Source organism: Triturus cristatus, chromosome 6 (genome assembly GCF_964204655.1).
Source record: "Triturus cristatus chromosome 6, aTriCri1.1, whole genome shotgun sequence".
Lineage (NCBI taxonomy): Eukaryota > Metazoa > Chordata > Amphibia > Caudata > Salamandridae > Triturus > Triturus cristatus.
In genome coordinates, this window is record NC_140589.1 from 67,698,524 (window position 1) to 67,770,612 (window position 72,089).

The following is a 72,089-nucleotide window of genomic DNA, read 5'->3' on the forward strand; positions in this document are numbered from 1 at the left end:
TCCAGGGAGGACCTGGCCTGACAGTTCGGGCTGGACTGCTCCCATTGGGCACAGGGTCAAGACTGATTTGCATATGGCTGGGTCCAAACAGGAATAGTATGGTGAACAAAAAAACGATAGATTGAGGCCCAGGTGTCTGTACTGGGGAGAATGTATGACATTGTCCTGCATTCTGTCCATCAATTGTTCTTCTTGCATTTGTCACCCTGAGTTGGACGGGTATGCCCAAACGTGGGTCCCGTGCTCTCCATGCCACTGGAGTCAAGCTATCCTGGCTGATGAAGGGTGAAACCCCGAAACCGGTCTTAGTATGCTTGTTTCCAGTCCAGGAAGGACTTGGTCTGGCAGTTCAGGCTGGACTGTTCCTATTGAGGACAGGGTCAAGACTGATTTGCATATGGCTGGGTCCAAAATGGAATAGCATGGTGAGCACAAAAACGATGGATTTAGGCCCAGATCTCTATACTGGGGTGAATGTATGACATTGTTCTGCATTCTGTCCATCAATTGTTCTTTTTGCATTTGTCACCCCGAATGGGACGGGTATGCCAAGACATGGGTTCCATGCTCTCCATGCCACTGGAGTCAAGCTATCCTGGCTGATGAGGGGTGAAACCCCCGAAACCGGTCCTAGGATGCTTGTTTCCAGTACAGGGAGATGCTGGCCTGGCAGTTTGGGCTGGACTGTTCCTATTGGGCACAGCATCAAGACTAATTTGCATATGGCTGGGTCCAAACTGGAATGGCATGGTGAGCAAGAAAGCGATGGATTTAGGCCCAGATCTCTGTACTGGGGTGAATGTATGACATTGTTCTGCATTCTGTTAATCAATTGTTCTTTTTTCATTTGTCACCCCAAGTGGGAAGGGTATGCCCAGACGTGGGTCCCGTGCTCTCCATGCCACTGGAGTCAAGCTATCCTGGTTGATGAGGGGTGAAATCCCGAAACCGGTCCTAGGATGCTTGTTTCCTGTCCTGGGAGGACCTGGCTTAGCAGTTCGGGCTGGATTGTTCCCATTGGGCACACGGTCAAGACAGATTTGCATATGGCTGGGTCCAAACTGGAATGGCATGGTGAGCAAAAAAACAATCGATTTAGGCCCAGATCTCTGTACTGAGGTGAATGTATGACATTGTTCTGCATTCCGTCCATCAATTGTTTTTTTGCATTTGTCATTTCAGAAGGTTAAACGCATCTTATCCCATCCAATTTGAAATGACAGAGCACCCACATTAGCCTTTAAAATGAAAAGACATACATTTCACTGAACTTGAGAAGATATCAGCATGTAGTTTGGTTATAGCGCACACTACAGTTACGCGTAAGCAACCCTTTAGACCATCCAGTCACGGTGCATCAAGGACGTCAGACATTGTACCTTGGTTTGCACATTGGAGTCAAGGGGCTGTAAGCTGGGTAAAATCTGCAGCATTCGTTGACCACGACAGGAGCCATTGGGCATCACGCTTTGAGGCAGTCAACCTCTTGCAATCTCACAGATGCCTAAGGACAGGGTCTTTGGGTACTAAAGGGTGCTGAAGGAGACAGCAAGGGCATGATCTTCTACTCGGTGCCTATTGTATGCAGCAAAAGTTGTTGTGATTGGCAGGTTCTGTCCAGGATGAGGAACAAACAGGGTGATTGGCAAACAGCACTGGGTACACTGAATTTTTATAAAGCACTTGGTCTGGCAGTTCAGGCCGGACTGTTCCTATTGAGGACAGGGTCAAGACTGATTTGCATATGGCTGGGTCCAAAATGGAATAGCATGGTGAGCACAAAAACGATGGATTTAGGCCCAGATCTCTGTACTGGGGTGAATGTATGACATTGTTCTGCATTCTGTCCATCAATTGTTCTTTTTGCATTTGTCACCCCGAATGGGACGGGTATGCCCAGACATGGATTCCATGCTCTCCATGCCACTGGAGTCAAGCTAACCTGGCTGATAAGGGGTGAAACCCCCGAAACCGGTCCTAGGATGCTTGTTTCCAGTAAAGGGAGGAGCTGGCCTGGCAGTTTGGGCTGGACTGTTCCTATTGGGCACAGCATCAAGACTAATTTGCATATGGCTGGGTCCAAACTGGAATGGCATGGTGAGCAAGAAAGCGATGGATTTAGGCCCAGATCTCTGTACTGGGGTGAATGTATGACATTGTTCTGCATTCTGTTAATCAATTGTTCTTTTTTCATTTGTCACCCCAAGTGGGAAGGGTATGCCCAGACGTGGGTCCTGTGCTCTCCATGCCACTGGAGTCAAGCTATCCTGGTTGATGAGGGGTGAAATCCCGAAACCGGTCCTAGGATGCTTGTTTCCTGTCCAGGGAGCACCTGGCCTAGCAGTTCGGGCTGGATTGTTCCCATTGGGCACACGGTCAGGACAGATTTGCATATGGCTGGGTCCAAACTGGAATGGCATGGTGAGCAAAAAAACAATGGATTTAGGCCCAGATCTCTGTACTGAGGTGAATGTATGACATTGTTCTGCATTCTGTCCATCAATTGTTTTTTTGCATTTGTCATTTCAGAAGGTTAAACGCATCTTATCCCATCCAATTTGAAATGACAGAGCACCCACATTAGCCTTTAAAATGAAAAGACATACATTTCACTGGACTTGAGAAGATATCAGCATGTAGTTTGGTTATAACGCACACTACAGTTACGCGTAAGCAACCCTTCAGACCATCCAGTCACGGTGCATCAAGGACGTCAGACATTGTACCTTGGTTTGCACATTGGAGTCAAGGGGCTGTAAGCTGGGTAAAATCTGCAGCATTCGTTGGCCACGACAGGAGCCATTGGGCATCACGCTTTGAGGCAGTCAACCTCTTGCAATCTCACAGATGCCTAAGGACAGGGTCTTTGGGTACTAAAGGATGCTGAAGGAGACAGCAAGGGCATGATCTTCTACTCGGTGCCTATTGTATGCAGCAAAAGTTGTTGTGATTGGCAGGTTCTGTCCAGGATGAGGAACAAACAGGGTGATTGGCAAACAGCACTGGGTACACAGAATTTTTATAAAGCACTTGGTCTGGCAGTTCAGGCTGGACTGTTCCTATTGAGGACAGGGTCAAGACTGATTTGCATATGGCTGGGTCCAAAATGGAATAGCATGGTGAGCACAAAAACAATGGATTTAGGCCCAGATCTCTGTACTGGGGTGAATGTATGACATTGTTCTGCATTCTGTCCATCAATTGTTCTTTTTGCATTTGTCACCCCGAATGGGACGGGTATGCCCAGACATGGGTTCCATGCTCTCCATGCCACTGGAGTCAAGCTATCCTGGCTGATAAGGGGTGAAACCCCCGAAACCGGTCTTAGGATGCTTGTTTCCAGTACAGGGAGGAGCTGGCCTGGCAGTTTGGGCTGGACTGTTCCTATTGGGCACAGCACCAAGACTAATTTGCATATGGCTGGGTCCAAACTGGAATGGCATGGTGAGCAAAAATGCGATAGATTTAGGCCCAGATCTCTGTACTGGGGTGAATGTATGACATTGTTCTGCATTCTGTTAATCAATTGTTCTTTTTTCATTTGTCATCCCGAGTGGGAAGGGTATGCCCAGACGTGGGTCCCGTGCTCTCCATGCCACTGGAGTCAAGCTATCCTGGTTGATGAGGGGTGAAATCCCGAAACCGGTCCTAGGATGCTTGTTTCCTGTCCAGGGAGGACCTGGCCTAGCAGTTCGGGCTGGATTGTTCCCATTGGGCACACGGTCAAGACAGATTTGCACATGGCTGGGTCCAAACTGGAATGGCATGGTGAGCAAAAAAACAATGGATTTAGGCCCAGATCTCTGTACTGAGGTGAATGTATGACATTGTTCTGTATTCTGTCCATCAATTGTTTTTTTTTTCATTTGTCATTTCAGAAGGTTGAACGCATCTTATCCCATCCAATTTGAAATGACAGAGCACCCACATTAGCCTTTAAAATGAAAAGAGATACATGGAATTGAGAAGATATCAGCATGTAGTTTGGTTATAGCGCACACTACAGTTACGCGTAAGCAACCCTTTAGACCATCCAGACACGGTGCATCAAGGACGTCAGACATTGTACCTTGGTTTGCACATTGGAGTCAAGGGGCTGTAAGCTGGGTAAAATCTGCAGCATTTGTTGGCCACAACAGGAGCCATTGGGCATCACGCTTTGAGGCAGTCAACCTCTTGCAATCTCACAGATGCCTAAGGACAGGGTCTTTGGGTACTAAAGGGTGCTGAAGGAGACAGCAAGGGCATGATCTTCTACTCGGTGCCTATTTTATGCAGCAAAAGTTGTTGTGATTGGCAGGTTCTGTCCAGGATGAGGAACAAACAGGGTGATTGGCAAACAGCACTGGGTACACTGAATTTTTATAAAACACCATAAAAAAATCTTTGTCGAGCACTTCTTCCATTCAGGTATGAAGGAAACAGACTCTAAACTATAAACCTCACCTGACAGCGTTCACCTTAAAAAACATTAAAGACAGTCTACATGTTTGTGTGGGGAATACAACAGGGAGTTAAATGAGGACCTTTCATAAAACCAGGGTGAGAGGAACCCCAGTACAATAACCATAATTAATGTAGAAGAGGGCCATACCACATAAGAGAAGGAAAAGGGCAATATAAAAACAACATATCCCACAAGGCCACACAAATGCGCTACAGGGTATGGTGGAAGGTTGGGATAGACACAGTTTTCTGACTTATACTTACCGCTACTGTTCTCCCTTTCTTTGACTCTCTGGCTGGCCCCGGCTCAAAGCAAGAACCGTCTGGAAAACACCGAAAAGAATCCACACAGGTTACTCATACATCGGCTCATCCTAACCTACGTGCTGTTCATATTTTTTCTTATATCATCATTAAAGAAATACATCCAGCTTCCACGCCTGTTTATCCACGAGCCCTCCCATAATCCGGTACTAGGGTGATGCCACATTTCAGGGCTTATCACTCAATAACCACACCACTAGTGTAATTCATTTGTCTAGAGAGCTGACCTCACACTGTGACAGCAGTCTAGGGATCTCACCTTAGCCTCTGACAGTGGTGTAGGCCCCTGACGTCAGACTGTGACAGCGGTCTAGAAATCTCACCTAAGACGATGATTGTAGCCTAGACAGCTGACCTCAGACTGTGACAGCGATCTAGAGCTCTGAACCTAGAATGTGACAGCAGTTTAAACAGCTGAACTTATTCTGTGACAGCGTTGTAGACAGCTGACCTTAGACTTTGGCAGTGGACTGGAGGTCTGACCTCAAACTGTGCCAGCGGTCTAGAGATCAGACTTGACGGTGTCCGTAGTCTAGACAGCTGACCGTAAACTGTGACAGCGGACCAAAGATCTGACCTCAGACAGTGACAGCGGACTAGAGATCTGACCTCAGACACTGACAGTAGTCTAGGCCCCTGACCTCAGACTGTGACAACGGATTAGAGATCTGACCTCAGACCTGATGGTGGTTTAGACAGCTGACTTCTAAGTGTGACAGCGGACCAAAGATCTGACCTCACACTGTGACAGTAGACCAAAGATCTGACCTCAGACTGTGACAGCAGACTACAGATCTGACCTCAGACGTGATAGTGGTTTAGACAGCTGACCTCTGACTGTGAAAGCGGACCAAAGATCTGACCTCAGACTGTGACAGCGAACTAGAGATCTGACCTCAGACTGTGACAGCGGATCAAAGATCTGACCTCAGACTGTGATAGCTGAGTAGAGATCTGACTTCATGGCTGACAGTAGTCTAGGCCCCTGACCTCAGACTGTGACAGGGGACTAGAGATCTGACCTCAGACGGTGATAGTGGTTTAGTCATCTGACCTCTGACTGTGACAGCGGACCAAAGATCTGACCTCAGACTGTGAGAATGGAAAAAAGATCGGACCTCATGCTGTGACAGCGGACTAGGGATCTGACCTCAGATTGTGACAGAAGACTAGAGCTCTGCCATCAGACGCTGACAGTAGTCTAGGCCCCTGACCCTAGATTGTGACAGCGGACTAGAGATCTGACCTCAGACTGTGACAGCGGATCAAAGATCTGACCTCAGAGTGTGACAGCTGACTAGAGATCTGACCTCAGACGGTGACAGTAGTCTAGGCCCCTGACCTCAGAGTGTGACAGGGGAATGGAGATCTGACCTCAGAGAGTGATAGTGGTTTAGACAGCTGACCTCTGACTGTGACAGCAGACCAAAGATCTGACCTCAGACTGTGAGAGTGGAGCAAAGATCTGACATCAGACTGTGACAGGGGACTAGAGAGCTGACCTCAGACCGTGACAGTGGTCTACAGGTCTGACCTCAGACGGTAATAGTGGTTTAGACAGCTGACCTCTGACTGTGACAGCAGACCAAAGATCTGACCGTAGACTGTGACAGGGGACCAAAGATCTGACCTCAGACGGTGATAGCGGACTAGAGATCTAACCCCAGACGCTGACAGTAGTCTAGGACCCTGACATCAGAGTGTGACAGCGGACTAGAGATCTGACCTCAGACGGTGATAGTGGTTTAGACAGCTGACCTCTGACTGTGACAGAAGACCAAAGATCTGACCTCAGAATGTGACCGCGGACCAAAGATCTGACCTCAGACTGTGACAGCGGACAAGAGATCTGACCTCAGACGGTGGTACCTAGTTGTAGTTTTTTAACCCTAGCTCTGCCGGCACTTAAGGAAACCTAGCAAACCTATACATTTTTGAAAACTAGACACCCAGGGGAATCCAGGATGGGGGGACTTGACTGCCTCTCCCCAGGTTCTGTTACCCAGAATTCCTTGCAAACCTAAAACATTGTCAAAAAAACACATTTTCCTCACATTTCTGTGGTGGAAAGTTCTGGAATCTGCGTGGATCCACAAATTTCCACCCATCCCGCATTCCCCAAAGTCTTCCAAGAAAAACGGTACCTCACTTATGTGGGTAGGTCTAGTGCCCGCGACAGGAAACGGCACAAAGTGCAACGTGGACACACCACAATTTCACAGTGAAAAATTACCCTTTTTTGGCAAAGTGCCTAGCTGTAGTTTTTGTACCCTAGTTCTGCCAGCACCTAGGGAAACCTAGCAAACCTATACATTTTTTAAAGCTAGACACCCAGCTGAATCCAGGATGGGGTGACTTGACTGCCTCTCACCAGGTTCTGTTACCCAAAATCCCTTGCAAACCTAAAACATTGTCAAAAAAAACACATTTTCCTACCATTTCTGTGGTGGAAAGTTCTGGAATCTGCGTGGATCCACAAATTTCCACCCACCACGCATTTCCCAAAGTCTTCTGTGAAAAATGGTACCTCACTTGTGTGGGTAGGCCTAGTGCCCGCGACAGGAAACGGCACAAAACGCAACGTGGACACACCACAATTTCACAGTGAAAAATGACCCTTTTTTGGCAAAGTGCCTAGCTGTAGTTTTTTAACCCTAGCTCTGCGGCACCTAGGGAAACCTTTCAAACCTATACATTTTTGCAAACTAGACACCCAGGAAAATACAGGATGGGGTGACTTGACTGCCTCTCACCAGGTTCTGTTACCCAGAATCCCTTGCAAACCTAAACAATTGTCCAAAAAACCACATTTTCCTCACATTCCTGTGGTAGAAAGTTCTGGAATCTGCGTGGATCCACAAATTCCCACTCACCCTGCATTCCCCAAAATCTTCCGAGAAAAACGGTACCTCACTTGTGTGGGTAGGGCTAGTCACGGCGACAGGAAACGGCGCAAAACGCAACGTGGACACACCACAATTTCACAGTGAAAAATGACCCTTTTTTGGCAAAGTGCCTAGCTGTAGTTTTTGAACCCTAGCTCTGCCGGCACCAAGTGAAACCTAGCAAACCTATACATTTTTGAAAACTAGACACCCAGGGGAATACAGGATGGGGTGACTTGACTGCCTCTCACCAGGTTCTGTTACCCAGAATCCCTTGCAAACCTAAATAAATGTCCAAAAAATCAAATTTTCCTCACATTTCTGTGGTGGAAGGTTCTGGAATCTGTGTGGATCTACACATTTCCACTCACCCTGCGTTCCCCAAAGTCTTCTGAGAAAAATGGTACCTCACTTGCATGGGTGGGGCAAGGGCCCAAAACCTTTTGAGGCGACATCAAAATTACCTATCACAAACCAACCTGGTTTTGCAAGGGGGGTCCCATGAGTTTTTGGCCCTGGGCTCGTCGACCATCTAGGGAAACCTACCAAATCCACACATTTCTGGGAACTAGACACTCGGGGTCGTCCAGCGAGGTATGGATTGCGTTGGTCCCCTAACGTTTTCCTACTCACACTCCCCTGCAAACCTCAAATTTAGCTGAAAAAAATCACCTTTTTCTGAAATTTCTGTGTGGGAAAATTTTGGAATCTACATAGGTCCACAAATTTCCTCCCACCCAGCGTTCCCCAAGGTCTCCCGATAAAAATGATACCTCACTCGCATGGGTGGGTCAAGTACCCATGACAGGCAAGGGCCCAAAACCTATTGAGGCGACATTAAAATTACCTATCACAAAACAACCTGGTTTTGCTAGGGGTGCCCCATGAGTTTTTGGCCCCGGGTTTGGTGGCCAGCTAGGGAAACCTACCAAACCCACACATTTCTGAAACTAGACACCCGGGGGAGTCCAGCGATGTATGGCTTGTGTGGGTCCCCCAACATTTTCCTACCCAGAATCCCCTGCAAACCTCATATTTAGCTGAAAAAATCACAAGATGGCCGCCGAGCCCGGGGCCAAAAACCCAGGTGACACCCTCTGCAAATCCATTGTTTGGTGATAGGTAATTTTGATGTCGCCTCAATAGGTTTTGGGCCCTTGCCTGTCGCGGGTACTTGACCCACCCACGCGGGTGAGGTATAATTTGGGGTACCATTGGAAAGGGTGAGAGTCTCCCCTTTCCAACGATACCTCTCCTGAGTTTCTAAGTGCTCAGGGGGCTGAGATAGCCCCCTGAGCACATAGAAACTGAAACTGAAATGAGCCTAAAGCCTCATTTCAGTTTCGGTTTCCATGAAATGACGTCAGCGCGAAGTGCGCACTGATCGTCATTTCAGGTAAACCATGCAGGCAGCCTCGGGAGCTGGGGAAGCTCTTCCCCATGTCCCGAGGCTGTTTTGGGTGAAAGGGAATCCCTCTGGTGCCCAAACCAGAGGGATTCCTTTGGCCATGTGTGAGGACGGCCAGGGGCCGTCCTACGCACATGAGCACTGATGCGTCGGACGGTCCCCGGTCGTCTGACCTATAGAAGGGGTTAAAGTCAAGTAAAGTAAAGTCAGCGGCCAGGTATGCCATAGTGGGCCACTGTCAAGTTGGCATCACTGCTGGGCCGATCGGGCCGTAGTCCATGTGCAGAGTGAAGTCGGCAACCCCATAAGCAAGCGGGGCGGCCTTGAAGATTGCATGACAGCCATGCCAATCAGGCTGTTGTCCACATGTGAAGTGAAGTCAGTGACTCCATATGCCACACGGGGCAGCTATGATGAACTTACTGCCATGCCGATTAGGAACTCACCCATGTGCAGAGTAAGGTCAGCGACTCCGTTATGCTGGATGGAGCCACCATGAAGAACAAGGATCGTGGCCTGGTTCCGCTGTCATCAAAAGGAAACAACAACTAGGTGAGAGATCCCAATTTATTAAGCATAAATTTGTGTGCTTGAGTCGCTAATGAGGATCAGAACTGGACTGAACGCCCCCTTCCACCTTTGAGAAGGATCAGAGGAACATACCATCTCACAGGAGAAAGCGTTGTGGACGCCCAGCCTCTGTCCCCGCACAGCCACGAGTGCTACTCACCATCAGCAGCTGCTGCAGCCACTCGCAACGTTCGAGAGTGAAACGCTCCAGAGGATTCCGGTACCACAACCCCTGCAGGAGCAGGTAGGACTATTGCAGGTTGGGAATGCCCCAGGGGAATTTGTCCTGCTACATATTACTTCAGACGCTGGAACACTTTTGACTTTGGAAGAGTCAGAGTGGGTCTCCTGAGACTCAGACTAGTAATGGGGCTTGACCTGAATGTTGCCTTTAGTGAATAGGGATTAAAAACTCCCGTTAGTGAAAGGGTGTGGGACTCAGGGACCTGCCTATTGAACACTAGAGCCCTTACCTCAGGGGACTGTGTGTATTGCTTGCGTGTGCTGTTTTTCGCTTTGTACTTATATTTAAATATGTTTTGTTTCCTAAAAGTATGTATTTCACTGGGCAATCATTTATTGTTGCTATTGACTGTATTCTGAGTTGTGAGCCTGCGTTCATCCCCTCAGATCTACCTTAAGTCAAGTGCTGTGGGGGTACTTGTCCCAGTTGTTCAGAACCCATAGTAAGCTAGGGCCTGGGACATCCAGGAGTAAAAGGCCTCGAGCCACACTGTTGCGTCCAGTAGCTCCTGCGTACCCCTTGGCCCTCTTAACCGGGTTCTCAGATGCATCTTATTAAATGTTGCCAGTGTATGCAATTGAGAACATAGCAAGGGTCATAATAATGTATCCGGGTGAAAGCCTGCCCCAAAGATGGCGACTGCCCCAGTGGAGCAAAGCTTAGAGCTCCATGTGTATAAAGGGCTATGGCACTTATATTGATATACATTGCCACTTGGTTACCAATCTAAGAAAGCGACACAGGCCATCACCGTGAGAGATCGACATTCAGTGCATCTACGGTTAACAGCCTCTAGACATGACTTGACTTTGGAGGGGTGTAGCAGATTCTCGCAGCCAAAACCTGGAACGAGCTCCCGGTCAGCATCAGATGCTCCCCTAACCTGCACAGCTTCAGGAGGGACCTCAAGACCTTGCTCTTCGACTGAGCCGGAGCTGCCTACCCCCGCCCCCGCGCCTTGAGACCCTCACAGGTGAGTAAGGCGCTTTATAAACCCCTGATTGATTGAATGTGGCCCTCTGAGAGGTATTGTATCTCTCAACAGTTCCTCCTTCTTCAAACGATCGAATCGGGCTATGTAGTCTCATCTTCGAATACATGTTTATAAAAAAAATCTTTATTTATAATTTTTTCATCAAGTACATAGAGTGAAGCCAACTACCGAAGTTGTAATAATAATGTTTACGTATGTGGTACAGCAGGTTACCAAAAGAGAAAGGGATGTAAGAAGAGACATAAAATGAAGGGGGAAATGTGATAAGACATGATATACCACAGAATAGCAGTAAGGAACATTTGGTGCCAGACAACGGTACAGAGGAGTGATGAATATAACATATGGCAAAATGACATATGGTTAATCAGTTGTTTCATCATCGATAGAATCAATCATAGACCACAGATAATTCCGCAGTGGCTTCCAAATATCTTTGGGCCTGGATGCAACTGGCTGTAGGGAAGCATACAATTCAGAATTAGTGTCACAGAAGAACAAGTCTTTGAACAAGGCGGCTACGGGGGGTTCAAACACCCCAATGAAGCAAAATTTGTTGTTTAGCTAAAAGTAGAGCAATAGGAATTACAGTGAAACTACATAGTCCAAGTGGCAATGGCTTAACATACCTCAATAAAGCCATGAGGAGGTCAGCAGATAGTGGTCCTTCCAATAGGATGCTATCATCCCACAAGTCCATGTCAAGTGAGGGAAGTCTGCATGGTGCGTCTGACATTTCGGGCACCGATGGGATCTAGTAGGGTCACATTTTGCCAGTGCGTTGGGGTAGCATAGGCTGCGTGGAGATATTCATAATGTAATATCTTATGCCGGTGGTTGTCTGAAACAAGTTTAGTCTGCATAGAGCATTAATACCAACAAATTTAGATGGTTCAGCAACCTTATTCTTCGTATTCTTGAAAGTTCAGTACACTTCTTTTGGCATTTCATATACAAAGTTCATATAATTCAGAGTCTTCAATAAATATTCGTATGATAATTCGTTTGTTCATATTCTTCTTGTTATTAACATATGAATACAAACACTATATTTAAATAAATCCCATTACACTAATCCTAAAACATACAGAAAAACTGTTGCCTGTATTAAACACACCCCACATGTGACAAAATCCTAATTTATAACAGTTTATTTATATACACTATTTAACTAAAACAGTTTCATTTGAAATCTTCTATTGACTTCAAAGTAAACCATATGCTGAACACATTTTTTAAATGTTGGTTCTTCTTATTGCAAAAGGAGGACCCTCTTTACAGTTTTTTCAACCAGTATTTTGATGCATTGTTAATGTTTGTTATGTTAATTTATTTTTATAATGCGCACAGCTACCCAAAAAGGGTTTCCCAGCGCAGACCTAGAAGGAGACTCTGAGAAGATAAAAGTCACGGAATGAAAAAATCATTGATTGAACAGCCAAGTTTTTAGCTGTTTACGAAAATTTGAATACAAGGGTTCTTTACGCATCAAAAGGGGAAGAGAGTTCCACAGACGTGGACCGAGATAGGAGAAAGAGCGACCGCCCATTCTTGCAAACTTGATCCTGGGAATCTCAAATCTTTCTTGAGTAGAAGAGCGTAACGAACGAGAGGGTTGATAGAGACGTACCATGTTTTGCAGGTATTTAGGTGTAGTACCATTCTTGATTTTAAACATATAGCTCAGGACCTTGAATTTTATTCGATTTTCCACCCTGAGCCAATGCAGATCTCTGAAGGCATTAGAGACAGAAGACATTCTAGGAATTCTGCAAAGTAATATCGCTGCAGAGTTCTGTACCACCTGAAGCTTACACAACACATCCCTGTTGGCACCCAAAAAGAGGATGTTTCCATAATCCAGTCGTGAAGTTACAAGTGCCTGGACTACAGTCTTTTGGGTAACAGCAGGGAGCATCCAAATGATTTTTTTTAACCATTTGAGGATGGTGAAAGAGGTGGCTGCAGTTTTTACTGCATGTTGTCTCATTGACAATTTATTGTCAATGATGAAACCAAGATTTCGGACCTGAGTAGAGGGCAAGAGTAGAGGCCCCATTTCATCAGGCCAATGTTGAGGGCCCCAGAGATCTGTATTTTTTCCAAGAATAAGGGCCTCCGTTTTTTCCCCATTGAGCTTGAGCAAATTAGATTGCATCCAAGATGCAATATTGCGCAGGCCCAATTGCAGGGTAGACGTACCATAACTCTTTTCTGCCGATAAGGAAAAGACAATCTGAGTATCATCGGCATAAGAAAAGAGTGACAGCCCCGCTTCTTCTGCAATCACTGCCAAAGGTTGTACATAGATGTTGAAGAGAAGAGGGCTTAGAATTGAGCCTTGTGGCACCCCATACGGCGAAGGACAAATCTTTGAGGAAGCCCTAGAAGAACACACTTGAAATGTACATTTAGCTAAGAAAGAAGACAACCAACCAAGTGCCGATCCCGAAATGCCTAGGGATCGTAAAGACTTAATTAATACGGTATGAGAAACCGTATCAAATGCGGCACTTAGGTCAAGCAATATAAGCGCCACTGTATTGCCTGCATCCAAGCGTTGATGTAACATTTCGGTGACGCCAAGAAGGGTTGTCTCAGTTGAGAACCCTGCTCTGAAGCCAGACTGAGAGGAGTGTAAGAAATTAGAGGATTCGACAATCAAAGACAATTGGGAATTTGTGTGTTTTTCCAAAACTTTAACAAAACACCGGAAGAAGAGAAATAGGCCTAAAATTAGCTGGCTGGGTGGGATCAGCATTAGCCTTTTTCAGCAAGGGAAGGACCATCGCATGTTTCCAAATTGGCGGCATCATAGCCTCGCAAAGCGAGGCATTAAGTAATTCCATAACAACACTCAAAGATAGCTGTTCAAGTTGCAGGAGCACAGAAGCCGAAAGAGGATCAGAAGGATTCAACATCTACATGAAACCCCTCGCTGCCATCGCACGCCTACACAACCTCAACATCATCTCCTACGCCGATGACACCCAGCTGATTCTCTCCCTCACCAGAGACCCCGACACCGCCAAAGGCAGCCTACACGAAGGGATGAAAGACGTCGCCGAATGGATGAACTTCAGCCGCCTGAAGTTGAACACGGACAAGACAGAAGTCCTCATCCTGGGACCGTCGCCCTCCGCATGGGACGACTCCTGGTGGCCCCCGGCACTAGGCACCGCACCCAAACCAACGGACCACGCACGCAACTTGGGCGTCATCCTGGACTCCTCCCTATCGATGACTAGACAAGTCAACGCCGTCTCCTCAGCTTACTTCCGCAACCTTCGCATGCTCCGCAAGATCTTCCGATGGATCCCGACCGAGACCAGGAAGACGGTCACCCAGGCCCTCGTCACCAGCAGACTAGACTACGGAAACACCCTCTACGCCGGTACAACAGCCAAGCCCCAGAAAAGACTTCAACGTATCCAGAACGCCTCCGCCCGGCTCATCCTGGACGTCCCCCGACGCAGCCACATCTCGAGCTACCTAAGAGACCTGCACTGGCTCCCTGTCAACAAGAGGATCACGTTCAGACTCCTCACCCACGCACACAAATCCCTCCACGACCTGGGCCCAAGATACCTCAACGACCGACTGACCTTCTACACGCCCACCCGCCGGCTACGATCCGCGAACCTCGCCCTCGCCGTCGTCCCTCGCATCCAGAGAACCACCGCCGGAGGAAGATCCTTCTCCTACCTGGCGGCGAAGACATGGAACTCCCTGCCCGTCCACCTGCGACTGACCCGGGACCACCTCGCCTTCAGGAGACAGCTCAAGACCTGGCTGTTCGAGCAGTAGCAGCCCCCCTCCCCCAAGCGCCTTGAGACCCTTCCGGGTGAGTAGTGCGCGATATAAATTTCATGATTGAAGGAGAACCCGATTTAATACTGGCTAGGATTTTTTTAAAGGAGCTAATATTAAGAGGCACCCATTTTTCTCCATTTATAGGAGGTTCAGCAACAACAGTGGGATCTGAAATGGGTATGGCCTGAATAGGGGACGCTAACCTAGTTCCCTCTAGTGTCAGATAAATTTGTTCCACTTTATTTATAAAGAAGTTAGCAAGAGTGTTACATTGCAGTTCATCCAAAACAGGAGAGCTAGGCTGCGTGCCCGAGCCTGCTAGCTTCTTGACCATAGAGAACAGGGTGCGAGAGCAGTTCTGCACCCTCGAAATAGTAGAAGCACCATACTCTGCTCGATCTGTTTTGCATAGAGTTTGATATCTTTTTAATGAAGTTTTATATGTGCATTTGGATTCAGGGGAGTAGTTCTTCCTCCAATGTCTTTCCATGACCTTGCACTTACTTTTTTCATTTTTCAATAGCTCTGTAAACCAGGGAGCAGGAGAACGGTGATTATTCAATTTTTTTGTGGAGAGAAGAAGACAAACGTTAGTTGCCTCAGTAATCCAATTATAGATGCTTTCCAAGGATGAGAGTGATATAGAATCAAAGCAAGGGGTGTTGTTAGACAATAGCAGGTTCAATTTTTCAATGTCCAGTTTTCCCCAATTCCTAGACTGAACACGTGTGCCAAGTGGCGGTAGGATCGGGTTTACTAAAGTTGTAAGTTGAAATTTAACAGCGAAATGATCTCACCAACATAAGGGGAGAGCGGGTGGGCAGTTAATTTGAGACAGGTTCGAGAAAATAATGTCCAATAAGTGTCCGGCTGTATGCGTTGGGCCATTATTGCAAAGAAGTAAATTCATTGCAGACAGATCTGCAATCAGTGCCCTACTCGCAATACATTCATTATTTTCCAAATGAAGATTTAAATCACCCAAGACTGAGAAATTAGCCATTTTAAGTAGAAAAGGAGCTATCAAGTCAGGGAGTAAAGACACCCAAGGACCAGCCGGTCCCGGGGGTCGGTAAATCAATACCCCAGATAAGGTGAACTGGGCAGTAAGAGTAAGTTTAAAAAGCGCAGCTTCACAGTCAGCAAGAGGAAAGTACTCAAATTTACATGAATAACCTCTTTTAAAAATTATTGCTATTCCTCCTCCTTTCCTAGAAATTCTGTCTTTTCTAACTATGGCATAATTATCAGGTAGGGCAATAGCCACATCCGGCCCTGAGCTTGTATTTAGCCATGTTTCTGTTAAAAAGATTGCATCCGGCTTTTCACTGTTCAACAAATCAAAAATATCCTCCTTGTGTTTAGGGAGGGAACGACAATTAATATTCAAAAAATTATAACTTTTATTATTACTTGAGGAATGACCATAATTTTGCTGGGAGTTGGAGCTATCAATGGTGGGACTGTTATGAATATTCGACGTATGAGTACTAAAACAATAATTGCAACGTACACAGGAGGTGTTAACCTCTGAAGGACAGAGTAAGTTACAATCAATCCCAGTCTTACCGAGTAAGCCTAGCAGTTGTTTGGAGGAATATTGTATTAGATATGTATGGGGAGTAGCCATTTGGGCATAGCTTGTGGCCCCTGGTCCCGGTCGGTCTCGGACGGTCGCAGACGGTCTTGCCTTTGTCGCACCTTCGTCGCAGCATTGGCGCGCCCGCTGCGCGTGTCCGCTGCGCGTCCGGGCCATGGCTTTTAAATGCAGGCAGTGAACGGGCAGCGTGCAACGAGTGGAGCGCGTGGCAAATCCAAGATGGCCGCCAGTGACGAATCGCGTCCCGATCAAAAGTAATGTGCAAGCAAGTTCGCCCACCCCAAATACAGTACACACTAAGATTAGCAGCAAGGCAATCGCCCCATGTAGTTAAAAGAGGTATTTGTTTAAAAAGATTTCTCCAAGCAATTCGATTAAAAATTCTCCTAAGAACTCAATTAGCAGCAGGTGTCTAACAATTCCCCCCAAACAATTCTATATTTTTCCCTGTTTTCCTTCACAGTGACAAATTATGCAAAAGTAAATCAGAGCTCCTTACAAGCGCTGCGCGACCAGCCCAAGCCCCTTAAATGCAGGGAGTGAACGGGTGGCGTGCAACGAGTGGAGCGCTGACCTACGTCAGCGCATGGCAAATCCAAGATGGCTGCCAGGGACGAATCGTGTCCCGAACAAAAGTAATGTGCAAGCAAGTTCGCCCACCCCAAATACAGTACACACTAAGATTAGCAGCAAGGTAATTGCCCCGTGTAGTTAAAAAAGGTATTTGTTTAACAAGATTTCTCCAAGCCATTCGATTAAAAATTCTCCTAAAAACTCAATTAGCAGCAGGTGTCTAACAATTCCCCCCAAACAATTTTATTTTTTTCCCCGTTTCCCTTCACAGTCACAAATTATGCAAAAGTAAATCAGAGCTCCTTACAAGCGCTGCGCGACCAGCCCAAGCCCCTTAAATGCAGTCAATGAACGGGCAGCGTCCAACGAGTGGAGCGCTGACCTCCGTCAGTGCGTGGCAAATCCAACATGGCCGCCAGGGACGAATCGCGTCCTGAACAAAAGTAATATGCATTCACATAGAGAAGGCCCCACTTCATTTTCCTATTGTAACCAACTAGTTTAGCAAAGTCAGTTTCAATCCTTAATTTGGATTATCAAACCTCTTAATACTATAATCTTTGTGGTGTACTCATCTCTACCTATGGGATGAAGCTATTTGGCAACTGTTATTTATTAATGTCCACAAACCTCCGTTTTCAGGTCCTCTCACTGTTAAGTCTATGCTGCTATATGTATTGTGAGTGCCATAAATAATTTTCTGAGAAACTGCACTTTGAATCCTATGAGAATTATGAAAGACCATATTTCAGCAGAGAGACTAATAAAATTGACAGAGATTACATTTAAAATCTGTTTAAAGTCCGCGTACCTTCAGCGATGAACCCAAGCAGGCAAATTCTTGCTATGGGTCATATATGGTATGATCCAACTTTTTATTAGTAAAGTGGTATTCTTCTGGTTGCACTAGTGAGTTTCCATAATCCCCATTACCAAACCAAATATCACTATCAAATCAGTTTGCACACTTGGAGATATAAAATAGATAAAGTTAGACAGGTCATTTAGTCCAATATAATATCTTGTGAGCCTGAAATTGCGGATACATCTATATCTAATGCACAAAAGTGAATGCCATGTTAATAAACATTATTCTAACATTGAGTTGCACATGCATTTAATAGTCAGAGGTTAAGAATTCTTTATCTCATGTGGAAATCAAATTCTTGTTCTATTATATATATCCAGACATATATTTGAAATAGTTTTCAGCATCAAGGGGAAAGCACGGTCAAATCAGATTTCGAACCCTATATTGCATCTAATTCAAACCCGGGAGGCAACATACACTAGTGTAATTTATAACTCGCTTGGATGAAGCACCTACAGATTACCAAGCGAGACTGTTTGCCAGTACTAGTTATTTGTATATTTAAAGGTCCAAGACACTCTAGGTGAGCGATCCCAATTTATCAAGCATATGCTCATGATAACAAATTGAGATGATTGAAAGGATGTTGTTATCTTTTACTCTTCTTTTTTTCTTTCTTATGTACAACAGTCACATTATAACATTTTAAGAAAGAATTGGCACTTGTTAAGTTCCAACTACATACCAAAATTGAATTGTATCAAGTAAACCCAGAGTTGTATATCACAGAGGTGACACTTTAAAAAAACTACTGTGCCCAAGCTATGTAAAAGATACAAAAACAATTCGAAAGACATGGATTCCAGACAAACCATCTGGGTTCCACACCTGTGGAACTTGCTCCGTATGTCATCTAGGACAAAACAAAATGGTTATGTTTAAAGATAATACTATGAGAGAGCAAACAATAAATTATGTTATAAATTGCAATACCACATTTAACATTTATATAGTTGGTTGTGCCTGTCATAAAATATATGTTGGGAGCAGTACTCGGAGTTTATAGCTCTGAATACATGGGCATGTCAGGGATATCAAACATAAAGATGAAAAGTATCCTGTAGCAGTACACATAAACCAGGCGCATCCTACTGATACAAGAATGTGGTTTCATGTGATTGAACACATATCCACAAGTGTGACAGGTGATAATAGGGAACGTGCCCTTAGACAAGCTGAGGCCGGATGAATTTGCAATTTAAGAACAGTATCTGATGGACTCAACACAAATAATGAGTTTCACAACTTCCTTTAATGTCACTATTGTCATGGACGGCCCTATATAGAATTTCTATACGTGCCCAAGTAGGAACTACTGACCAACAGGACTAAGGTGATGGCAGATACTGTATTTGGATGAATGGAACCATACAGACTCTCAAAAACTCGGATTAAAAGATATGGATTGGGTACATTAGGAATTACTTGAGCATGATAATTCTAAAAAGTCATCATCATTTTTATGGTAGACCTCATTGTAACCCAAATTTCTAAAGAAGTGGTAAGAGCTGCTCATCAACTCCTTTATGCCGTCCTAGGACATATTGATATATTAGGTGTACTAGCGTTTTAACTACACTTCTGGCACTGAATGTAATTGTGTATTTGAATAATGATTTACAGGATTATAAAGTCATTCCCTAAGAATTTTGAATAAATGAGCACTGCCAATTGTGTTGTAATAATGAGCTTATAGCACTCTTCAGGAAATAGGAACAATTTGTTTTTGTGGCTTGATTAAAATGCACTGTAGCATAAAGAAATGCTCTGTGATATTAAGAACTGTTTTGATAGCATAATTTTAAAGATGACACTCATGTAATGTGTTTCTGTCAAATCTTCACATGAAATGAAAACAGATGTGTATCGCTCATTTTAGTCAGAATCGACATCATTTATGAACGATATTTGATAAGGGAATGTAACATCCATTGGGTCCTGGATAACACTAAGTATAACACAAATAATGAACCCATTATGTCATTTATAAGGCCTTATATGACTGGTATCCATTTAAAAATTGCTACTTTGAAGCCAATAGAAGATGTCAAATGTAAATGTAAATGTAAATGTGTCTTGTACAGCGCACTGCTACCCTGAGGCCTCGTGGCGCTGTAGACCGCTGGGGAACCCGTCCTGGCTATCCCTGTGAGATGGTCCCTCCTGGGTGTCTCCAAGGTGAAACCAGGCATCCCCGGCAAATGTGGGGGGCCGTTGTGGAGATGAGGCAAGCTAATGCCCAGAGTTGCCGAGTGTGTTCCTGGTTAGAGTAGGTACCGAGGCGAGAATTATCGAGTCAGTTTTGACCCTGGTCCACGACCCTGCCGCGTCGGGAATTGAACCCTGGTCCCTGGCCGATTCTCTGCTTGCGGATCTGCCGCCTCTAACCAGTGAGCCACACCTCTCCACAAATGAGACAGTTTTAGTTAAATAGTGTATATAATTAGACTGTTATAGATTTGGACTTTGTCACATGTGGGGTGTGTTTAATGCAGGCAACAGTTTTCTGTATGTATTAGGAATAGTGTACTTGGATTTATTTTGTACATATTTTAAATATAATGTTTATATTTATATGTATTTTGTATCCCTGAAGCAGTCCATGAGAACGAAACGCGTTGGCTACTGCTTTTAAAGAAATTAATAAAAAGAAGAAGAATATTAACAAAAGAATTATCGTCCAAATATTTATGGAAGACTGAACCATCTAAATATGTTTATGTTTGGAGTTTTCTCTGCTAGAAGTTGAAAGGGGTTGAACGTCTGGTTCTGTGCACCATTAGAATTGTGTTAAACTGTTTTCACTGTGGTGGTAGGTGCGGTATAATTTTGCCTCAACCCCTTCTGTATCTGTGTGCTTTAGCAGTGATTCGAAATCTTATCCAAAATAGGGATACCCAGGTCACATTCCCACCCAGCCTTGCCTCTCTCCGCCCCGGCAGGCTTTAATTGTAAAGAAGAATGAGATTATTTAGAGACCAGATGGCAATTATTTGTGGAAGTGATCATTAATGTGAGTGGTGAAAAATCTTTGGGTTCAGTTGGGTAGGCGGGTAGCACAGCCCATAATGTGCTGTGTAGACGATGGAATGTAAATCTGTCCATAGTCGATGATTGTTCTTCCTTAGCCATCATGGAACTGGGCTTGAGTACACCATCTAGAAACAGGTCTCCTGTGACCCGCAATTCGTATGCACGGAGAGTACACTGTACTAGTTGCACAAGAGTGAGTGGGAGCCAAGGGTTATTTATCAGTGGGATCTGCGGGGACTAAGGAGCATCCCCATAAAAGAGAGCGCAAAAGTTTGAGCGATATCTTCGAATACATGTTTGATTGTACACCCTTACATGACCTTCTAATGAGAGTCTGGTTGCATATATCAGCTTCTTTTCGAGCGATAAAGAATGCAATGATGTAAATATAAGCAATATTTTTACTCTTACTGCTAAAACCAACAGTAGCTTCTGAGTTAGAAAGACAGGCTATGGCAGTGGCAATTATGGGCACGATTCTGTAATTAGCGGCAAGCCCAGTCACTGAGCAATGTGATCACAGATCTACATAGTCCAAATGTCATCAGTTCAATTGTGGCTCATAAGGATTAAAGATAGCATCATCATCTGTCTCCCTCAATAATCACCTCAAATGTATCTGATCTTCAATTATGGCTCAAATCTTTCTCTGTGGGACAAACAGTGCAGCGATTCACATCCACAAAATCTGTATTGGGCACTTGGCTCTCAGTGAGGCAGCTGTGGCGTAACACAGTGTGGGGGCCAGAGATCCACCGTGCCCCCTCAGAGTAGTACCCAGGCCTGAGAGCTCCCAAGTAAGTCTGGAAGGGGGAACTTTGCAGGGGGGGGGGGGCTCGAGTTTCATTAGTTCACTGTGAGGCAGCAGTATAAACTTACAGATGACATACTTCTTACTGGTTCTACAACAAAAACAAGCATTCAAGACACTGCTTATTAGCACTAACAACTTAAAGGAAGTTATTTCAAAAAAATAACGGTGACTTCACTCTTAGAAAGGGTGAGTGGTGCTTACCATCATTGAGCCAAATAATTTTCTTGAAAATAAGTAGGAAAGATGAAACAATTCAATGCTTCTTTGAGGTGTTTTACATTATCCCTTCAGCTGAGACTGAAGAAAAATATTTTCTAACTAGACTGCTGCAGATGTTTGGTGAGGTCTTAGCAAAATATCTATCATTCACTGGAATGGATAAGACCACGGGGTGTGGGGGAAGCTGTTTTGTGTCTGTCACTTTGTCGTAAAGGAGCCTGCCCATGTCTCTGTGTTAAATCCAGAGTATTAATATGAGTAGCTCTGCCCAAGTGTTCTATTAGATTATCCACCCATTGGATTTGAATAGGCATAGATTCAGATAGGCATTGATACTTGATTTACTTGTCTGAAATTAATGCAGAACTACAGGCTCCATTTGACTTGGGCACCAAGACAATAAGGGAAGACATTGACTCTAAGATGGTTCTATGATGTCTCACTCAACATGCATTGTATTTCTTTGCTACAGCATCTCTTCGGGCTTCAGGGAGTCTGTAAGGTCTCACCTTCACTAGAGTTCCTTGCTTGGTGTTAATGAAATGTTCATTGGTGTTTGTATGCCCTGTCAATGACTAACGGTATGTCGAGACATGGTTACCTTACTCATGGTGCCACAGGATACCTGTCTATTATAGTTGCTTCTATCCCCTTCTTGATAGGACCTCACGTTGCATTTTGGAATAGAATGTTCTCAATGGGAGCAAGGTCAGTATTGGTCTGCATAAGGTAAACCTCAGTCCAGAGTGAAACTATGGGTGAAAAATGATGGGTTGGAATGTTACCCAGAGCAATTGCCCTTGTTTTAACTATTTGCAAGCATACCTCCTATCACCAACTAATAAGAGTGCTTGAAATATATCCTGTAGTTGGTCTTCATCTAAAGTACTAAAGTGATTTATGGGACATGATCTAAAATATTTCGCTGTTTCAGCACAAATACCTGGCCAAAATAATCTCTGTTTTAGGCACTGTCGCGTCTTCTCTGACACCTATTAACCTGAGCATGGTGTAGGACTGTTGATCGTAACTTTTGAGGTAACAGTATTTGTTGGATGACTGGTTAATTAATCTGAGGAACAATCTTATATATTTGTCCTGTATATATTTTTGAAAATATGGACTTGCTGTTAGTAGACTTTCTTCTCAGTCAGGAAAAACTTCTCACTCTTTGGTCTCGCAATGCTATAATGCAGCAGTTTTTAAACTGTGGTCTGGGGACTCCTGAGGTCCACGACGCCTACTTAGGGGGTCCGCGACTGCTAAGAAAATGAAATAATATTAACAGATAAATTGAGTCTATATAAATAAAGAAGCAAAATGTAAGGGAATTTTAGGCTGGAAAGGATGCTTTTGAGTTTAGTGTGGGTATGGGTATTGGATGGAGAGAGTATTTTCTAAGATGGGTAGGGGAACAGACACACACACACACACACACACACACACATATATATATATATATATATATATATATATTTATTTATATATATTCACTATAAAAACCATAGGTTTCAGACATGTTATAGTTAGGAATTAGCATTTAAACACCCTTAGAAATTCACGGAAAAAGCTTAGGTTTCAGGGCTGTTATAGTTAGCTGGACATTTCACTTGTGCAAAACCATTGAAATTCCTCTTTTATAGTTAGTTCTGCTAACTATAACTCGCGCGCCCGCAATCAACTGCTGATGATGTCACATACTATATCATTCATGACATGGTCAGTGACATCACTGATGACATCACTGATGACATCTCAAATGACATCACTGCATCCAGTGAATCTGGCTTGGGAGGAGTGCAGGACAGCACAACAGAACCCTCCACCTGCAGTGCCTGGCACCTCTGGCAGTTCTACATCACCATCACCACCAGACATACGTCCTGAATTTGCTCTACTGAAGCAGCACTTCGTAAAGTGCAACAAACTAATATCCTATGGAGAGCAGTCTGTTGAAGCAGTGTGTGCGGCGCAACAAAATCATCGTTGTTAGACTTTTGCTTGCTTTTTTTTTGTTGGGAATGGCTGTTTATTCCTGAAGTTTCCTGATTTTTTCGTTCTTTTTTCATTTTTGGGGGGGGAAAAACACCAAAAAAATTATAAAATCGTTCATAAAAATACAAAAAAAATAAAAGAAAAAAAGAAGAAAAAGTTCTTCTCAGAACTAACTTCTCTGGTTAAAGAAAGAACTATATTTGTATGTTAATGTGTGAAAGTTTGTTTGAATGTATGTGTATAGCTTAATTGACTGAAAGAATGCATTAGTAGTGTATGGTGAATGTATAAGTGCAGAACTATATGTGTGTTGGTTAGTTAGGGGACTGCATGCATAGTGGATAGGGTTTTGAAGCAGTCCATGTGCTAAGGCCTGGCTCATGAGTACTTGGATACTGACTGAATGATTAGAGTAGTGCAAGGAGAGTGCCTGGATGAATTTATAAGTGGTTGGGTTTTCGCGCAGTGAATGAATTAGTACATGGTGCTGACTGGGTCACTAGAGGAGTGCAAGGGGAGTGGGAGGGTGTTTGCTGGAAGTGTATGGATACTGACTGGGGAATTGAAGGTGTGAAAGACAAGTGTGTAGGTGGTTAGAGGACTGCATGCACAGTGGATAGGCGTTTGATGCAGTCCATGTGCTAAGGCCTGGCTCGCTGCATGAGCACTTGGGTACTGACTGAATGATTAGAGTACTGCAAGGAGTGTGCCTGGGTGAATTTATAAGTGGTTGGGTTTTGGCGCAGTGAATGGATTAGTACATAGTGGTGAATGGGTCACTAGAGGAGTGCAAGACGAGTGACGGGGTGTTTCCTGGAAGTGTATGGATACTGACTGGGGAATTGAAGGTGTGAAAGACAAGTGTGTAGGTGGTTAGAGGACTGCATGCATAGTGGATAGGGGTTTGATGCAGTCCATGTGCTAAGGCCTGGCTTGCTGCATGAGTACTTGGGTACTGACTGAATGATTAGAGTACTGCAAGGAGTGTGCCTGGATGAATTCATAAGTGGTTGGGTTTTCGCGCAGTGAATGGATTAGTACATGGTGCTGAATGGGTCACTAGAGGAGTGCAAGGGGAGTGACAGGGTGTTTGCTGGAAGTGTATGGATACTGACTGGGGAATTGAAGGTGTCAAAGACAAGTGTGTAGGAGGTTAGAGGACTGCATGCATAGTGGATAGGGGTTTGATGCAGTCCATGTGCTAAGGCCTGGCTCACTGCATGAGTACTTGGGTACTGACTGAATGATTAGAGTACTGCAAGGAGATTGCCTGGGTGAATTTATCAGTGGTTGGGTTTTGGCGCAGTGAATGGATTGGTACATGGTGCTGAATGGGTCACTGGAGGAATGCAAGGGAAGTGACAGGGTGTTTGCTGGAGTGTAAAGATACTGACTGGGGAATTGAAGGTGTGAAAGACAAGTGTGTAGGTGGTTAGAGGACTGCATGCATAGTGGATAGGGGTTTGAAACAGTCCATGTGCTATGGCCTGGGTCACTGGATGAGTACTTAGGTACTGACTGAATGATTAGAGTACTGCAAGGAGAGTGCCTGGGTGAATTTATAAGTGGTTGGGTTTTCGCGCAGTGAATGGATTAGCACATGTTGCTGAATGGGTCACTAGAGGAGTGCAAGGGGAGTGACAGGGTGTTTGCTGGAAGTGTATGGATACTGACTGGGGAATTGAAGGTGTGAAAGGCAAGTGTGTAGGTGGTTAGAAGACTGCATGCATAGTGGATAGGAGTTTGAAGCAGTCCATGTGCTAAGGCGTGTGCCACTGGATGTGTACTTGGGTACTGACTAAATGATTAGAGTACTGCAAGGAGAGAGCCTGGGTGAATTTTTTTTAAGTGGTTTGGTTTTGGCGCAGTGAATGGATTCGTACATATTACTGAATGGGTCACTAGAGGAGTGCAAGGGGAGTGACAGGGTGTTTCCTGGAAGTGTATGGATACTGACTGGGGAATTATATAGATATATATATATATATTTAATCTTTATTTCGGCCAATTTGGCCATAAAAGATATACACAAGAAACACATATGAACATGTAAAACCGTCAAAGAAAAATAATCAGGAAACACATCAGATAAAAGACCATACAATTAAAATTAGAACTTAAAATTAGGTGGGAGCCTGCGACTTTAAAATACGGGTACGAATATACCAGACATTAGTAAGAAATTTGGCTAGTGCAAACACAATTGGACCTGAAACGTCAGTTTTTAAAATTCTATACACCGGGAGGTACTCCCTAAAACCAAGGTTTCTAATAAGTGGTAGGAGCCAATATTTCCTGGCGGCCTTGTAAGTTGGACAAAACAAGACCACATGCAGATCGCTTTCCTCTGCTCCCACACATGTCGGACATAGCTTGGTAGATGGCAGTGTTGACCAGGAGCAGGTGTAAGATCGCAGAGGCAATGTGCCATATCTCCATTGGAGAAATAGCTTCCTGGCCAACACAGGAGACATAGCGTCCAGAACCCTCTCCAGCCGGTATGAGTCCTTGCTTTGCGCGAATACAAATGTTAATGACCCCTCATTCTTGCAGTCTAGGGCCATAGCTAATTTCTGCTCGTGGTAAGCACTAACCAAAGCTCTTCGTGGGATCCTTAGTGAGGCGTTAGCTGGATCCGACCACAGGTCAGGGAGCCCCAATCCCATACAGGACTTTTTTATATATTTTATCCACGGGATCTGTAGAGCTTTGGGGTGGGTTAGAAACTCCCTCAGTTCTGCCCTATAAGAAGAAAGTTCTTCGCTGTTCCATAGCCTTCGCCAGAAGACTATGGGTCTGAGACCTAGTTCGTCTGCTATTGGTCTCAGACCCAGGTCCATCCTCAGGGGGAGGAGCGGGGTACTGGACGGGAGTGCTACTATCTGTCTAATGAAGTTGTTCTCAGTTATAGACAAGCTGCAGGAAGCTGTGTGACCCCACAGTTCCGCCTCGTACATCAGAGCTCCTCTAGCCTGTGCCTTGTATATCTGGATAAGCGGCCCCAGCGGTCGATATGTGGAGCTTTTCATCAACCGAGCAATGCCGCCAGTGGTCTGCACTAATTTGAGATTAACCCTAGTCTGGTGAGTTCCCCAAGACATGGTTTCATTCAACGTTACACCTAGATATTCAAAGGTGGAGACTCTCTCTAAACGTGATGCTCCCAGTAAGGGGTTCGGGCGTGATCTTGGGGTTGGGTTCAGGACCATAAACTTGGTTTTGTTAGCATTGATTTCTAACCCCCTATCTGTGCAGAAAGCCACAAAAGAATCAAGGATCCTCTGTATCCCCAAGGGGGTTTTGGACAGCAGCAGGGTGTCATCTGCAAACATGATTGCAGGCACCCTGCTGCCATTCAATTTTGGGGCATCAGTGTATTCAGTTCCATTGAGATGGGCGATTACCCCGTTGACGAAGAGGCAGAACAGGGTCGGTGCCAGTACACAGCCCTGTCTAACCCCCCTGTCAACGGGGAATCTGTCCGTTAATTCCCCAAGTTTCCCGCACCTGACCCGGGCATAGTTATTATGGTGCAATCTCTTTAAAATTATCAGGATGTCTGGGGGGACCCCCATCTCAGCCAGAACACTCCAGAGTTTCCCTCTGGGCACGAGGTCAAACGCAGCCCTCAGGTCCACAAATATAGTGTATAAACTACCCCCTTCCAATATTGCTGCCCTCCAATAGATAACGTTCAGACGAAAAACCTGGTCCACTGTAGAAACTCCCTTTCTAAATCCCGCCTGGTACGGACTGAGGGCGCCCGTTTCCTCCACCCAGTCCTGAATCCGATTCAGCAGTATCCTGCCAAACAGCTTCTGTGACACGTCAATTAAACTGATTGGTCTGTAGTTGGCTGGGAGCAGGGGCGAGCCCTTTTTAAATATAGGAACCACCTCTGCCCCCAGCCAAGTACTCGGAATTTCCATGCCACACAAAACTCCATTAAACACAGCAGCCAGATAGGGGGCCCAAACACCGGGCTCCTGCTTGAACAGGTCCCCGGGCAGGCCATCCAGTCCTGGCGCCTTTCCACCTTTAAGTCCCATTAATGCTACCTTCACCTCCCCCACTGTTATCAGATCCCCGCCATACTCTGCCAGTCCAGTACCGAAGTCAATCTTAGTTTCTCCCAGCTCAGAACTGTAGAGAGACTGGAAGTGTGCCTGCCACACCCCTGCTGCAATATTTGGCTCTATTGCCGAATGGAGGTTCCCCGACCCCCCGTTTACTACTCTCCAAAACATTCGGTGGTCTCTTGTTGCGAGGGAAGTGGTGAGCTCCTCCCACTGGTTCTCCTCCCATTCGGTTTTAGCATGGATGACCAGTTTTTTATAAGCCCGTCTACTTTCTCGCAGCTTCTCTCTGCCTGTTCCCTCCTTGATGCTTCTGAGGAGTTCTCCCTTTGCCTTCCTGCAGGCTGCATTGTACCATAAGGACTTATGTTGCTGGATCCTCCTCTGATTCTGGACCCTGGTAAAAAGCTCAGAGGCCGCTCCCTTTATAAGGTCCTCATGAGCCTGATATAATTTCTCATGGTGGACTATATTGCCCACATCGTTGGCTAGCTCTCCCACTTTTTCCAAAATAGGGATTAAACCTGCGTAGAGCTTCGAAAGTTTCACTTGGCTCGTAGCTAGTTTATCCCACCTGATTCTTCTCCTGTTATTATCTAATAGTAGTTCAGGTTTGAACTCCTCCATGGTTGTTATGGAGGCCTTTGGCCCTGGATGGCTAAGATCGAGTTCAAGGGCGTTATGGTCACTATCCAGTCTCTCCACAACCCTAAAGTCCAGGATAGAAGACCAGTTCACTATCTGTACAAGGGCATAGTCCAAGCGGGACTCTCTTCCCACTCTGTTGTACGTGGTTTTGCTTGGTACATCAGACTTAATACGTCCATTGCAGGCTCTAATTCCATGCTTTAGGGTGAGGGCAGTAATCTGCAATGCCACAGGCGTCCATGCCTTTGGGGAAGGTGCTACAACAGAGGGTACTGACCACCTGAACTCTTCTTCCATGGGAAATCCCTCTACGAGGCCGACCAGCGGCTCGAAATGGGAATTTAGATCCCCTCCCACTATGTAAGGGATATCTCTTGGCATTTCCGCTAAATATACTGAATGCTCCTCTATAGTGGGAGATTCACGCGAAGCTCCCACTGGCCTGGAGTAAATATTTATCAGGGCAAGTTTCGCTAGGTTCGGCCAGGCTAATAAAACCACTAGGATATCATCTGATGGCACCGGTAGGCGTGAAGCCTGGCATCCTAAGTGGGATGCCACCCAAGTTGTGAGTCCACCAGAGGGGCGGCCCTTACCCTCCCACCTAGCCGGGATGGAAAATGACTCGTAACCTTGATGGTTGTAATCTTCCCTTGCCCAAGTCTCTTGGAAAATGCAAACATCCCCGGACTCAATGTAAGTTATCCAATCTTGGGTGCCCAGTTTGCTGGCTAAGCCAGCCACATTCCACCAAATTAGTCTCATGTGCGCTGGAGAAGCCACAGAACAGATTGCAGAGGTGGAGTGGGGGGAAGAGCCAGTACCAGAGCCAGAAACTACACCAGTGTTTGCTGGAAGTGTATGGATACTGACTGGGGAATTGAAGGTGTGAAAGACAAGTGTGTAGGTGGTTAGAGGACTGCATGCATAGTGGATAGGGGTTTGATGCAGTTCATGTGCTAAGGCCTGGCTCGCTGCATGAGTACTTGGATATTGACTGAATGATTAGAGTAGTGCAAGGAGTGTGCCTGTATGACTTTATGAGTGGTTGGGTTTTCGCGCAGTGAATGGATTAGTACATGGTGCTGAATGGGTCACTAGAGGAGTGCAAGGGGAGTGGGAGGGTGTTTGCTGGAAGTGTATGGATACTGACTGGGGAATTGAAGGTGTGAAAGACAAGTGTGTAGGTGGTTAGAGGACTGCATGCACAGTGGATAGGCGTTTGATGCAGTCCATGTGCTAAGGCCTGGCTTGCTGCATGAGTACTTGGGTACTGACTGAATGATTAGAGTACTGCAAGGAGTGTGCCTGGGTGAATTTATAAGTGGTTGGGTTTTGGCGCAGTGAATGGATTAGTACATAGTGGTGAATGGGTCGCTAGAGGAGTGCAAGACGAGTGACAGGGTGTTTCCTGGAAGTGTATGGATACTGACTGGGGAATTGAAGGTGTGAAAGACAAGTGTGTAGGTGGTTAGAGGACAGCATGCATAGTGGATAGGCGTTTGAAGCAGTCCATGTGCTAAGGCATGGCTCAGTGCATGAATACTTGGGTACTGGCTAAATTATTAGAGTACTGCAAGTCAAGAGCCTGGGTGAATTTTTAAGTGGTTGGGTTTTGGCGCAGTGAATGGATTAGTACATGGTACTGAATGAGTCACTAGAGGAGTGCAAGGGGAGTGACAGGGTGTTTCCTGGAAGTGTATGGGTACTGACTGGGGAATTGAAGGTGTGAAAGACAAGTGTGTAGGTGGTTAGAGGACTGCATGCATAGTGGATAGGGGTTTGATGCAGTCCATGTGCTAAGGCCTGGCTCGCTGCATGAGTACTTGGATACTGACTGAATGATTAGAGCACTGCAAGGAGAGTGCCTGGGTGAATTTCTAAGTGTTTGGGTTTTGGCGCAGTGAATGGATTAGTACATGGTGCTGAATGGGTCAGTGGAGGAATGCAAGGGGAGTGACAGGGTGTTTGCTGGAGTGTATGGATACTGACTTGGGAATTGAAGGTGTGAAAGACAAGTGTGCAGGTGGTTAGAGGACTGCATGCATAGTGGATAGGCGTTTGAAGCAGTCCATGTGCTAAGGCCTGGCTAAGTGCATGAGTACTTGGGTACTGACTGAATGATTAGAGTACTGCAAGGAGAGTGCCTGGGTGAATTTATAAGTGTTTGGGTTTTGGCGCAGTGAATGGATTAGTACATGGTGCTGAATGGGTCACTAGAGGAGTGCAAGGGGAGTGAGTCCTAGAGCCAGTGCTATGCTAAAAGACACTTAGAATATAGTTAAAACACCTACATACACTAGAGAACACTGGGGCCGATTCACAGAACTAACTTAAGACAAAATCCTAAACTTACTACTTTTGGTATTCACAGAAGTTAGGATTTTGTCTTAAGTTTGTCTTAAGACAAACTTAAGACAGACTTAAGACAGTCTTAAGACAGACTTAAGACAGTCTTAAAACAGACTTAAGACAAACTTAAGACAGACTTAAGACAGACTTAAGACAGACTTAAGACAAACTTAAGACAAAATCCTAACTTAAGTCTGTCTTAAGTCTGTCTTAAGTCTGTCTTAAGTTTGTCTTAAGTCTTTCTTAAGTTTGTCTTAAGTCTGTCTTAAGACTGTCTTAAGTCTGTCTTAAGACTGTCTTAAGTCTGTCTTAAGTTTGTCTTAAGACAAACTTAAGACAAAATCCTAACTTCTGTGAATACCAAAAGTAGTAAGTTTAGGATTTTGTCTTAAGTTAGTTCTGTGAATCAGGCCCACTATGCTTTAGGGTACCCCTGTGATTAGAATGACCTCCTCTGTAAGCCCCTAGTACATAATAGGGCAGGTGCATTAAAACTACCTCTTAAAACGCGCCACAGGGCGGGTTTGCACACTGGTAAAGGCAGGGGGGGTGGCCTGAGGTGACTTGTGTGCAAACACACCCTGTGGCCGTTTTAATTTGGGGGATAAAGTCCCCTTGAATCCTGAGTGTCCCTTGGGTCCAACTAGCCCACCAGGTATCTCCAGTTAACGCCACAGAGCTGCGTTGCAGAGAGGTGTAAAAAGGGGGACGGCCTGGACCACCTCTCTGCAACGCAGCGCAGTGGCGGTTACTGGAAGCACCTGATGAGCTAGTTGGCCCCCAGGGGCCCTTAGGGTTGCAGGGGAATTATTTCCCCAACATAAAATGCGCCACAGAGCATGTTTGCACACGTCACCTCAGGCCCCATCCCCTACCTTCACCACTGTGTAAACGCGCCCTGTGACCGTTTTAAGTTGGGACATTAAGTCGGTACCTCCAGTAAGCACCACAGAGCTGCGTTGCAGAGAGGTGTAAAAAGGGGCACTGCCTGGACCACCTCTCTGCAACACAGCACAGTGGCGCTTACTGGAAGCACCTGGTGGGCTAGTTGGCCCCAAAGGACTCTCAGGATTGAAGGGGAATTATTTCCCCAACTTAAAACACACCACAGGGCGTGTTTGCACATGTCACCTCAGGCCCTGTCCCCTCCCTTCGCCACTGTATAAATGAGCCCTGTGGCCGTTTTAAGTTGGGAGATTAAGTCCCCTTGAATCCTGAGAGTCCCCAGGCTCAAATAGCCCAGTAGGTACCTCCAGTAAGCGCCACAGAGCTGCGTTGCAGAGAGGTGTAAAAAGGGGTGTGGCCTCTGAACACCTCACTGCAATGCAGTTCCCTGGTGCATAATGGAGGTACCTGGTGGTCTAGTTGGCCCTCAGGGACCCTCAGTATTGAAGAGGAATTAATTCCCCAACTTACAACTCGCCAGGGGGCTCGTTTGCACAATGGTGAAGGAAGGGGGCAGGGCCTGAGGTGACATGTCTGCAAACACGCCTATGTGGCGTGTTTTAAGTAGGGGAATTAATTCCTCTTCAATCCTGAGGGTCCCTGGGGGCCACCTAGCCCACCAGATACCTCCAGTATGCACCAGAGAGCTGCGTTACAGAGACAGTCCCACTCAGAGACCCATGCATCCACTGACAGAACCACTCAGACACTCATGCTGCCAGTCACAGACCCACTGTGAGACTCATGCACTCACTCACAGATCCACTCAGATACTCATGCACCCAATCACTCCCCCACTCATACATCCACTTAGACATTCATGTATGCACTCACAGGTTTAGTTAGACAGTCATATACTTGCTTACAAATGCACAAAGGCACTCATGCACCTACTCACAGATTGAGTGAGAGACTTATGCAACCAATCACAGACCTATTGTGATACTGATCCACCCACTTGTAGATGTACTGAGGCAGTCACGCATTTAGTTACAGAAGTATTGATAGACTAATGCACAATCTCAAAGATCCTCTCAAATACTAATACAGTGAATGAGAGACTTAGTGATACAGTATGTATGCAGTTATAAATTACACAGAAAAATGTATGCACTGTGTTATAGAGATATTAAGGGTGTTGTACATCCTATTATACAGTCATTTAGATAGTAATGTGATAAGTGTGTTTCTTATAATCCATTTTGCATTTATACCTTTTGAATGTGGTGATGGCTATTGAATGTCTGCATTTGTTTAGTAATTTTGTGAAATATTCACGGCGATCGCGGGTACCGATATCATTGCGACATCTGGCATTACCGTGAAAATGGAAAAGAGTCCTTGAAGACGGGTTTTCTGGAAATTCACTACAAAAATAGGAGTTTGAAAGATACACTAATAAAGCTCTACTGTTAAATATACTGCACAATGTGTCTATATATATGTTTTACACTTGGTACAAACCACGCGCTCTTTGCGACTACCCACAGCACCTCAATGATGTCGGTAGTTGCGAATATAATCTTTTTTTGTAAAGGTGGTATCCTCCTAAGTTGATCACAGAAAAAAAGTTAAAACAATATCTTACTAAATTTAGACTTAAACTGTATATAAAAAATGTCCTTAAGTGTATTTTTCAGTATGTGAAATACATTTACTGATTACAGATTCTGCACAGTAAATGCGACAATGTTGTGTCGACTCAAACAATTGTTAAAAATAAAGCCACTTATTAATGTACTTTCTGATAAACACATAACAAATCAAAAAATGAGTGCTATATAATATACATATAATATACACTATCCAATTGTAAAAAGAAAATACGAAAATCTTTCAGGCTCTTTTAAAAAAAATGAACGTTACAATTAAGAAATGGAATTTTAAAAAAACCTTATAAATTCACTGAAAAAAACAAAGGTTTCAGAGGCGTTACAGTTAGGAAATAGAATTTAAAAAACCTTGGAAATGCACTGAAAAAACAAAGGTTACAGGGACTTTACAGTTAGGCTATAACTCGTACCCCACAATGCACTGCTTATGACCTTACATATTACATCACTCATGACATGGTCAGTGACATCACTCATGACATCTCAAATGACATCACTGATGACATCATCCACAGAATCTCTGACCCACCCACTCACACCCCATATAACCTTTCAAACACCCACTCTAACTTCCCCACAAACACATTCTCAAAACCATTCACACACCCACTCAATGATTCATAGGTCTACACATGCATCCACTCAATTACCCATACAGCCACTCATACACCAACTCACTCACTAATACAGCCACTGACATATCTACTCATACACCCATACAGCCACTCACCACTGTCAGTCACTTATAAAGCTGCCCACACACCTACTAACTCACCTACAGAGTCAATCACAACACCATTTACTAACCATACAGTTATACATACAGCCACTCCCTTATTCATACAGATACTGACACATACTAACTCCCCCATACAGCCCCTCACACATGTACTCACTAACCCATACAGCCACAATAACAATCCCTCAATCACACATACAGTGACTCATATACTCCAAAACTCATCTATACTGCCTTTCACATATCCAGTTACACACCCATATACCACTGGCACGTCCATTCACTCACTGACATAGTCATACACACACCCAGTCACTTATACAGCCCTTCAATTACACACTCACTAACCCAAACAGCCACTGACTCACCCACTCACTTATCTTTGCAGGCAGTCACACACACCCTCACCCACCCACACAGACACTCATATACCCATTCAGGTACTCAACACAAATCAATCACCCATACAGCCACTCACATACCCATTCACCAATCCATTCAGCCACTTAGACACCATCTGATAGACTGATACAGACATTCAGACAACCTGGTCAGTAACCCATATATTCTCTGAGACACCTAATCACTCCCTTGTACAGTCAGTCATGCACCCACTGAATCATCGATACAGGCACTCATACACCCAATTATTCATCAACAGAAATTGGTAAATATAAAAACGCTCAGTCATTGGATGATGTCATCAGTGATGTCATTTGAGATATCATCAGTGATGCCATCAGTGATGTCACTAAACAGGTCATGAGTGATGTAATATGTGAGGTCATAAGGAGTGCATTGCGGGGGCGTGTGTTATATTTATCTCAGCTAACTAAAACTGCTAAATTCCTCTGGTTTTGTATGAGTGACATGTCAGCCTAACTATAATGTCCCTGTAACCTCTGTTTTTGTCAGTGAATTGCTAAGGTTCTTTTAATTGTGTTTCCTAACTATAAGACCCATGTAACCTTTGCTTTTTTCCAGTAAATATATATAGACATATATGTATAGATGTGTGTATATAAGTCACAAGTTGCTCCTTCTGGGATGCTGGGACCCAAAAAGGGTAGCGTACACTCCGGTGGAGCGTGCCGGCTCTTAATATCCAATATCAATTGTCGATAAAGTACGCCCTCAGGAAGAATGCAGGCAAAGCACAGTATAGATGTCCAAGTTTAATTCACAAAACGCGTTTCGGCAACAGCCTTGATCACGTGTGAAAGTGCACAGTCAAACAGACACTGATAAAGTTTTTCACGACCCCACATTGCACAAAATAAACATAGGACAATGTTCTCTCTCTGCCCCACTGGTCTTTGGCAGCCATCTTAGAATGGTAAAAGTCATAAACAGTCAAAACAGAAAATCTGCATGACCTGACGCAGCCGCCCCCAAACCAATGATTACGTGACTACTGCAAGAGTGCACTTAAAAAAAACAAATATAAACATGTATTGTAACATCTAATTAGCCTGGCTAGCAATGGAATACAATTGCGAAGCAGCGGCCCCCAGAAGACAAAGATTACGCGTCAATTGCGCGAATGCAAAAACAAATTCAAACATGTAATGTAACATCATGTACGTCTGGCTAGCAAAAGAAATTCAGTTGCCAATAAAATCAAAATGAACTGTAAACAGACATGTTTAAGGCTTCACAATACTATTGAATAGCCTAATTACCAGGAAAATACAGATAGACGTGCCCAAAGATTAGAAAGACTAAGCACAACGCACTTTTGTGGAAAATTCTAGGCCTGGAAAGGAGCCATTAGGTAACCCAAACAAAACTCTGCAGCGCTAATTATCGCGCAGTGTAAACATGGCGCAAAGCCTGATAAATATATACCAAAGCAATCGACCCTTCCAGGCAAATACTACGTTTTCCGTAATAGTGGATTCTAAACAAGTTAAAATTGCCCTTTTGCTTTCAGCTGAGCGGCACACGCCTCTGCGGAGTGTTTTTCTCATGCATTTATAATTGTCAAAGAGACATATTTTACCAATTTCCCCAAAGTTCCCATCTCGCGGAGTTATAAGCAGCCACACGGAACAAGTGTTTCTCATCTGGCTGGGCTGCGTTGAAGAAGTGTTCTGCTTGGAGCGCCCCGAGAGGGGACTTGAGCAGCGTGACTTACTCAGCAGAGCACAATGGAATGGAAAACAGGTTCAGAGCAGAGGCTCCCACAATGCAAAACATGCCAGCAAGAACGGGGAAGGGAAATGAGGTGCTTATGCAGGGCAAGGCGAGAGTCCCAGAGCCTCAGAACACTTGAACTCCGAAGACCTGCGACAAGGGCTGGGTAATTTGTAGTCTGCCGGATGGAGCACTCTCTGCTCGTCCTGCTTCATGAATACTCATGTAAAAGCAATCTCTCTTCTTCTGTTGGTGTCGACATGCACCGATTACTGTTTCGAATACTTATTGGTAATCTTCATTACTCCGAGTCTAGCCTTCCTCGTCACACTATTTGTGTGTAAGGGGAGTACTCAACCAGGGGAGAGGCAGTGTAGCTGGCCCCTATGCATAGAAGGCTTTTAACCCGCTTTGCCGAGGTATAACTTCCTGCTGGCCTAAAGCCACATTTTTCATCTATTCACCAAGGAAGACACCCAGGGAAGCAACCAGAGAGGGAGGAAGGGATGTGAGCAGGAAAGTGTGACGTAGAGTAATGAAGATTTGGAATATTACCACCTCCTCACCTTTCATGCCATATCCCGTACCACTGCGGATGTACTAAGAAGTCACACTGACCACCGAGACATCCCCAGGAGTTACAGCCAGGCCACAGAACATAATAAATGAAAACACCATGTCGTATAAGGCAAAAGCAGCACTTCATAGATGCAATGAAAATAGAGGAAGCAGAAGAAAACCAGCAACCAAGGACACAGCCTAAATTAACGCAGAGCCAATAAAACAGAAAAAAGGTAACCAGATTGTTGAACCAACTGGACAGGGAATCTGATTAAGACATCTGACTAGCAAAAGACATTCCATACACAGTGGTCCCATGTTACGTTATGTGTATTTGTATAGCACACGACTCACCCACAAGGGTATCCTGGAGCTGAAACAGGACCTGTATGGGCCGAGCCAGGGCCTGGGCTTGGTAAAGAGCCAGATCTTCTGCTTCTTTCAGAATTCAAGAACAGATGAGGCAGTTCTGATGTGCAGGGGCAGGTCATTCCATGTTTTAGAAGAGAGGTGGGTGAGGGCAAAGCTACTGGATCTGGTTCTGCATGTGCAGGATTTGTGTGAAGTGAGAGTCTTGCTGAGTGGAGGTCTCTGGTAGGTTTTATAAATGTATATGGATGTTGAGGTATGTGGGGCCAATATTGTGTTAGGCTGTGCATGTGTATGTGAGGAGTTTGAAAAGTGCTTTTTTGAGGATTGGGAACCAGTGGAGCTCTTTGAGGTCCATGGTGATGTGAGTGTGGGGTTGGAGTGTGAGGGTCAGCCTGGTCACTGAGTTTTGCATTGTCGGGAGTCTTCGGGTCACTTCAGCTTTGATTTCGGCTTTGAGTGCATTGCACAGTCCACCGTGCTGCTAAGGAGGCCTTGGGTGACAGTTCTGTGAGTATTGGTGGGGAGCCATTTGAAGATCTTCTTGAGCATCTGGAGTGTGTGGAAGCTGGAGCTGGAGACTGCGTTTATTTGGCAGACATAGTGAGTTTTTTTCAATTACTAGTTTGAGGTTCTTTGTGTGGGTTGCTGGGAGGGGTGTGGGTCTGAGTTTGGCAGGAAGCCACTAGGTGGTGTCCCAGAATGAGGTCCCTTTGCCAAAGATTACTTCTTTCGCCTTGTCTGTGTTCAATTTGGGCCAGTTGATTTTCATCCATCTGTTGACTTTGGTCATGTGGGCTGGGTGTTTGGCATCTTGTCGGAGAAGGAGAGTATGACCTGGGTGTTGTCATTGTATGATATGATGTTGATTCCAGGGCCACCAGGCCAAGAATCAGAGGTACTGGAGGAGCCGAAGTCACAGAACGAGCCAGAGGAACAGCTATACTAGGCGAGAGAATAAATGATAGAACCTGAAGAAGCAGAGCAGCAGAGGGGAGACCACCACAGGACAATCAATGTCAAATACTGCATGTAGAAATGGGCTCCTATTCAACTCCTAACCATGCACCCACCATCTTTGCTTCTGAACTAAAAGTGGTGAAAGCACATTGAGACCATAGAGAGAGGTCTGCCTGGAAAACATGCTCTGCTGCCTCTGGCATTCTAGTCCGTAAGTCACAAATCCAAAAATGGAAACCAGGATGTCAGAGCACAGGAAGCATCAGAGAAAGGAGAGCAGAGCATACAGAGTGGAGGAGGCCCACCAGAAGGAAATTAAGCCTAGAGCAGAAATAAGTCAAGGATGACACCAAGACAAGAGGAAGAAAAGTGCTCTCCACACCCAGTGAAGCCAACTCCCAACATCAGCTGTAACTCCCAAAAAGGAGCGAGGGATTCCTGGACAACTGTTCAGTGGAGAAGACATCCGACCCACCTATGTAAACCAGGTAGACAAAGGTAAACCAGGATCCCGAAGGAAGGCAGGATGATCCCAGTTATAGCAAGGACAGGACAGAAGGAGATAAAAAAGCATCCCCAGCTAAAGTTAGCTTTCTACACACTCACCAAGGAGGCCAGCAAGGCCACTTACACCAGTTGTAATGAGAAGGATCAAGTACTGGAATGTGATACCATAATACCGTAGCCAAAATCTCAAGAACCGATATATTGAAAGATAAGTTGATATAGGGAAATACAGATTAACTATTCTTAATTCCACAACTACATACCTTAAATAAATATTGTCAAAGTACATCTATGCAGAGCTAGATATGCGAAATCTATACATGCCTTCCGATATTTCAGTCCTCAATATATTGGCTATGGTAAGAAGGTCTAACAATATTTCCAACTTGATGGTCAGGGTCCACATCACTGACATCCTGAACCAGGAGACAGTCCAATGCAGCCTGGAAAAAATACACAAGAAGGAAAACACCAAAAACAGGAAAAGCAACCATCATTACCCCAGAACAGAAATACAGGTGTGACTGGAGCCAGTTCACCTAACTCCAGTGCACGATTACCTGCATGGCTAAAAGGGAACCCCAAGAAAGCAAGCGATGAAAAAAACAGGTGCATGAAAGAAGTGGAAGTCATAGGCACATCTATGAAGCAACCATAAACTAGGAAAAGAGACTGCAAACTGCTAGGCAAAGAACAGGAAAAAACCTGAACACCCAAGACTCCAGTTCCACCAATGGACTCACAACTCAAGGAGTGGACCAAATAGCTGAAGCCCATAGAGAAGATGAGATACCAGAAGTGCTGTATGCCAACAGCAAAGCATAGGAAGGACAAAGACTGTTATGAGAAGGAAACAGAAACCATGACCAGAAAGACTATGGTCCAACAAGACAAGACAGACAGCAATGGAACAAGCCAAAGTCATGGATCGACTGCGCCATGGAAAATGCCCTTCATATGGAAGGTCCAAGGCCTTAATAAATAGGTTACAAGATAAACCCCCCTCACCTGGGAGTGAGCAGGTGACACAATGAGGGAACAAACCAGGAAGCAGACATAATAACTTGGTGACAGTGGGACTTGAACCCAGAACCATCAGACTTGAAATAATTAGATAATACTCAGCAGGTCGGCCCCATCTGTTTAGGCACCAGACAAGCAGCATTGGAAACATGCTGAATGGGAGGTGGGCATACGGGCAACCATCTACCCAGAGGATCACTACCAACAGGCCTAAAGGAATGCCTCCCTGCACCACTCCGTTTAACCATTGGACGCGGCAGTGGAAATCACAAAGGCTGAGAACCAACAGTTACAAGCCAAAGTCAGTCCCAGATAGTGTCCACTGAATGGCCCTAGCCAGCCCCTCTGGTCGAGCACTGGAAGACAACCATGCATGGAAGCTGAGGTGGCAGGGTACAAAGAACGGCCTGCTGAACAGCATCCGGTGGCCACAAGACTCTCACTTGAGAGAACAAACTCAATATCGTTGCTCGAATTGCCCAGAAAAAGCAACAAGGCCAGAACCAGTTGGCTGTGAGTGCAAAGAGAGCTAAAAAACACTCTTGAGAAACCAGACAGAAGATAAGTTACAAATTAAAAACTTGGGGGCATATTATCAAGGCCAGGCGATAATTATCACTCAGCGCTCTTAGCGCGAGGATAATTATCGCCGGCCAACTCTGAATTTTATCGCGGAGTTAGCGTGCTATCGGCAACGCTTATCTCCAAAGTGATAAAATTCACAGCGCAAGCTGCCAACTGTGCCATTATCACTGGAAATACAGCGATAATCGCACAGGGTTTGGCGATAGCTTGCTGATAGGGCAAGGCATACTTAGCCATGATATCCACCTTCCATAGGATATCATGGCTAAGTCAGTTTCAAAGCAGGCGTAAGGAAAGTAGCGATAGCGACATTTCTCCCGTTATTCTGGGGAGGAACGCCCACTTTGCATCTCATTAGAGATGCAAAGCTGGGCGTTAAGGGAAAGGGCGAAGAAGCATGGATTCACACGTTAGCGTGTCCTTGCTAATAGGGCGTTAAAATTATCGCCGCTTTTCGTCCGAAAAGGGACGCAAAAGCGGCGATAATTTTTTATCGCCTCATTGATGATATGCCCCAAAGTGTTTCGTTAGGCAAAAGTTCCAAAAATATTAAACAATATAAAACAAGAAACATTTATTCCAAACTCTTTAAAATAAACTATTAGGTCTCTAAACCTGGCTATTTAATCAGTAAATGTTGTCCTCTCCTTTGTAATGTGTCCGTTGGTGCTGGGAAACCTCCGGGTAGCTGTGCGCCTTATAAATCTAATTTTCAAAAATGAGGATCCAAACATCGCTCTGCACCTACAGTTACTAAGAATACATCTTCCAATGCACACAGCGACATCAAAACATTAGTCTGAGGTAACACTGAGCTGCCTATGGATGACTAAATACCTAATATTTTACACACCAAGACAAACGTAATGGTGCCAAATGTCCGTTGACCAGTACAAATCTAAAAATAAGTGTCTAGAGCATCGTAAAGTCACTATTCATGGGACAGTATCATGTTCTCTGTTTTTATATATGTTTTATGTCTGTTTCTTAATTAGCCGACTATATTTGGAAACTGAACTGAATGCCCCAGTGATATAAACTTACCCTTCACCACGATTGGCCATCCTAGAACCACATAATACATATGAGGCTCAGGAACATCAGATATATTTTTTTTAAAAAGTCAATGACAACTCCAAGAAATTCTTAGTTAATATTTCCAAATTCTTACCCACTATATAAGATCAGGCACCATCTTGGCAATTGTTATAAATCAATATTTTTTTTATAGTTTTGTCATTTATATGATACTTTTGACCTTTGCCTTTAGAAACCCTTCACATTTACCCTCTGAGGCAGTGTGGGCTACAAAGCAAACCTAGAAGACTGAACTGAGAATGTCTATTTTCTGAACTTTTGATAAACCAAGCAGACAGGTGGCCTTGTTGAGCAATGTAGAGTTCCTTCCTGTGCTTGCTAACTGCATATGGGTCAAGAACAGACTTGATTATTTTAAACCTTTTTAGCAAAGACTTCTTAAGCTAGTATTGTTTTAAACCAGAACTGGGAACAGGCTTGGCCGAAATCAGTATGATGACTTCAAAGTGACACAGCTGTTCATAAGACAACTGTGCCAAATTATACATTCTTAGACTTCTCCCAGGGCTAACAAGATTAGAGCATATTTTTATGGTGTCATATCAACCGGCAGAGTGAAAGAAATGCAGGTGAAACTTTCTGCTGGGCCTCTAAAAAGACATTTCAGATTGGGCTGAAAAGGCATTTTCACTCTCACCTAGAAGGGATAAGGTATAACAGCTACAAAGAACTGCTGTTTAGGGATTTCAAGAAGTAGACTTCCAAAAACTTTGAAAATAAAGTAGAAGTAGAAATTGTCAATCCTACCGTGGGCTCAGTAAAAGGGAAAAGGCAAGGGTTTGACCCCTAATGGATGTTCAGTGAATTGGGCCAAAGTCTGGCATTATAAATTGTCATCTCTACCTTGAATTGGAGTTTCTTTTTTTTTTTGCAATTGCTTATTTTAAGGCTGAAGAACAGTATGATTAAACATTGGTTGCAAAAGCACTCAAAATGGGTATTGGTAATGCCAACATGGTACAGCACGTTATTAACGATGCATACATCATGGTTGCAAGATGATGGATAATTAGCAAAAGGAAAGGAAGAGAAAGAAGAAAAAAGAAAAGGATTGAAGTTGATAGAAAACCCTATAAGTCAATTTACCAAAGGGGTACTGGTAGGCCCGCAAGACAGGCTAGATAGTCATTGTATATATCAAGAGGAGGGACTCAGAGGGAAAAAAGTCCAGCATACATGCTCCGATTATCTCATCAAGATCACAGGGGTATGTAGTTCCTGGTAAGTATGGATTTGTCTGCTTAGGTCAGTTTTTGTAGAAGACCCACCGAGGGTATAAATCAGGATTCCTCGAGTCTTTTGTCTGGTGACACGCTAATTGGCGTAGAACTCCTGTATATCAGACACTGGAAGACCTACTCAAGCGCCTGCCGGCGTGAGCAGGTCTTCCAGTGTCCTGATATACAGGAGCTAATAACCGTGTCACCGGGCAAAATACTTGAGGAGTCATGATTTCTACCCTCAGTGGGTCTTCTCAAAAATTCATTTACTTATATTGATGCACTGAGAAGTATGGGTGGCTGGGAGTAGCACAAATGAACTCATATATCGAAACCCCAGTCACTGTACAGATTAGGGTTTTATGATCCTGAAGAAAAGCCGTTAGATCAGTCACATGACTAAATTAGACTTGAAACATGTCGACCTTCAGCTACCTAGATAATCACTTCTAGTAGGTGGCACCACATATTTTAACATAGGCAGTAGGACTCAATCATTAAAATATTTCTGTTGAATACCTCCAGTCCTATTTTTATCACACTGTTTCACATATTTACTTAAAATTAGGGCTCCCGGTTTTATGGTATTTATTTTGTTAATATTTCCGTCTGTATTTACCCATATTTATTTTTATGTAATTTTATCTGTATATATCTGTATTTATTTTTGTTGCAAGCATAAAAAAAGACGTTGCAGCTAGTATTTTTCCACATTTATTTAAATAGACAGAGCAAATGGTTGTTATAGGTTTAGCTATATGTATATATGCACCAAATATGTTTCATGCAACATCCACCCTAAAAACTTTTCTGTTAGATCAAAACAGGAACTCACATATGAGAAATGGGAGTGGTGTCACAGAGATTACTTGCAGTAATATTAGTGATCTGATGCTGTGTTACAATATTGAAAACACTGTCACTAGCCATTTTTAGGTCTCGGCCTGGCGAAAGCAGCGCATGCGCTGCTCTGCCATGCAGAGGCCTTTTGGAATCGATATGATTCCAGCGTGCACGCGGGGAGACAAACGAGACAGAGGATGTGCACGCGGGGATTGGATGCTTTACTGGCGGCGTGATACCATGGGGACTTTTTTTTCCCCGCCAGTAAAGGCAGTCCCCGCGTGCACATCTTCTGCCCGTCCCATGTCTGAAGGCTGGGGGTACGAGCAGGGCGGAGGCACTTTTAGGAATGCATTTTTCTGTATCTGGTTCAACCTAGATTTTTCGCATGGTTTTTCCACTAAGCCTGCCCACATATCCTGTAAGCATCAATGCAAATAGAATAATGTGAAGGTAAAGCATATCACAGATGCAGCTTTAAGGAAGTGCGCTCCGAGTTTTGCTCTTGTAGTGCACCTCAGATGTTATTAAAAGGGCCCAGCGGGTGTTTTTGTTGAGCACGCTGTTAGCCGGGGCTCTGCAGCTTTAGATGTCCGTGCCAGGCCGATCCCGCGCTTTGTCACGGTGACTTTGGCAGATCTTGTTTCACGCTGAACAGTGCTGGGCCTGTCTCTGCCCAGCCCCGCAGTGGCTTAGTGTAAACAGGCTGCTGTGTGGGAAGGAGCCGTTCTGTACTCGGAGGGAAAGAGTGGACCTTGTTCCCTAGAATGAGATGATTTTTTCCCCTCTCCCTTGCTTGCCCCACCATTCCAGGACACTGGCTACAGTTGTGGCTGATGTCGTCCCTGCGCAAATTAAATCTCTCCCTGAGAGCTGCCTGGGCATGCCAGACATCTGGACTCAGCACAACAGCTTACCAGACTGCTCGGAGAACGAGTCTGTGGATTCCCTGCTCCCTCGGATGGATTATTTCTGTGAATGGAGCATTTTAATGCTTTCAGAGCCAGGAAGCCTGTTTCAGCCACCCCCCGGGAAGGGGGGTGGGGGACTGTAAAGACCTCGTGCGATTTACCAGAGGGTGGGGTTCTGACAGGGTAGTGGGCAGTGGCAGTCGGTCTCATGTCGGGTGAAGCTGCCATAGGACTGATTCCACCCCCTTCTGTTTTTCAGTGCAGTGGTGTTAAACTGCGTGTTCTCATTGGCCCCGCCAGCAGGGTGTATCATGGCGCTGAGGATGGCTGGGCCTGCCCCTCCTTAGACCGCCCTGCCTGGATAAATACACGCCCTCATGTATTATTCACAGACCTGTTCATGTTTCAGTGGCATCCCTTGCGCCGGTGAAGCCTTCCCCACCCCGGGCGCCTGCTCCTGGGGGGGGCTCGGATATTAGCCATGAATGATTTACGTGTGTAAGGAAAGCCTCTGTCGCGCGGAGTGGCTGCTGTCCCTGACCTCAGGTGGGCACTGGAACAGCCCAGGGTGGTACATCATTTCTTTATTGGACCGTGGGAATGACTATCCTGAAGGGGGAGGAGGGGGTGTAATTCATAAGTATATCCACAGTTCCTTCAACGCACTTCTTGGAAGGAATGGGTGCACGCGACAGTCTGAAAACGTGGGTTTTGCTTCTATCATCTGCTGGAGTTACCTCCTGGAGGCTGGGCAGGACAATAACAAGCCCATTTCATATAAGCTTTGACAAAGAAGCTTTAGCCATCAACGACGAGTGCGTAACTCCCAAAGCCCAGGCCCCTGGTAAGGGGATGCAAATTAGTATTTTCTTTTTATCGCAAAGATTGTATTTTTCTTAAACTCTTAAAAACTACACAGGGTTTGCAAAGTGGGGCTTTCGCAACTATGCTTTGTAGGCACGTGTAATTCGTGTGGTCACTCACGAGAAACGGCTAAGCAAAGTAAGCATTCTCAAACAAAATACGTGTGGGTTATCGCACCAACTCTCAAGAGAATGCCATGGAAGTACGTAATATTAGGAAAAGAGGGCAACTCCTCGAATTAGGCTGGTAACCCGTACCGGGGTGAGACTATGCTAACCTAATTAGAACTTTGCACACTCCTGATGTTTGCTTAGCCTTTAGCAAGTGCATCCATGATTTTATTAACATTATTTTACAGACCATGGAACACAGGGAGAAAGTGGTTTTTCCCACTCTTCTTAGCTTTGATCTAATAGTGGAAAAGCTAGGATTATAATGCCACTCTCCGGGCAATGCAGTTGACAAAAACAGTCTTCTAACTTCAAGCAATCCTGTAATAATTGCTTATTTTGTATAATAATTGATGGGCTAGGCAGATTGAGATGATTATGGTTCAGCAGTTCGTGTATGGTTTGATGTCTAATGAAACAAATCTGGAAGGTATGTTGTAAATGTTTGCAAAAGTAATTGGTATAGCTTTTAATAAGCCTTCTGACGTGCCCAAGTGCGACTTGCATGCCTCCTAAAATGCAGATAACCTAATGTATATTCATACAACACATGAAGGGATGTAATACAAGTATTACAAGCATTAGGAATGCAATAGGTCTCGCCTTTTATTAAGGTAAAGCCATTTGCTTTGCTATACGATACCATTAGTAGAGCAAATAGCTTTAACTTAATCAAAGGCGAGACCTATTGCATTTACAATGCTTGTTATTAAATGTAAACACATTTAGAATTTAGACAAGTGTGCTGGAGCAGAGTTTTCTGTTGAAAATTTATCGGGTTTTTAAGCTCCAGTTTTGTCTATAAGTCGTGATTAAAAAATACTAATTCATGATTAGTAATTATTTGTCTTGTGTGAAAATTCTAATTAACCAACATGATTAACAAGAGAAATTACACGTAGGAATGCATATATGTTGCTTAATAATGTGCAGGTTTTATTAAATTAATGTTGCTAAGTGCTGTTTGTTTTAAAGCACAAAACGCTTTTGAAATAACGTGTACTAATGCTTAAATATGTTGCAGATGGCTAGTTAATTACATACACATAGGGGTATTAGTGGGAATTAACACTGTTTAATCATTGCGATGATGTAGTAACGTTGTTTGTATTTCTTTCGATTAAGATGGTTCGTTTTGGCCTAAGAAAAATGGCTACCGTTTACAGCCTGTATTCGAGTGATCGAATTCTGATGAGAGGGCCTTGCTGAACATGGTCGAGAGTCACCTGACCACAGCCTTCGCCTGGTTTAAAAGTTTTCCGTGAGGACAGCAGTTCTGGGCGTAAGTCCAAGTGCCTTGGACGAGGATAAGGTCACAATGAACAATGACAATGCTGCGGTGGCTCTATTAGAGATATCAAAGAAGAGCGGCTTCGAAAGAAACATTTGTAAACTTGAGTTTCCTTCTTCCGTCTTTTTATTTTTGTGATTTTTCTGAGCGGAGATTTTCCAAATGTAGCGATGCTACATCCTTTCCTGCTCGCTCTGCTCAGCGGCTCAACGGAAATTCAGAACATTTTATGTTGCTTTATTTTGTAATTTTTATTATAAATATACTAGACTAGAGAGGGTGCGTGGTCATTGCATTTGGATGTTTGAGGCCACTTCTTCCCAAACTTGCGTTGGTGAGGATCGATGCTGTGAGGACGGCGACTTGGGAGACTTCTACTAAGAGACCTGTCCTGACCCATTTATGACATTTAGCTAGAATAGGTAACTATGAGAATAATGATTTTATTTTGATTGCCTTTCCATTTGAACTAATTTTAGATAAAGTACCATCATTTTAAATACAGTGTTGGTGGTTATTTCTTGTCAATTATTGAGTACTCTATTGTGATTATTGTTGTTTAAATCATGACTCAAGACAGTATCAATTTGGTCTCATTGACCTCGTTGTAGATGCAGCGTGTTTAGGAGGTTTCCTCTCCCATGGTTGGTACTGATAGAGTAATCTGAGTGTATATTAGTGAAATGGGCCCAAGTGTATGGTGAGTGTATGTGCGTGTATCTGTGAAATTACTCTGTCCGTGGAAGTAGGGAGAATTTATATGCCCTGATCTGCACCAATTTCCTGGTAGCAGAATTTGATGGTTTTGATTATTGTCTTGATCTGATTAGATTGCTTGTACATTGGCTTTTGATTTATTGATTATTGATTGATGTTGGTATATGTACTAATACTATATGTTGGAGTCGTCGTGTTGAGTTTTATGTAGTGCTTCTGGAATTTGGGAGCTGGTAGCAGTTCCGTAGTAGGGCAGAGGGAAGTATATACTGCTCTCGGGAAAGACGGGATTGTTGGTCCTGTACGTATGCAGGAAAAACGTGTGACAATTGAAGTTGCGCGTCACATTGTTTGGGTTCGGAATAAGTGACATCGTCGTGTGTTACTATTAGGGATATATTTCTAGTATAAAAGGAGTGTGTATGAGAGCGAAGGTTATCTGTGAAACTCTGGTCTTAAGTCCCAGGGATCCGTAAGGTTTGCCGTTAAAGCTTATCACGGGAGGAGTAATAGGTATTCTCTGAGCTTGTTTGAAGGACTGGGCAGAGGTAAACACTGCTTGGTTAATGTGTGATATAATTCTGTAGTGGGACAGACTGTTCGCTGTTCTCGGGAAAAGCAGGATTCTGTGTGTATGTATTATATTTTCTTGTATGAAAGTGCGTGAATGTATGAGCATTTAGTTAATTGTGAAAGCTCCTAGGAACAGTCCAGGAGGAAGCAGTTACCGGATGCATGTTAGAAGGGCAGAGTAGAAGAATGTGCTACTGTGTCAACGAGAGTAATAATTCCGTAGTGGAGCAGAAGTGAGTGCTGTTTCAGGGAAAAGACGGGATTCTTATGAAAAAGATTTTCTTTACTATTCTATGGTTAGCGAAGCAGACAATGGAGATGTTTATATGTTGTAACTAATAGATATTGTAAAATTTTGACACGAAGTCTACTGAGAAGATTTTGTAAAGGAGGGGTAGACGAGTGACAGGAGAGAGGAGCAGGAGCGACTGCAGCGACTGCTGACGTAATACAGACCGCGCTCTGATTGGATAGTGAATCAGAACAGTGCTCGCGCTGGGATTGGTGCGTTGGTGTGAGCCGCGCAAGGATTGGAAGGGGTACAAGGTGACGTAGACGCTCCAGGATTGGTGCGTTGGTGTGAGTCGCGCTGTTATTGGATTAAATATCGTACTGTACAGTTGTATTACAGAAGGGATTAGAAAGTTTTGGTAAACGCAGAAATGTATTACCAAGAAGAGAAAAAGAAGAAATCCTTGTTCGGAAAAATAAAGAGATGGTTTGACAAGGATAAAGATGTTAAAACAAGAGAAGGTGAATTGTTACCTCCAACGAAAACGCCTGCATCCTTTATGGTTGCGAGATATGGGTATCATACCTGTATATGGTTGAGAATTGGGCTAGATATACTAAGGAAGATGGTGTCTTAGCATTCCCAGAACATGGTTCATTTAATTTGCCGTGTTGAGAAATTTGCGAGAGAAAATGATGGGTCTAGAGCCTAGACCAAGGCCGACACAGTTTGAGGCTTTGGTGGAATGGGAAGAGGAAGTACATGAGCGAGAAAAACAGAGGTCTGGAGGCAACTATAGATTCATGTTTGGGAGGAAACATGATCGTGAAACTCATCATGATCGAATGAGGAGATGGCGAGATGCTAGTATGTCAGAGGGATTATATCCTATGAGAACAGTTGACGAGAAGGAAGAAAGGAAGGGTATGGAGAGGGTTCCTGAGGCAGAAGTGAGAAGATATGGAGTTAGCGATTATGAGGATGAGGTCTTGAATGACATGATTTACAAGAGACCACCTCCATATAGACCAGAACCAGAAGAGAGCACACCAGTTGTTTCTCCGATAAGAGATACATTGCGTATCATTGAGACAGAAGTTGTGACACCTGAATTAAGAAGTGGTAACCCTTTCAGAGAAAAAGAGGGAGAGAAAAGATGTGGTGATGAGAATACGAGAGAATTAGCCAGAACTACATCAGAACTGACTGAAAAGATTAGGGAGCTGACGAAGAATCTAGAAGCTGTTACGGTGCCTGTAACCATAGGTCCGGTTATGCCTGTTTTTGATAAACAGAGGATGGGTGAAAATGGTTTGGTGGTTCCATATGTTGGGAATAAGATAACAAGTTTGGCTGGTCCCTCAGGAGATTCAGGAAAAAGGACAGAAAGTAATGATGATTTGAGACAATTCAGACATGACACATGCAGTGGAGGATTAGAGGTACAGTCTAATTCGAGATTGGATACTAGTGATGCTAGTTGTTCAGGGATGCCAATGTTAGAACCACAGAGGATGCCAGAAAAGGTGGCTCCAGTGAAAAGAACTACTGAAATAACAGCTGAAGATTTGAATGATTGGATGAGAGTCCTTCAAAAGAGGGATAAAGATTCCCAGGCAATTGATGTGGCCACGTTACGCATAGAATTAGAGGAGCTTGTTGTAGGGACAGTTCCTACAGACATTCTAAAAAATCATCATGATGGAGAATTGTTATTCATGTGTAAAAACATTACCTGGAGAGCTAAAAATACGCATGATAGGTTAAGAGCAATAGCGAGTGAGCAAGGAGTTGACATTGATAAGGTGAAAGCATTGCAGAGGTCTTACAGGATGGATTTTACAGACAAGGATATTGAAAATTTGAATGGTAATGGTAGAACAGGACAGATTAAAGAGATGATCGCCTTATTGCGAAAATGGGGTGACGTAGAAAAATGGAAGGATAGGTGGTATAAGAAAAGGGAAGAATCAGTGGACAGGACTTATAAAGCATTTCCTGTGAGAGAAAAAGAGAAAACAGTGGATGCTTATCCTATGAGAGAAATACCTGGAGGAGGATATGTACATGTTCCATGGACCAGACAGGATATTCTATCATTTACGAATGATTTCCCTCGACTGAGAGAAAAGCCCGTCGAGTGGTATAGGCAGGTAGATAGGTTTGTGAAATTGTCAAAAGTGCTGTGGATTGACCTGAATAGTCTGTTTGATATAATTGTTCCAGCAGACTTGTGGGCTGAGTGTAAAATAGTTGTAAGTTGGCCTACTGAGGAATATCCAAGAGATCAGAGAACAGGAGCACCAGATCCAGAGGTAATGAGGAAGTATGATCAGGTGATTGTATACCTGAAAAGTAAAGTACCTCCAAAAGAGACAGACTGGGTTAAGATAGATCAAACACATCAGGAAGCAAAAGAATCAGTTCATGCTTTTTATGAGAGGCTGATACTGGCGTTTAAACAATTCAGTGGGGATGAGCACCTGGGTGACAAAGATTTGAGTCATTTTGTATACAGATTTGTATATGGCCTGAGACCTGAGATTAGTGAGAGAATTCGTGAGAATACAGTGGATTGGCAGAGTAAGAAAATAGATGAGATTCTGAGACATGCAAAGTACTTCAGTGATGAAATTGAAGCAAAACAGAGAAAGCTGAAAGAGAAAGCAATGTGGGCACAAGTGAAGGTTGCGGAGAGACAAGAAGCACAGTTGGTGGAACAGGCAAATAATCCAGGGAATAGGCCCAGATATGCAGGGAAAGGAAAGGGGAATCTTGAGGAAGCGAAGAAGAAGTTCCCTTGTCACAACTGTGGCCAACTGGGACATTGGAGATCTGAATGTACCAATCCACCATTAGTGAATAACGAGAGTAAAACCTTAAATCAACAGGTGCAGAACGAGTGGAATAATCAACAGCAGCAACAACAGAAGGTTGTGAGACAGCAGAGCCAAGAGCCAAAACCGCCCTTGCCGCAGAGTAGAGGGTCACAAAAGTACAATCAGGATTCGGGATTCTACAATGAGGAGCAGGTAAACAAACCAAGGCATTCTAACCAGGTACAACAGTATTTGTTAAAGAATGAAGGGAGTGAGTCTGAAGGTGATTATTGACGGTGCCGAGGAGAGGAGGAAGAGTGCATACTTGGTGCAACTCTAGAAATAGACCAGGCAGGACCATTTGTAGATGGAAAAATAAATGAAGAAAGTGTTACTTTTTTAGTATACAAGCTCAAAAAGGTAGTTTCCGCTGTTCCTCAAAGTGGAAAGAGGGGAGAAGAGTCAGGTGAAAGGCTAGAACCAATTGTATCCACTTTGTATTGGAAATTGGTAATCCATTTGTCGGATAATAATGCCCTCACACACCCTTGCAGGTGTCGTGCTTCATCATATGGGCTAGCTCCTCGTCGGGCCGGCGGTGCAATGCCCGACGGGCTCCCTTTATAAGGGGCACTTTGTCGGAGATCTTCAATCCGACAGCCGTATGGTGAAGTGCGGGTGAGGGGGCCTAAGTGGTGTAGATGTGACTATGTGGTATAAAACAGGGTTAAAGTGCCAGCTGGGAATCAATTTTATTCTTGGGGCCTTCTTCCCTGATTAAAAACGTGAAAAGGTGGCACTCAACGGAGTATAATGTCTCATGTGTGAGTGAACTAAAAGATGGTCAACATGTTTCTCGCTATGAGTGTGTGTACTCGCGATTCTTCAGGACCTAAGAAAAAACACTATCTACAAAACAGTAAAACTAATAATAACAGTATTCTGAACTGGGTCGTGTCACACCAGATGATGACTACTATTGAAGTACCTGTCAGTGTCTGGTATTACCTGTAAGGGAAATGATGCCAGTTAGAGTAGAACACCGTTGACACATTGGTACAGAAAAATATATAGCCAATAGGTGACTCTTCAACCATGCTAAAGGTAAAAACTGTGGTGGTTTCCTAAAGCCAAAAGAAATATTTTTAGCAACTCTACAAGTACATTCGTGATGTGTCCCAAAGGTGAACTAGAAGTGGCTATTCACCTGTGTGGACGATTTAAAAATGCAGTAGGGAATACGCGGGAACTGACTTACCCTATTCGGTAACAGTTAAGACAGCAGCAGTACTCGGTGGGTGTACATGGAGCAAGAATCTCTCATAAAGTAGAACTGCGCACGAGACCAAAGAATGATATGGGTAAAACAACAATTAAGAGCAGGCACTAAGTAAGGCAGTACAGTTGTGGTCTAATGTATTAATGTAATGGCAAGCTTATCCTTTAGATGTAGGAAATATATATACATTGAGGTGACAATGGAGATATAAAGGCAGTCAACCTGTAAAGTGTATCGATTGCATCACATAGATAAATACATAAATAAATAAATAAAGAAACAACACAATTCCAAGGTTGTAGGCATAAAGTGTTGTGACTTGATGTCCGTGGATAAGGAAAGTAAACTGCGTGAAAGGCAGTCTGCTGGAGAGCCTTCATGTTTATACGTGGTCTAAGCTGTGCGTGCAGTCATCCTATGCAGAGGATTAATGGATGGGTGGAGGCCGGTGTTGCAAAAGCCCGGGGGCATGTCCTGTAAACCCCTACCATGATAAGCGGAAGGAGCTAAGCCGCCGCAAGTTAGTAAGAACGGTCACCAAAGGAGACCGATCGGTGCGACTGGGATGAATGAGAGTATATTCAAAAAGAAGCGTCAGTTACCAGTCGAGGACCTAAGTGTGCCTGGTGTTCCCAAGTTAACTACTAGGGGGAATAAGAGGGGAAAGCAGGTCCCTGAAAAGGTGAAGCTCAAAGTTGGACAGATGGCTATTTTTAAAGCACTCAGTGTGAGTTTTGGTGGTACCACTCGGAGGGCAATGTGGGTGGTATATATCGTGTCTGGGAATGTATGCCAATATACAGTAGTGAAGGTCTCTTGTTGGGACTGAAGTCTCAACCAACAGTGGGGGTCATGCTCCTGGTATAGTGTAGAATTGCTCAGGTTCTTATCGAGCTCCACGGGATATCGTCGTTGAGTCCCCCAGTATCAGAGGATAAACGGTGTATCCATCTCTGCTCTCTTGCGAAAAGGCTCGATTTAGTAAGAAGGGGATTGGCTTCTAAAATAAGCCATTTCACCGAGTCAGGTGAGTGTCCCTTCTCGTGAAAATGAGCATAAAGTTTGGTGTTATTTTTGTGGCACCGGAAACTGCTGCGATGCTCAGAAATGCGCAGTTTGATGGGGCGTGTTGTCATCCCCACGTAGTCCCAAATCTCCTGGAAGTGTACAAGAGATCTCCTCATCCTCATTGTTAACACAGCCAAAAGACTAGCGGATGAGCTGTTGATACGGATTCAAGCAGCGGAAAGCACGTTAAAACAATCTAACCCTGGCTCAAGTTTCAAGTCCAAATTGACTGAACTTAATAACGAGATCGCTGAACATAAAGAGTATCTGATGAAACAAAAAGTAGTAAAGTTACAAAAGGACATTAAACGCTTTGAGAAAGAGAAAGTGTACCCATATCTTAAAGCTGATTATGTCCCATCTAACACTAATTATTCATCAGACACCGATACCAACTCTTCCAGAAGAGGGTCCTCTACCGGCAGTGACTCCAGTACTGAATACTCAAGACCCAATCAATACAGAGGAAAGAAGGGCAGACAAGGATATAATACCTTTCCTCCACCTATGTACCAAGGACCATCTTTTTGGCCATATCCGATGTACCAGCAAGGCCCCCCACAATTTAGCCAACACTGCCCACCCCCTTTTGTACCCCAAGGCATGAGCCAGCCTTTTTTAGGCAGAGGTTGGGGCAGAGGGCGAGGGCGAAGAAGAGGGCCCTCGCAGGAAGGCAAAAGAGTACAGTGGGAAGAACCTCCCCAACGAGGGATGGAGACCAGGAGCCACAGCAACAAGAAACAAACCTAGTCGTTAATCTATCGACCAGGCAATTGACACAGACAGAAGATGACGTCCTCCAAAAAGGACTTGGTTTTGTCCCCACCCCCAGAGTTGATCCATTCATGCAGATCTGCGAATTACACCAATTTTTTCGCAAGATCCGCCTCAGATTTTTCTTCGAAGGAAAAACAAGGATAACCGAAATGGATTCAGGTCTTCGTAATCCTTCTACTTTCACCCCACATGCGGGAATGGTACCAAATGAAGTCCTGACCTATGAACAGGCAGTACTGAAGGAAGTGAAAACGATTCAAGGACGCCAAATTTTCAAAAACATCAGTAACAAAGAAAAATTGGCTCTTGAGTCATTGGCCAATGACCCGAGTATCACCATTAAGCAAGCTGACAAGGGTGGGGCCACTGTCATAATGAATACAACAGATTACGACACTGAATGCCTACGACAGTTGGGGGATAGGAAATACTATACTCCTATTTCCAAAAACCCTACAGAACGCTTGAAAAAATCTATTACCAGCCTGATAGATTCAGCCGAAAGCCAAGGATGGCTGAGTGAGAATGAGGCGTCCTTTCTAATTAAGAAAGAACCTAAAACCCCCTACTTTTATGTTTTACCTAAAATCCATAAAGGGGTCACACCAGTACCAGGCCGTCCGATAGTATCAGGCATTGACTCCATCCTGGAGCCTCTTTCACAATTCTGCGACTATTTCTTGCAACCCTTGGTCAAAGATACCCCATCATACATACAGGACACAACTGATGTATTACGCCTACTTGACCAGATTCAGGGGTCTGATGACATCAACTGCCTCATTACCCTCGACGTTGTGGCCCTTTACACAAACATCCCCCAAAGGGCCACACTGGAGGTGATAGAGGATGTTTTGAATGCAACCCCTTGGGAGTCTCCCACCCCTCCATCCTTCATCACAGCCTGTGCTACACTGGCACTAACTGAAAACTTTTTCGAGTTCAAGGGCAAACTCTATCACCAGACACAAGGTACTTCCATGGGGAGTACCTTTGCTCCTAGTGTAGCTTGTTTGTATATGGCTTCCTTTGAGGGGGAACACATCTTCTGTGACACCAATCCCTATCGCGATAACATCCGCCTATGGAAGCGTTTTATAGACGACATCCTCATCTTTTGGACAGGAGACAGCGTGAGCTACACTGAGTTTTTTACCTGGATTAATAACCTGAATCCCTACTTAGAGTTCACTATAACAGCGTCTCCAACACAGATTGCCTTCCTTGATTTGACTATTAAGTTGACACAGGGTCACTTCTCAACAACCATGTACAGGAAGGCAACTGACCGCAATAGCCTGTTACACTTTCAGAGCCACCATCCTAGATCACTCAGAGAAAATTTGCCCTTTGGGCAATTTCTAAGAGTTAGGAGAAATTGCAGCACTTTAGATTCATACAAAAGTGAATCAGCTATCCTGGCCCAGAACCTGAAAGCGAGGAACTACCCACAGAGGAGCATCACTCTGTCTAATAAACGTGCCCGCAACAACAATAGAGAAGGACTCCTTGAACATAGAACCGAGCCAAGTGTTTCTACAACACTAACCTGTGTCACTACCTTTACACCGGTTTCTACACAACTGACCCGCGTGTTAAAGAAACACTGGGATATCCTTAATACAGGAACTTTACACCTTGAAACACCACGCTTTGCATACAAGCGATCTAAGAACATTAAGGATATTCTCATACGCACAAGGCCTAAACCCGAGATCAAGTCCCTACAACGCACACTCTGGCAACTACCTCCTGTGAAGGGACACCACCCTTGTGGCACATGTAGTGCTTGCACCTTCACTTCAGTACATAAGACAGTCACACTGAATAGCACTTTTGTTTGGGAATTGAGAACCCACACAAATTGTAACACACCAAACTGTATTTACCTACTTATCTGTCCTTGCGATCTCTACTACGTGGGGATGACAACACGCCCCATCAAACTGCGCATTTCTGAGCATCGCAGCAGTTTCCGGTGCCACAAAAATAACACCAAACTTTATGCTCATTTTCACGAGAAGGGACACTCACCTGACTCGGTGAAATGGCTTATTTTAGAAGCCAATCCCCTTCTTACTAAATCGAGCCTTTTCGCAAGAGAGCAGAGATGGATACACCGTTTATCCTCTGATACTGGGGGACTCAACGACGATATCCCGTGGAGCTCGATAAGAACCTGAGCAATTCTACACTATACCAGGAGCATGACCCCCACTGTTGGTTGAGACTTCAGTCCCAACAAGAGACCTTCACTACTGTATATTGGCATACATTCCCAGACACGATATATACCACCCACATTGCCCTCCGAGTGGTACCACCAAAACTCACACTGAGTGCTTTTAAAAATAGCCATCTGTCTACTGGTTTTCCCAGCTAATATGCTACTGTGACTATGAAGTTAGTGTTCAACCCTCCGTTTTAAGATGGCCGCCACATTTACAATCTTTCCTGGTCTACTGGCTGAGATCACACACCAATCCATGATGGCCGCCATTCTACCACAGTCCCACCTCCACCTCCACCCCCGCCCACAGTCACCTGACTTCGACTTCCTCTTTTTAAGCACACCTTCCTGAGGCACGAGTCACCTTCCGGACTCGGTGGAGAGGGTAGGTCAATACGGCGGACATGAGCGGCACGCAATGTAAGTAGATTTACGCTCTATCACATTGCCGCTAACTTTGAGCTTCACCTTTTCAGGGACCTGCTTTCCCCTCTTATTCCCCCTAGTAGTTAACTTGGGAACACCAGGCACACTTAGGTCCTCGACTGGTAACTGACGCTTCTTTTTGAATATACTCTCATTCATCCCAGTCGCACCGATCGGTCTCCTTTGGTGACCGTTCTTACTAACTTGCGGCGGCTTAGCTCCTTCCGCTTATCATGGTAGGGGTTTACAGGACATGCCCCCGGGCTTTTGCAACACCGGCCTCCACCCATCCATTAATCCTCTGCATAGGATGACTGCACGCACAGCTTAGACCACGTATAAACATGAAGGCTCTCCAGCAGACTGCCTTTCACGCAGTTTACTTTCCTTATCCACGGACATCAAGTCACAACACTTTATGCCTACAACCTTGGAATTGTGTTGTTTCTTTATTTATTTATTTATGTATTTATCTATGTGATGCAATCGATACACTTTACAGGTTGACTGCCTTTATATCTCCATTGTCACCTCAATGTATATATATTTCCTACATCTAAAGGATAAGCTTGCCATTACATTAATACATTAGACCACAACTGTACTGCCTTACTTAGTGCCTGCTCTTAATTGTTGTTTTACCCATATCATTCTTTGGTCTCGTGCGCAGTTCTACTTTATGAGAGATTCTTGCTCCATGTACACCCACCGAGTACTGCTGCTGTCTTAACTGTTACCGAATAGGGTAAGTCAGTTCCCGCGTATTCCCTACTGCATTTTTAAATCGTCCACACAGGTGAATAGCCACTTCTAGTTCACCTTTGGGACACATCACGAATGTACTTGTAGAGTTGCTAAAAATATTTCTTTTGGCTTTAGGAAACCACCACAGTTTTTACCTTTAGCATGGTTGAAGAGTCACCTATTGGCTATATATTTTTCTGTACCAATGTGTCAACGGTGTTCTACTCTAACTGGCATCATTTCCCTTACAGGTAATACCAGACACTGACAGGTACTTCAATAGTAGTCATCATCTGGTGTGACACGACCCAGTTCAGAATACTGTTATTATTAGTTTTACTGTTTTGTAGATAGTGTTTTTTCTTAGGTCCTGAAGAATCGCGAGTACACACACTCATAGCGAGAAACATGTTGACCATCTTTTAGTTCACTCACACATGAGACATTATACTCCGTTGAGTGCCACCTTTTCACGTTTTTAATCAGGGAAGAAGGCCCCAAGAATAAAATTGATTCCCAGCTGGCACTTTAACCCTGTTTTATACCACATAGTCACATCTACACCACTTAGGCCCCCTCACCCGCACTTCACCATACGGCTGTCGGATTGAAGATCTCCGACAAAGTGCCCCTTATAAAGGGAGCCCGTCGGGCATTGCACCGCCGGCCCGACGAGGAGCTAGCCCATATGATGAAGCATGACACCTGCAAGGGTGTGTGAGGGCATTATTATCCGACAAATGGATTACCAATTTCCAATACAAAGTGGATACAATTGGTTCTAGCCTTTCACCTGACTCTTCTCCCCTCTTTCCACTTTGAGGAACAGCGGAAACTACCTTTTTGAGCTTGTATACCCTAGGGGCATCTACTTCTGCTGGACCTCCCGCTCCCCTGAGAACGGAAATAGCCCCATTGTGTCCCTCTTTTTTGGAATTCTTACTTTTTTAGTAGACACAGGTGCGACAAGATCAACTGTCAGGTCAGCAGATATTAGAAATCTTCCTCTCTCGGATGAAGCAATCCAAGTAGTTGGTGTAGCAAATACACAAATCAAGACACGTCTTACTGAACCAGTAAGAGTACAAATAGGGAAATTTTCAGAAATGCACAGATTTGTAGTCTGTGACACTAGTCCGGTGAACTTGTTGGGCAGGGATCTGCTATGTAAAATGAACTGTACAATTTTTTGTACTCCGGATGGAATAGCTTTTGAAACACAAGATGAAGATGTTTTGTACCGAATGACTCTAGATAATAGAGAAAGTGAGATGGTTGGTACATATGCTGTGTTTAATCCAGAGGATTTGCCTCAAGAGCTGAGAGACACAGTGAAAAAGACAGTTTGGGATTTTACTGGAGAGGATGTGGGATTGATGAATAATGTAGATCCTGTGAAAATTTCAGTGAAAGAGGGAATTACTTATCCTAACATTCCTCAGTACAAAATGACACCAGAAATAATTGAAGGAATAACTCCTATAATTGAGAAAATGATTCAGCAAGGAGTTTTGAGAGAACTACTGAGTAGTCCGTGTAATTCACCGATAATGGGGCTAAAGAAACCTAATGGGAAGTTCAGGATTGTACAGGATTTGAGAAAAGTTAACAAAATTGTGGTGGCATGTTGTCCCATTGTGCCAAATCCGTCAGTGATTTTGTATCAGATTCCACATGATGCTGAGTGGTACACAGTGATTGATTTGTGTCATGCTTTCTTTTCAATTCCATTGCATCATGACAGCCAGCCGATTTTTGCATTTAGGTTTGGCCAGCGTATTTTAGCATGGTGTCGAATCCCACAGGGGTATACAGAGAGTCCTTCGATATTCAATCAGTTATTGAAAAAGTCATTGGAGAGTTTGATCATGCCTGAAAACTCAGTACTAGTGCAGTATATTGATGACCTACTCGTGGCATCAAAGACACGTGAGGCTTGTGAAGTAGATACCATAGCTTTACTGAATCATCTGGCAGATGGAGGGTTAAAGGTATCTCCAGCCAAATTGCAATTTTGCAAGAAAGAGGTGCATTATCTTGGACACAATATTGAAAAGGGTCTGAGAAAAGTGACTGATGACAGGATCAGAATTATTAGAGAAATGAAAGCCCCAAAGACCCAGAGAGAAGTGAGGATGTTTCTGGGGATGGTGGGTTATTGTCGTCAGTGGATAATTAATTTTTCCCTGTTAGCAAAGCCACTGATTAAGCTGACAAAAAGTGAGATGAAAGACCCATTGGAACTAGATGGAGAACAAATGGCAGCATTTGAGGAGTTGAAGAGCAGAATGTGTGAAGCCCCTGCTTTAGGTATGCCAGACTATGAAAAAGAGTTTGAGTTGTACTGCAGTGAGAGAAATGGATGTGCACTTTCAGTGTTAATTCAGTTACATGGATTACTGAGAAGGCCTATTGCGTACTTCACATCGACACTTGACCCTGTAGCTGTAGGTTTACCAGGTTGTCTGAAATCTGTAGCTGCAACATGTAAAAGTCTGGAACAGAGTGAAGGAATCATAATGGGATATCCTGTAAGGGTATTTGTACCTCATAATGTGGCAATTCTTTTGACAAGAAGCAGAACTCAGTATATGTCACATAGTCGGCTGACTAAATATGAGAAAGTCATTCTGGGAGCATCAAATGTGACTCTTGAGAGATGTGTGAATGTGAATCCAGCAACATTATTGCCAGATAATGAAGGTGTGGGGATAAAGACAGAAGATGATCACAATTTTTTGGATGTGCTGGATTACTGTACAAAACCGAGACCAGACATAAGAGATCTTCCATTGCCTGAGAGTGATCATGTGCTGTTTGTGGATGGATCATGTCTGAGAAATGATGATGGTGTGCTGAGTGCAGCATATGCAGTGTGCAAGGTTTCAGAAGTTATGGAAGCATCGCCATTGAAAGGAGTGAAATCTGCACAAGTTGCTGAATTGGTGGCATTGACGAAAGCTTGCGAAATTGGGAAAGATCTGAGAGTGACTGTGATGACTGATAGTCAGTATGGATTTGGAGTTGTGCATGATTTTGCCCAGCTTTGGCTACAGAGAGGTTTCTTGACGTCGAGTGGGACTCCAATAAAGAATGCTGAGGTGATTGGAAAATTGCTTGAGGCGATACAGCTGCCTAAGGAATTAGCAGTTGTAAAATGTGCTGCTCATGGACAAGGAGATGATTTTGTGACAATTGGAAACCGATTTGCAAACGACATTGCACAGTATTGTGCTAAAAATAATCACTCGATTAATAGGGAACGAGAAGGGGAAATGTCTTTTTGTTCTGTGATGTTTACTAATGTCCTAGAAACGTGGGATGAGGTGAAACAGTTGCAGGATGAGGCAGGAAAGGAAGAAAAGAAAGACTGGATCAAGGCAGGTTGTGCCCCAAGAGAAACAGATCATGTCTGGATCTATAGAGATGGTACACCAGTCATGCCAAATTCTATGTTGTCAGCAATGGAAAGGATCTATCATGGCCAGGGACATTTGGGAAGGGATGCGATGATCAGGTCTTTTAAACAGACTTGGTACAATGCAAAGTTCAGGACGATTGCAGAAAGCATTTGTCAAAGATGTTTGATTTGCCAGCAATTTAACAATGGGAAAAAGACAGTGGTGAGTCTAGGAACAATAGGCAGAGAAGGTGGTCCTTTTACCAGAATGCAGATTGATTTCATTGAAATGCCACAAGTAAACAGATTGAGGTATGTTTTAGTGGTAGTCTGTTTGTTCTCAAGATGGGTGGAGGCCTATCCGACTAGGAGAAATGATGGAATAACAGTGGCAAAGTTACTGTTAAGAGAGTTGATTCCTAGGTACGGATTTCCAGTAACGATTGAGTCTGATAGAGGTGGACACTTCTATAATGAGCTCATGAGTTTGATTTGTCAAGCATTGAGCATACAGCAGAAGCTACATTGTGCTTACAGACCAGAGGCTTCTGGTGTTGTGGAGCAGATAAATGGCACAATCAAGAACAGGATTGGTAAGATGTGTTTAGCCACTGGAATGAAATGGCCTGATGTCTTGCCTCTAGTGCTAATGACTATTAGATCTACTCCAGATAGAACTACTGGTTTGAGTCCACATGAGATTTTGATGGGACGTGCAATGCGTCATGCATTTGTACCTGTCAATAAGTTGATGACAATAACTGATGACATGATTTTGGATTACTGTAAAGGCCTGGCTGACGCAGTTCATTCTGTGTTTCACCAGGTTGGAGAAGACGCTACTACACTTGAGAAGAAGCAAGCTCATGATCTGAGTCCAGGGGACTGGGTGAGGATTAAAGTGCACAGAAGAAGAAATTGCTTGGTTCCAAGGTGGGGAAGGCCAAGACAAGTCATTCTGACTACGACAACTGCAGTGAAGTGTGCTGGTGTGAAAAACTGGGTACATGCAAGTCATACTCTGAGAGTTCCAAACCCAAAAGATGGGACTGGTAAAGAGTATTTTGAAGAGTCAGATTCCAGTGATGATGAAGAAACAGAACCAGTAAGGAGAAATCAAAATTCTGGAAGAGCTGAAGGAGAAAGAGAGTCAGGTGATTCTTTCTTTCCAGGAGAAGCTTCAAAGGAAACATTGAGAGTTTCAAAAGGGAGATCAGATTCTGTGAGAGAGCCTGAAGTTCCAACAAGCAGTGGAAAAGAAAGAAGAGAAAAGAGCAGTTCCACAGAGACTACTCCTGAATCAGATGAGGAGGTTGAAATTCCACTTGAGATTACACTTGAAGAAGTAGGGTCAGAAGAAGATAGAGAGGGACAGATCGCAGAAGACCCCCGAGGAGGTGTAGGGAATATTTCTGATGAGCTAGGTGAAGGGACAAGTAGACAGCAAGAAGATTGCGTGTTGGAGACCCGAGGAGGGAACGAAATAGGGAAGTCTCAAACAGTGGTGATAAAGAGTGTGGAGCAAAAGAAAACTGCTGAAGAACAAGAGGCATTTGAAACAGAATCGGATGAAAGTGAGAATGGAAAATCAGAGGGTCGAGTTCTGAGAAAGAGAACTTGGATTGGAGAAAGAAATAATAAAGAAACAAGACCAAAAAAGGTTGTAAGAGGAGATCTTTGGCCTAACAACAGAGTAAAGAAGCTGAGATACAGACTGATAAGAGCAAATACATCGAAAGCTGAACAAGTGAATGAGGTGTCGAGTCAAAATGAAGTGAAGAAAAAGGAGCAAAAGAAATCAAAAGAACCCGAGGAGATAAAGAGAATTAGAAGACCCAACCAAAAGTACAGATCACCGGAATGGTCTTATGTGGCACTGTCTGAAGGAGAAGAAGAAGAAACAGTGAATCGAGACAATCCGGAGGGGATCTTGAGAAAAGTGGTTGAGGAAAAGGAAAATTCTGTTGGAATCTTAAAAGTTATCCTGACTGACATTGGAGAAGAGTCGGATGCACAGGATGTTGTTGATGATCTGATACAATTTGATATTGCTGAAGAAGAAGTGAAAAGTGATGAATATCCAAATTGAGTGAACTGAAGAAATCACTTGGAGAAAAGTGAAAAGGAGAAAGTCTGAAATATAGCTGTCTGAAGTAATCCAGAAATAAAGAATTGCAGTAGTGGAGTAGTAGAGGCTAAGTCAAAAGACACGGTCAAAGTAGTAAAATGGCTAACATAGAGAATAATCAAAGTAGATGTGCCTTCTTAAAAAGATGGTGTAGAATGTGCTGCTGCTGTACTGGATTATTAATGCTATTATGGGGAGTTTTAGCTTTATTAGTTACATTTAGGGTTACAATAGGTACATTTGAGATACATACTGAGAATGAGACTAATGTAGAGAAGAATTCACAAAAAGTAGTCCCAACTAGAATTAGTAATACTTTCATGCATAAAGATAGGTCAATTAATGATTTTTCTAGTAATGTTTTTTCAAAATTGTTATATGAATATGTGAAGACAATGGAAGTAAGGGATTGCTACGTATGTATGCAGTTACCTGCATCCGTTTCAGAGGGTGTTACTTATCACCATTTACCAGCTACGTATGGAATTTCATGTAGTGTGTTGAGTAGTGTTTTCTATTTGTTAGGGAAAATAGATTATGTGATGTCTAACAAAGATAATATTTTTGGGCAATTGCCTATGAACAAAAGGCTGAATCCAGCTAAATAAGCTAACATTTTTGGTGAGATTTTTATTGAAAAAGAAGAATTAACATTAGATTACATTTTTAAGAATAATTTAACTTGCAGTTTGAAAGAAGAGGAGAAGGCTTTTCTACACATGGTAGAGGAAAGGAGAATGAGCATGCATGAAAAGGCAGGGAAATACAAAGTGAGTGAGACAATTTGGGACATTGAGATGGGGAAAGAATTGAGAAATGGGGCTAGTCCAACGTTAGCTCTAGATGCACCACAGAAGGGTAAACTATGCATTACAAGGAAGAAATCCCAATATGATACATATTTTGTTGGGACTAGTGAGTGTCATGATACATACTTCATTGCAACAGGATGGGGTTTTAAAGGAGGAGAGGATCCAGTTTTCCCAGGAGTGTATTATGTTTGTGGGAACAAGGCTTATTACAGGTTGCCTGACCATTGGTATGGCACATGTTATGTGGGCCTGGTCTTTCCAAAGATCTTTCATATAGATAGAATAGAAGATGTAGAACATATTAATTTACTAACACGATTTAAGAGAGAAACTTGGTCAGAAATAGTTGGTGATATCTTTGGAGCTTTAATTCCAGCAGTGGGAATTTCTTTAAATGCATATGGAATTCGGAAATTGTCAACAGTGGTGGATCACTTATCGACAAGTACCGCTGGAGGGTTTCTTTTGGTGAATACGGAGATGATTGCCGTACGTGCCATGTCTATGCAAAATCGACTTGCCCTTGATATTTTATTGGCCAAGGAGGGTGGGGTTTGTGGAATTTTTTTTTTGGGTTGTTTATTTGGTGATAATATCACCAAAGGGGGGATTGCTGGAGCAGAGTTTTCTGTTGAAAATTTATCGGGTTTTTAAGCTCCAGTTTTGTTTATAAGTCGTGATTAAAAAATACTAATTCATAATTAGTAATTATTTGTTTTGTGTGAAAATTCTAATTAACCAACATGATTAACAAGAGAAATTACACGTGGGAATGCATATATGTTGCTTAATAATGTGCAGGTTTTATTAAATGAATGTTGCTAAGTGCTGTTTGTTTTAAAGCACAAAACGCTTTTGAAATAACGTGTACTAATGCTTAAATATGTTGCAGATGGCTAGTTAATTACATACACATAGGGGTATTAGTGGGAATTAACACTGTTTAATCATTGCGATGATGTAGTAACGTTGTTTGTATTTCTTTCGATTAAGATGGTTCGTTTTGGCCTAAGAAAAATGGCTACCGTTTACAGCCTGTATTTGAGTGATCGAATTCTGATGAGAGGGCCTTGCTGAACATGGTCGAGAGTCACCTGACCACAGCCTTCGCCTGGTTTAAAAGTTTTCCGTGAGGACAGCAGTTCTGGGCGTAAGTCCAAGTGCCTTGGACGAGGATAAGGTCACAATGAACAATGACAATGCTGCGGTGGCTCTATTAGAGATATCAAGGAAGAGCGGCTTCGAAAGAAACATTTGTAAACTTGAGTTTCCTTCTTCCTTCTTTTTATTTTTGTGATTTTTCTGAGCGGAAATTTTCCAAATGTAGCGATGCTACATCCTTTCCTGCTCGCTCTGCTCAGCGGCTCAACGGAAATTCAGAACATTTTATGTTGCTTTATTTTGTAATTTTTATTATAAATATACTAGACTAGAGAGGGTGCGTGGTCATTGCATTTGGATGTTTGAGGCCACTTCTTCCCAAACTTGCGTTGGTGAGGATCGATGCTGTGAGGACGGCGACTTGGGAGACTTCTACTAAGAGACCTGTCCTGACCCATTTATGACATTTAGCTAGAATAGGTAACTATGAGAATAATGATTTTATTTTGATTGCCTTTCCATTTGAACTAATTTTAGATAAAGTACCATAATTTTAAATACAGTGTTGGTGGTTATTTCTTGTCAATTATTGAGTACTCTATTGTGATTATTGTTGTTTAAATCATGACTCAAGACAGTATCAATTTGGTCTCATTGACCTCGTTGTAGATGCAGGGTGTTTAGGAGGTTTCCTCTCCCATGGTTGGTACTGATAGAGTAATCTGAGTGTATATTAGTGAAATGGGCCCAAGTGTATGGTGAGTGTATGTGCGTGTATCTGTGAAATTACTCTGTCCGTGGAAGTAGGGAGAATTTATATGCCCTGATCTGCACCAAGTGCACCTGTGCACTTTCAGTGACCTGGCCAAAGACGGCAGCGAGCTCTCAATTCAGAAAAAAACAAAGGCCCTGGCATTAGTCCTGCCAGGCTCTATGTCCCTCACAATCCTGAAGCCTAAAATATCCAGCAACTCCCACGTGAGCTGGCAGCTTTTGATTCACATTTTTTAAAGTAAGTCCTTCGCTAATGCAAAACCCTTTTTCCATAAGTTAACAAGTGTCCGCTTTGAAGACATTGGGCGTGTATCACTTCCCTTATTTTACTTTGTACTGCCACGAGCATTTGAACAATCTAATGCTGTAATCCCACACAGTGCAGCTGCAGCCACAGTTCTTCCTCTCACCATGGAGAAAAAAAAACTATTTAACTTGAAAAGGGGCTTACAGATATGCCCCGGCTGTCTCTGTCTCTCAGGAATGTTGTTTCTTCATGCTGCACAAAGTCACGGAGGAAAGTTTCAATTTAAGGCCTGAAAGTGAATGCAAACTAATTTTCTTAATGTGTTTATACTGCCAGTTTATCTGACCTCTTTGGTCACACATTTCTGCCAGTCTTACATTAGCTCCAAGTATTCGCCCTACTAACAACGCCCCCGCCTCCTCAAGTTTTAACACCTGTAGTAGTGCAAACAGTGAAATACAAGTCCACCCCCAACCCTTTGATTAACCTGTGACCTAAAACTCACTTGAGTGCAGGCTCAGCGCTGGAGCTCCGGAGATGGCAAAGGAACAGTTGAAGGAATTTCCTAATGGCCCAGCAGGTGCTAATGTGGGCAGCCATACACGGCAATCAGGAAGAGGGCTGTGGCAGGCCACCCTGGCTGGAGCACGGATTGCCAAACAATTCTCGGAATCCGAGAATCCAGTTTGGTTGTATCTTTACCGTTCTATTTATAAATACAGATGGAAGACAAATATTTTGCCGTCTGTATTTATATGTAAAAATCCATTTAAACGGAAAACCGGGAGCCTTACTTAAAATACACCAATCTACTATTCTACCCACACTTCACCATACGCCGTATGAAAAGATCTCCCGTAAAGAGCCCCCATTGAGGGCGCCCATCAGGCACTGCTGCGCCGGCACGACGTGGAGCAAAAGCCCAAAGATGAAGCGTGACAGTTATCCAGGAGTGTGAGGGCATTTGATCCTACGGAGTAATGCTCCCTGCAGACTCGGTGGGGGTTACCTGACCTAAGCAGACAAATCTGCACTTACTAGGAACTGCACACCCCTGTGATCCTGATTAGAAATTTATTGTGTCAGCAGCACGATGGGGGTGCAGATCTAGGGATGCCTTTTCCTAGAGGACCAAGGAGGACTTCAACAGATTTTTTCCGGCTCCTCTGGTCAATAGTATATCTTTCTACCCCTATGTCTTCTACTGCGGGGCACGGGTTGGGAAAGGGCTTATATGGATGGTATAACGTCCAGAGCGTCCCTGAGGGGATGTGCTAATGAGTGTGGCGACTATGCTGAGAGTGCGGGCTGCTCTTCAGCAGCATAGACTATTCCTTGAATGTATGGACGCTGACATAGCTGGAGGGGACTCCTACATGTCTGCTCCTAGTACGCGCAACCTGTCCGTTTGGGCGTGGGGCGCGCCCGCCCAATTAGAGCCCAGAGTCACCGGGGGGCTAGCATTGGTGGGATTTCAAGCCCCCTAAACTCACAATGAGAATTGCTAAAACATTTACCACTGTTCGACATTTATGAAACAGAGAAGAGAAAAACTGAACTGCATTTGCCCATCTGCCATCCAGTTGTATATCCTGTTTCCTTCAGTAGATGTTGGGTTTTGTTAAGGATTTCCTGACACCTGTGTACTAGAGCTGAGCGAGATTTCCTCCTGCCTCTCCTCTGCATAATAACCTAGTTCTCATCAGGCTGCAGGACTTTTAACAGTAATGCCTAGATGCATAAAGCAAAGTAAAAGATGTATATTGTGTTGTTTATCTGCGCTTAAAATGTTATGTCGAAGTTGGGCAATTTAGTTTCTGGGAATCAAAATGACACTCGAAATACTGTCATCCTACAAATTAGGGATTGTGCCCCAAACCAAGGTTGGAACATTGCCAGGAGAAGCATAAAGGCATAACAAACTGGCTGTGAAAGCAGAGAAGGCTCAGTGGGTATGTGGCTCATCGACAGGATTACAAAATGTTTTTCCTTTAAATCTGCCCTCTTGTTGTGCTGGACTGACTGATCAATTTTTTAAATAGAGGCTTGCAAGCATCACCTGAGCAGCAGGAAAGATAAAAGGCTACTTATATGCCCTAAAATGTCAAGTTTTACATTATGCCATGTCTTAAAAATAGATCTACTTTCATTGAATGCTGTAAATGATTATGCAGCTAGGACAGGTCATACTGCATTGAGTCATAAGACACTGAGTTAAATAGTTGGGTTTTAGAAAAATTAGTGGATATTAGAAATTCATTGCCTGCTGCAGTTTGATTCAAGTACCGGAAGCTTCAGGTGTCGTGTCAGTAGTATGTACAATATAAAACTGCAATGCAAAGCACAATGGGAATCAAACCTTTATTAGAGTCATCCATCGACGAAATGTCAAATGACTCCAATAACTTCCCGAAAAGAACTAAAGTTGAGAGGAGGTTAAGGTTGACCTATGTGTGAATAGTGCCTCTGCCATGAAAACAAAATACAATTCACAAGTTAAGGTAATGCCATCGCCTAAATAACCTATCTCTGTGTAATACTGCAACTCTTCTTTTAATATTAGTTATGTTTAATTAAGGTAGTTATTTTTATAATTGTAGTTTCTAAGGGCCATATGTAGGTAAGTGAAAATTACCGATTCCTAAATACCGAATTTTACCGAATCGGTATTTAGAAATCGGTATTTCGTATGTACGTAATTGTTCGGTGAATTTTACCGAATCGGTAACATTCGGAAAAATTTTACCGATTCCACAATACCGACCGGTATTCCTGAATCGGTATCTACCGAATCTGCATTTACCGATTCGGTATTATCCGAATCGGTACAGGTGTTACGTCAGACCAGCAATGCATTATGGGTGATGTAGTCAGTGAAACCCTAACATTACAGGATTTGCACCGAACAACAGGGCATGTGACACACATCAGCGAGAATCAGGCAGAGGACAAAGAGACAGTGTTGCACAAATGTATTATGATGTGAGCAATGTAGGCCTCCAGGTACACTGAGCTAATGTAGCGTTTCTGTCCACAGGCGAGACATCGCGCAGGACTGCTCAGGAGTAGGGAGAGAGGGCACCCAGGAAGCACATCCACGAGAAGGCCACCACGAGTGCAGGGCACACAACACCACCACAGCCAGCCTTGCCACCACAGCCAGCCTCACCACCACAGCCAGGCTCGCCAACACAGCCGGCTACGCCACCACACACAGCATCGCCGCTACTGCTATCCTCACCAGCATCAACACCACCTGCAGTGGTGAGACCTAGGAGGCGTGCTGTTGGCAGACTGCATGTGTCCGAGTCCTCCTCAGAAGACTCGAGTGGGGATGAAACAACCAATGTGCCAGCGGATGATATCAACGCTGGTGTGCTGTCCACCGTTGAGGGAGCAAACACAGGTGGCAGACGCCGCCGCAGGGCTCGTGTCAGCAGTCCACCTCCTCTGGGTGAGAGCCATGGTGTCTTCGGAGGGCTGGAGGCAACCATGGTGAAGGTGCAGCGCCTACAAGGCAAAGCAATACAGTCGGTACAACGACAAATGAAGTGCCTAAATGACAAAATGGGTAATATTTCATCAATGGCTGAGGGCATGAGGGAGATGGCTGCGGGCATGCGGGACATGTCGCAGTCTGTGATGCTGCTGTGCAGTAAAATGGAGGAGGACAGAGCAACACGTCGAAGGGAGAGGCAGAACATTGCGCACCATACCAGGGCAGTGAACCGACTAGCTACTGCCACTTCTCTGCTCTGCAGGCGCTCGGTGGCCATGCAGGAGGGGCTTGCGCACTGCAGCACTGATGTGACTTGGGGGCTGGTTAAGGTGACCAGTGCTCTTGAGGTGCTGCTGACGAGCTAGTCTGCCAATACTGGTGCTGTGGGTGTCGTGGACAGCAAGGACACGACCAGTAGGAGCAGCATTACCCCCCCTGTCACAGACACACGGAGGAGCAGCAGATGGCATGGGGCTGCCACTGGTCCCACAGGCAGTGAGGACAGTCAGTCACTGGCATCCCACACTGTAGTGCGTGGCCGCAGACGCTGATGAAGGCCAAACTGCCAGGACAGATTTGGGTGAAGTAACCCATGACTTCCTACAATGGATGTCACCAATTTGAAAGCCCAGTTTGGGTGTTTGTGTTGTGGCGTAGTGGCCAAAAATTAAAACTACGTCATTGCATACAACAACTGGCTGTGTCTCCTTACTTACTTAGAAATAGTTGTTTGTGATCTCTGCCCGTCTCTCTCTCCCATCTGTTGCTGCTGGCACTCCTGCTGCGTTGGGCTCTGGCTGTGCAAATTCATCATCATCCTCCTCAAAATCTGTTATTTCCACTTCTGTACCTTTCTTTGTGGCAAGATTGTGCAGCATTGCACAAGTAGCAATGATCTTGCAGCAGATGATGGGTGTGTACTGGCGTGCGCCTCCGCTCTTGTGGAGGCAGCGGAACCTGCTTTTCAATAGTCCAAACGTGCGCTCCACCACGTTTTGTGTTGATTTGTGTGCCACATTGTATCGTCTCTCACTCAGGGTTGATGGGTGTAGGTAGGGAGTGAGGATAAATGACCGCACGGCATATGCACTATCGCCTAGGTGAGAAAGAGGGTGCCATTAGTCACATACACCAATACACATTCATCTGCGGTAAGTGTAAGGGAGTGTCACAGTGATTTACCTAGCAGGTATCCTTCTCCAAATTCTCCCGCAACCAGGCGTGTGTAGATCCCACTGTTCTGGAAAATGTAGGAGTCGTGGGTGCTCCCAGGAAATTTGGCTACGATGTCAGTAATTATGTTGGCAGCATCGCAGATTACCTGCACATTTATGGAGTGGGTGGACTTTCTGTTCCTGTAGATATGCTCAGTGGCTGCTGGTGGGCAGATAGGAATGTGTGTGCCATCGATGCAGCCTATGACATGCGGGAACTGTGCCATCTGGTAGAAGTCTGTCTTGGTTTTCAGCAGTTCAGCCTGTGGGTTTGGGAAGCTAATGTAGTGTTGCATTCTCTGCATCATGGCATCCAGGAACTTCCTGAAGAAACGGGACAGGCAACTCTGGGATACCCCGCCTACCGCAGCTATCACCCCCTGGTAACTGCCAGATGCGAGTAGATGGAGGCTACACAGCACCTGCACATGTGGTGGTATGGCGTGCGCCCTTGTTGTTGAATGGTCCAGGAGTGGGTGCAAGTCCCTTATCAGGTCCATGATGGTTTGGGGGTGTAGCCTGTACCTTTCATGTATCTCAGCCTCAGTCTGTTGGAAGAGTGTGATGCGCTGTCTGTAAATGCGCTCCTCCCGTCTCCAAATCCTCATTCCTGCTGCCTGTAGACGTAGGCGCCTTGCAATCACATAGAGGGCCGCCATGGTGATCACGCTGCTGCATTTTGGGATTGCTTATATGCACTGTAGCTGATTACCACCTGCTTTCACTCTGTGTTAAATACCGACTCTTAAATACCGAATTTCATGCAATTCGGTAATACCGAATTTACCTACATCTCTTTTCTCGTTTTACCATTTCCTATTTACCGATTCGGTAAATAAGAATTCGGTAATTCCAAATTGGTAATTTAGAATTCGGTAAAGATGAATCGGCATTTACCGATTCATAATTACCGAATCCTGCTTTTTGGCCTCCTACATCTCAATCGCCTGAATACCGGTCGGTAACGTGATATTTTCCGAATTTCGGCCGTTACCGAGCGGTATTTGGCTACCTACATATGGCCCTAAATGTGTTATTGGACGTATTTTAGTATAGAGTAGGGGGCCGATTCACAGAACTAACTTAAGACACAATCCTAAACTTACTACTTTTGGTATTCACAGAAGTTAGGATTTTGTCTTAAGTTTGTCTTAAGACAAACTTAAGACAGACTTAAGACAGTCTTAAGACAGACTTAAGACAGTCTTAAGACAGACTTAAGACAGACTTAAGACAGACTTAAGACAGACTTAAGACAGACTTAAGATAAACTTCTAACTTAAGTCTGTCTTAAGTCTGTTTTAAGTTTGTCTTAAGTTTGTCTTAAGTCTGTCTTAAGATTGTCTTAA